The sequence below is a fragment of the Rissa tridactyla genome, chromosome 1 (assembly GCF_028500815.1).
Source record: "Rissa tridactyla isolate bRisTri1 chromosome 1, bRisTri1.patW.cur.20221130, whole genome shotgun sequence".
Lineage (NCBI taxonomy): Eukaryota > Metazoa > Chordata > Aves > Charadriiformes > Laridae > Rissa > Rissa tridactyla.
The window spans coordinates 101,735,544-101,796,491 of record NC_071466.1 but is presented as its reverse complement, the minus strand read 5'-3'; the positions used below and the strand labels follow the sequence as shown (position 1 = coordinate 101,796,491).

The following is a 60,948-nucleotide window of genomic DNA, read 5'->3' as shown; positions in this document are numbered from 1 at the left end:
GCATAAAAGAAAATATACTTTGATACAATGTGAGAAAGTGCCACATGAAACTGTCGAAAAGCAGTTTCAAAATGTCTCAGAAACCCAGATCATTACCCACTAAAACTCATTATTTAAAATTTTGTATTTGCAGTTTATTAGCTGTTTTTCTGATATAAATCAAAGCAGAACTCCACAGCCATAAGGGCTGTAGAAAATATCCTCATCCTTTTGTCCTATAACCTAATGCAACATTATTAAATTTAAAGTATCCTAGTAGCAGTAATGAAGCTCTGACTAGGACAGTGCTTGGAGGCCGACCTTTCATAGCCATCTTAGCACTTTAGGAGCACAAGCTCTATTGAAAAGCATCTTACCAATTTAAATGTTTTGCTTGTTAAGATAACCTTGTAATTTTTTACCTTTTTAAACACTGGAGTTTGTAATGCTGGATAATGGAAAAAGCACAAACCAAAAGAGGTTGTATTTCACCTACTAGAAGCGTTAGAGGGAGAGTGACACTTTTTTTCTACCTTGCTTCTTTTCTTTCAGCAAATTATCAATGTTTGCGTGAAATGGTACGAACCCCCAGTGGCTAACGATGAAGAACCGCATTCATAGGAGAGAGGTGACCTGGAAGCACAACACACAAACCTCATCAGTTTTGACCACGCGTAGGTTCCTGACAGATAATTTCTGTGACTGAGTATCCTCTGTTTTCAGGTTAATGTCGGTGCATATTCCTGTAGTGCCATAAAGGCAATGACTGATGTATGCCTACATGCGTTGCACCAGCTTTGAACTGACTAGTTCAGGTCCCAGCAAGGCAACCCCAGGAACAGACCCTTGGAGACCTGTGGAGCAGTGTAGCCTGCGTTTAAGCCGTGCGTGCCGCTCGCTTTTGCTGGTCAGATGAAAGTGATTTTGCAGGCAAACTGGACACGTTTACTCAGATGACGTTTTGTCAGTTTCCCAATAAAATGATTGCCAAATCGATCAAGAGTAAAGCGTGACGTACTGATGAGGAACGTGGCTTGCCTTTGGCTGAGGTGGGTAGAACATGGGTCAATGAAAGCGTCTGGCTGTGGCCCACCTCCAGACCTGAGGCTGCAGTGAGGTCCTTGTTCACCCACATGTGCTGCGACATCCATCATTTCTCAAAACGTGGAGCCTTGGACGTACCCTACCTGCAGGTGAACGCAGCCTGGAAAAACCACTGGTTTGTCTGTGATAGAGATGGGAAGAAAACCCAGCTCCAGTCATACTCAAGCCAACTTTAATTAATATTGCAATTAATCAAAGCCCAGTGAAAAATTGTATGCAAAATAGGTGCATGAGTTTTTCCCCTGGGTCCTGGAATTCTGTAAGAAATACTCTGGAAAACCAAAGATGCAAAAAAGGAAGCCTGAACTCTGGGCTATGAACTAAGGAAAGCAAATCTGCATTCTGAGCTCTGACCCGTAGCTGTCCTTCCAGCTAAGAACACAGAGGTATTTTGGTGGATTAAGCACAGGAAAATTATAACAAGACAATGTCCAAAGCTGTTTATTTTTCCAGAGGAAAGAATTTATTTATTTGTATCCCTCTTTTTTTTAATAAAAAAAATTTCCTAGAGCAGTAGTTTCATATATATTTTATTTAAAAATATAATTAGTTGTTGAATTTTCTTGTGCTTTCTTAATAGATATGCTGTCATCATTACCCACACACAGGTTTACCGAAATTGTTTCTGGGGAAAAAACAAAAGTATGTGAAAGTAGGTTAATAGCCACACAATTACTTTTGCATACCTATCTCATATCTTCTCTTACCTAACACAATAACTATACAGACACTTCGGTGGCAGCAAGTGGGTAACTGCATCTTCCAGAGATTTTTTCTGATTCCTCCCTATTTACTGACTGAGATGATTTGTGCATGTGCAGATTTACTGATTTATTAATAAACTTCTATGTAAGTATTTTAGAATACATACAATTCCCTAATTTGATAACCTAATTGTATTAACATTCAACTTCTGAGATTTATGCGCAAATGCAGCTGAAGTATATTTGATATTTGAATAAAAAGAAAGGGGACTGTGCCTTGAAGCGGTTTAGAAAAAAGGTCTTTGTCTGCATGTTTTGCTTATCAGTAAAAAGCTTCTAAAGGTTATAAAAATGTCTCAAAACAAAGAGGTACAGGAAAGGTTTCACTTTTATCTGAATAAAATTTCCACCAACACCTTAAAACTGAAGTGCTGATTACATTATTATTTCTTACTCTACTGGGAATGATACAGCAGACTTCAGGCTTTGAAAAATTTGGAATCTGTGACTATGAATAAAGTGGTTTCTAAACCAAAGTCAAAGTCTTTATTTGTGTTTATCTAAAATAGTTGCTTTATTTTTGTCCGTTTTCTGAATTAAGTTTGTCTGTTTTCTGAATTAAATGGAAGAAAAGCTGATTGTAATTGCCTTTCAGGCTCTGACTCTAGTCATTGGTGATATTAAATTACAGCAGACTTTAAAATACTGTTGCAGACCTTTAAAATACTGTCATTTGGTAGTTCAATTAGCACTTAAATTACTTATAATTTTGATAATAAAAATTATTTTTCATAGTTAATTTTTGTAAAATGACCACAGTAAACAACAGAAAAGTGATTTTTAGGTGGTTTTGTGTGTCAAGTGGACATTGTTGATCCATACCATGAAGACTTCTGGGCACATAATTTTGCAAACGTTAGCCTTTCTCCTTTCTGTACCCAGGTGAGGTTCATTCTGTGCCACGTGGAAAACTTGAAGAGGAGGGACATGTCAAGGGCTTGTTACCAGCTGGCTGCCTGCAGCGCAGATTACTGAAGGGCCAGCATGCCGAGAGGAAAATGTTCCTGGTTTTGAGGGCTCCACCCAGGGCTTCCAAGAAAAGTGTCAATTATTTGCTGCTAGTAACTTGAATTGTGAAGAAAAAACCTTGATAGTAAGTTATTTATTATTGCTGAAGGCACTCTAAAGTCACTGCATTCACCATCAAACAGGTGCTTGTTCCTTAGGAAAAGCGGGCCTCTCTTCTCAGGCTGTTTATCAAGAGCAACATCAAGAACACAGCTATCAGGCTGAGGTGATAAAAAAAGCCCCAAAACAAAAAAAAAACCCACCCCAAAGAACCCTAAAGGATACAAGTTAGTGAGATATTCAGGGCATCATTTGGAGAAGTGGGAGCAAGCCCTCTTTTTCCCCTCCCTTTTCTCCTCCTTTTCCTCCTTTTTCCCTTTTGTTCTCTCCCCCTGATTTTTTTTAAACTCCTTTTTTTTACTTATTTTTGGCCTTTTTTGCCCCACAATGGCATTTTTCAATTGCGGGACTGCCGCAACGCAGAAAAATGTAGTTGGTGCTTCCTCGGTGTTTCAGATGTGAACTGGTGGGGCCGTTGCCTGAACATGTCGGCATTTCCATCCCTGTGCTCGGTAACCCTTCCCCTTTCTCCCTCAGCTCACAAGCTGTCAGCTATGATGATTTTTTAATCATTCATTTCTTAGACAGCTATCCACTCATTCCAGGTAGACTGGAATAGAGTATTGCCTTTCAGCCTTTAGAGGCAGAGCTCCAGTTTCAACCAGTGATTAAAGAAAGTCTTTGTATCTCCCTGTGAATTTTATGGTAAGTCTGCTCAGAATTTTTCAATTTAACCCCAATTACTGTTATTATTTTTTTTTTTAATCTGGATACCTCTTCAGAGATTGCAACAGATTGACTGATAATTCGTAACCTGATGGGTGCAAACTGCTGAGGAAGGAAGGAAATCTGGCTCAAGCTTCTGCAACTCTGTCTTTAAGATGATCTAAGATTAAAAATTTCTGTCTGAGTCAGTTACAGCAGGAAGTTGAGTCTACGCTTCCCAAATCCCAGGTGGGTCCTTGACATTTTGGTCCAAACCCTTTACAAGTCCATTTTTGTGAAAATGTTCGGGATGTCATATTGGGAATAGTTTAATTTTAGCTGTAATCAGAGTCATGGCAATGACTGGTTCTTATTGTAAGGGTGAGCTTCACTACTACAGATTTCTTCACTACTATATATCTTCTGCAGGGCATTTTATTTAAAAAAATATTAATACCTATTCTTTTTTACAGTAGGTAAACTGACATTAATTTGATGGTGTGAATTTGTTCATTCTTTGCAAAGATGAGCAATAATGGATCTTTCAACCTATTTCAAGAAAGACTCCAGCTGAACAAAACATTTTGTTCTAATCTCAAAATGCTTCATTACTTCATTTTGGAAATGTGAGGAGAAAAAACTGTGAAAGGGATATTTCCTTCTGATTTGTGAAGTGATATATTTTTTTCCTCTGAAAATTTTTTCTCTGAAGCCGTTCACTATATTGATCTTGTTCTAATTATCAGTACTAATCCACAGATTACTCAATAATTAAAGACCCAAAATGAATTATGTCTTTACAAAACTAGAATTACTTTTGAAAGGTCACATTTTTTTGGCCATGCAGATTTTTAGCAAATCAGTCAGAGTGATGATACAAATAGAGAACAAACACAATCATTAAAAAAGAAAAAGGAAATTATTTAAATTTATGAAATGAAGCCATATTTTTCTCTGCCGTTTTTCAGGAAAATTTCTATGTAGTTTTCTTTTTCTGTTTCTGTTTTATTGTTTTTTCTCTGGGAAATAAGGCTAAGCAGAAGCTTAACTCCTTTTCTATGTATTAGTTATCATATTAGGTGATCTTTCTGTGATTTTTCTTCACATTCATTTTGAATTTGTGCCTCTTGAGAGATAAAAGCTTTTTACAATCGGTACTATAGGTACTAACTAGCATACAGCTAGTTTCTTCCCTGTCATGTAGATGCTGGCAAAAACCCCTAAAGACGGGGTCTTGAAAAGGCACAAATTTTTTGTGTGCATTGAACAGTTTCCTCCTTTCTTTTGAATTCAGTAAGTTTAAAACAATGCTGTCTCTTGTTGGTATTACTTTAATGTATTTCATGGGGGGAAAAATTGCTGAATGGGTTTTAAGTGATGAATTCTCTCCCTTATCTCTTCTTATTATACAGATTTCATTTTGATGATTTGGCTAGCTAGCCAACTTTTTTAAGCAATAGTTTTGCTTGTGCTTTCCTATATTTATTAATAGTAATTTTTTCTATGTCAAAGAAATGATACTTGTGTAGAAAAATTAAAAAAAAAACAGCAGCATTGCTTAGCTTTGAACTGTTGATTCTAGTGGTCCTGCCCTTTGGTCAAAACTTCTGTTGGGTTTCATCTGTAGACTTTGCACTTGTTTATATTCCTTCCTTTCTATTTACAGGGATCTTTTGTATTTGCTATGAACCATTTTACCTTTTTGATTAGAAAGTGTATTATGTTGTTTTCGTCTGTTTTTAGTATTGAGTTTATTAGAAGTGAGGATTGCTGGTTTGTCTGCTAAGTGGTGGCTTCTGTTCTTTCCTACAGAAGCTATAGGACAAGCGTCCTCTTCTTGCCCCACTGCTGTGCCTTAACCCGATTTCAGTAAAATGTCTTGCATTGGGTTTGAGTGGCAAGGTTTTGGGGTGTGTGTGGGGGCTACAGAGGTGGCTTCTGTGACAAGCTGCTAGAAGCTTCCCCCATGTCTGATAGAGACAATACCAGCTGGCTCCAAGATGGACCCACTGCTGTCCAAGGCTGGGCCCATCAGCAAATGTGGTAGTACCTCTGTCATTACATATTTAAGAAGGAAAAAAAAAAGCCCTGGGTGGCAGCAGTCAGAAAAGAGGAGTGAGAATATGTGAAAGCAACAACCCTGCAGACACCAAGGTCAGTGAAGGAGGAGGAGGAGGTGTTCCAGGCACTGGAGCAGAGATTCCCCTGCAGCTTGTGGTGAAGACCATGGTGAGGCAGGTTGTCCCCCTGCAGCCCATGGAGTTTAACTGTGGAGTAGATATCCACCTGCAGCCGGTGGAAGACCCCACACTGGAGCAGGTGGATGCCCAAAGGAGGCTGTGACCTCATGGAGAGTTCATGCTGGAGAAGGCTCCTGGCAGGACTTGTGACCCTGTGGGGCAGCTGCACTGGAGCAGTCTGTTCCTGAAGGACTGCACCCTATGGAAGGACTCATGCTGGAGAAGTTTGTGGACAACTGTCTCCCGTGGGAAGCACCCCATGCTGGAGCAGGGCAAGAGTGTGAAGAATCCTCCCCATGAGGAGGAAAGAACGGCAGAAACAACGTGATGAACTGACCGCAACCCCCATTCCCTGTCCCCTTGCACCACTTGGAGGGAGGAGGTAGAGAAACTGGGAGTGAGGTTGAGCCCAGGAAGACAGGAGGGCTAGGGGGAAGGTGTTTTAAGATTTGGTTTTTATTTCTCATTACCCTACTCTGATTGGATTGGTAATAAATTAAGTTAATTTTCCCCAAGTCATATCTATTTTGCCCGTGATGGTAATTGGTGAGTGATGTCTCCCTGTCCCTATCTTGACCCATGCGCTTTCCGTTATATTTTTTCTCCCACTGTCCAGCTGAGAAGGGGAGTGATAGAGCAGCATTGGTGGGCACCTGGTGTACAGCCAGGGTCAACCCACCACATGCCTTTAAGAGAGTCAAGTCATTCTTTACTCTTGGTAGCATCTTTAGCACATTTGGCAGTGCTTTTGGTGATCCCTAGGGTGCCTAAAAATATGTGCCTACAGCCTACTGCAACATGTGTGGGTTCTTTAGACTTTGGCACGTATTTGATGCGGATGGCATTTCAGTCAGGTGGAGACCTCTCCTGACTCCGTCGTCTCCTAGGGAGCCTAAAAGCAGGAGCAAAAGACAGCACCAATTCTTACGTCGTCATCTGAGCAGATGGTCTCCCTTCACAGAAATGCCTCCTAATTCCTACTGATCTTGGTAAGAGCTGGTAAATGTTCAGGACTTCTGAAAATCACAAGCAGAAATTTAGGAGGTTAGCTCTAGCATCCCATCCATCTAAACCAAAAATGTTGCCATGAAAAGGAAGTAACTTCTATCACCATCTGAATAAGATTCATTGTGATGACTTCAAAGTGTAACAGTTTGGGTGTCCCACCCACAATCTTACTGATGTTCTCAGATTAGAGATTTCTCGTTAAGATACCATAATCTTTTTTAGAAAAGGTCCTTTTCACTTTGAGCTTAATTTGATTACAGTTACGTTCTTAGGAAGATTTCTTAGGCGTTTTAAAGAGCTCTGGCAGCGGTGCCATGCTCCAGCTCCATTTCCTCAGCTCAGCAGAAGGCTGTGTACGATGTGCTGCGCACGTGAAGTGGATCAAACACTGCGCATTGCGTTGCCATCCTTTCGGAACTAGAATGGTGCCATCTCAAGCACCGTATCACACATCCTTTAATATGGATATTTCAGTGAGGAATTTGGGTCCTCCTTCCTGGGGAAGTGGCCAGGAAGGGCGGCTGTGAGGATTTGTGCCTGTGTGCCAGGCGCTTTCCTTTTCTCAGCTGGAAAAAGTCCAGAGGACTCCAGTCCAACAGGCTGTGAAAAGCACACGGAGAAAAGTGTGGTGGGGTAACAGTTCTCCACCAGTTCTTCCAGTTTAAATGTTCCAGAAAAGTAAATGCAAGTGACTGCCTATAATAATTTGAGGGAAAACAGCTCTATGCCTTGGAAGAGTGGCTGGTACAGACTTCAAAGCAAGCTGGTGGCAGGATTGTGCCCACAGCTTCCAGAGGACTGCCCATGAGCTGCATCTATGAGTTTGGAGCTGCCATCTTTGATTAAAAAAAAAAAATAGAAAAAAAGTGCAGAGGGCTCTCCCCAGTCCTGCCCTCTAAGAAAAAAAACCCCTCAAAGCAGCTAGTATGATTTGAAACACTAAAGTTTTTATGCTGTGTGGGTAACACACAGGTTAGAGAAGATGAGGAAAGAACTATGGTTTACATTTGTGAATTTGCTTAGAATAGAAAACAAATTTCACACTTGAGATGAAATAGCAAGATATTCGTGTCTCTCTATCTTTGGATACGATGTTTGTGTGCTATCTGCGTGAAACTATACTAGAGCATCAGTATACAGACAATAAACGGGAGAATGGCAAGTGGTAAAATAAATATGTTGTTACACTGAGGTTGCCACTAGATTATAATTTCTGGAAATCTAGGGGATCTGAAAAAGTGGAAATTGCTAGAAGTAAACTTGAACTAAATGCACAAAATTAAGTGTGCCCTGGAATGTCTAACACCACCCCTCCCCTCCAAAAAGCCAAATCCTAGAAGTTTAAAATTCACTCAGGAAGCATAGAAGAGCATCATTTAATGCGAATAATAAAGACCAGCTTTCAGGTCTTGTTTTTAACAACTAATTACAGTGCCAAGCCTAAATTTATGCCTGCTTTCCCAACGCATGTTTCCAAACAGCTTGTTTACAAGCTGAAGGATCGAGAGTGGAAGAGAAGCCAACTTTTGGTTTTGTTATTACATTTGATTTATAGCCTAAAAAGGCTGAATGAGGTGATGTGGTTGTTAAGGAAGCTGATATTCTGAAAAGAAAGATATTTTGGTGGACAGAGATTACCATAATAGTAAGAAGTTTATGTTTCACAGTCAGAAGCTCTGGTGGCAGCTGCTGAGAAATGTCCTACCTGAGGTGCCTGACTCCTCACGTTGCCCCATAGACAAATGACACTTTCAGCCTTCAGCATCTAATTCACATCCACATTAAACAACTGGAGGAAATGGTATAAATTCACCACTTGCTTAAATTCTAATCTGCGAAAGACAGGAGTCTCAGATAGATACACCTTCCTCCTGCCGGCCAGGGTTTCTGGGCGTAACATTGTGCATCCTCTCTTGCTGTACTCATCTGACAGCAAAGCTGGACTGATATAAAAGGCCTTGGCTTCCCTCCACCTCCTGGCGAGGCTGGTGTGGTGGAGGGTGTTCAGAGCGCATCAAACAAAGGCCTCGTGGGATTTGCCCTCCTAGGGCATGGTAGGTGGTTGCATTCAGAGATGTAGGCGAAGGCCATGGTGCTGCACCTCTGCAGATGGCAGCTGGCTCAGGAGGTGAGAAACCTGAGCACCATGCTGTCCCCAGCATGAGGTCTGCCATTTAGCCAGGGAGCACCCTGATCAATAGGATGGAGGCTGCTATGGACCCAGGGAAGGAGGAATTTTCCATTCTTCTGTTAAAAACAGAAGGATTTAAAGTTTCTTTGGGCTAGCAGGAGCTATTCAAGAGCCAGTCAGCCCTTGGCCTAGGGGCTGGGTCTCTGTCGTTGTTATGGCAGGGTTAGTTTCTCAGGAGACGTGGGAAATGGCTTTGAACATCCTGGGCTGAAAAGAGCAGGTCTTCCCTCTCCTAAGTAGCTCAATACCATGCAGCTGAGCAAAATGGGAACTTCTGTCCTGTGGCTGAAAAGACAAGTGGGATTTCTTCCCTGGTTTTGAAGGATCTGTGTTTCCTTTTTAACTCCAGCAGAGGAACATGGGCAACCCCAGATTTGGGCGCCTCCCTGCACCAGGGTTAAATCCAGAGCCTGTCTTGAAGTTAACTGCAAACCATCCATTAATCATTTTCCTCTTACATTTGTCAGCACCTTGCCCCACCTGGCTGAGCAGCTGGGGACCCTCCTGTGGGTGGCCATGTCCTTTCTCCGCCTTGCAAAGGGTGTGCAGAGCTCTGCCGCGGGGCTGTGCAATCCTCTCTGCATGTGCCGCAGGTACCTGCACGCTTGCAGCAAGGCCCTTTGTAGAAGCAGACTTTCGACTTTGATTATAGAAGTTAAATTTGTTGACACAATGCCAATGACTACGGTTTTGTAGGGCAAAGATCTAGATCATAACAGCTTTATACTGCTAAGAGAATGTTTGCTTTTTTTTGTGTGTGTGCCTATTTTGAAATCATTTATGACATTTATTTTAATGCTGGTAGGATGGTATTTACTGCTAAATAATAAGCCAGAGTTTCAAGTATTTGCTGAAGGTCAAATTCTCACCTGGTATAAATTTGTGTTGCTCCATTAAAAGCAGTATGTCTGTGTCTATTATCAACACCTGAAAGATCTGGTTTGGAAACTTGGATGGGGAGAAACAATTAGTGTGTCATGCAGAAAAAAGCCCATTTCTGTTCATTGGAAGAAGGAATTGAGAGCTGCATTAGATTACTGAGAGCTCACATTTATCTCTGCAAATTCTTTTGCTTCTGGAAATCACAAGATACTCTGAGAAAAAGACATCAAAATGTATTAGTGAAGTACATAGAGATGGGTCTTGATTAATTATGTAGTCAATTATATTAAGATGTTGCATTATTCATGTTCCTTAAGTGTGATTTGCCAAAAATATTCCCATATGGCACTGATATTTCGTAGTATATTGTTTTTGATTAGGAGATGAAGTTCCCGGGGTAAGTTATTCACTGTTAATGAAAACACCACTCAGTATATACGGCTTGAAAATCCATTGTTAATTAACAGCATTCAATTCTTAATTGTCTTTTTACCAGTTCAGTTGAAATCATTGACACAAAATACATTGTTAAACTGCTTAATCAATCATTGTAGAAAAATAGAGGTGTTTGATAGGGACATTCTAGTACAAAGTTTACGTGAAGCTTCCCCATTGAAAGCTTTGGAGGCTTCTATTTTTTTTTAAGCTTATGTTACAAAAATGAGATTTCATAAACTTTACAGTCCATACTACATTAATACCAAAGACAGTAAAATACAAGGGGAGAGAGAGAGAAAGAGACGAACACACACACCTTAAGCTTTAAGTGCCCTATTCACAAAAATATAGCTTACACATGCGCATGCCCCAGTGGCAGAAAGTCTATTTTTTATTTTTTTTTTTTTGTGCTGAAGGACACAAAAAAGGTTGAATTAGGGCCCTGAGCTGCTGTTCTAATTAATGCAAACTTTTGTTAAACTGCAGCGATGAGTAATAGGGTGGCCCAGTAAATTACAAGAGCAAAAAGCAGGTTTGTCCTCAGAGGAATGCTTTGCTTTCAGCTCATGCACCTTTAGCCAGGACTGACACACGCGGGCGGCTTGTCGCTATCGGTGCCGCGCTCCCCACCCCCGGCTCCTCTGCTCTAGGGCTTCCGTCTTCCAGTGGAGCTGGGGAGCCCCCCTTCCTTCAAAACGCTCAGTACCCGCCATGGGTAGCCTGACGGGCGGGTTGTGATGGGTGAACTGGAGCACTTGGCAGCCGCTGATGCTGGGGCAGAAGAACGAGCTTTGTAAGGTCTGCAGCAAAAGACGAGTGCTGTTTCACAAAAGTTAAGCGTAAGTAGCCTTTACCACAAAGTTGGCAGAATCAGCCAGCCCGGGTGGGGGGAACGAAAATCCATATTCTGCACCATTCCTCACATCCTGCTGCTTTGTGAAAGCCTTCTAGGGAAAACGTTCAGAGCTGAAACAAAAACCTCTTTCCGTTCGGCCTCACCTGCCAGTCCTTGGTGTGAAAACCCTTTCCCCACACCCTGCTCTGCCCATCTCAGGATGAAGCACAGCTACGGGACCTGCAGAAACCCCACTGATTAGCCACACGCTGTGAAAACTATCAAGGGGCAGTTGTTTCAGCAAAAAAAATCGAAAATCGGTGTGAAATTAATATGAAAGCTATATCACAGTGCAAAATTTCCACCTGCCCACTAAGTTTCTCCTGAGGTTATTATTTTTTTTTTTTTCTCTTCTATTTTAACGTAAATGATTCTGTACAAAAATGCTTCGGATTCTCTTCAGTGTATTCTTCCTTTCTGGAGTAGGCAGGCATAAAAAAAAACTAAATTAAGGCTGCAGCTTCTTCTCCTTCGCTGACAGAAATGCTGCTCCCGATGGGCCTGAGCGAAAGCCCGCCGAAAGCAATGTTTTTTTCAACAGGCAGTATTTTATGCACGCTGGGCCTGACTTGAGTGGTCCTTAGCACTGGGCGATGCTGCACCGTGTAAGCAGCCCCGCGGGGAGCGCATCCGTGACCCTGTCGCCGTGCTCACCAGCTCCCCTACTCGCGTGAGCGTTGCCGCGTAAGCGATGCAAGTTATCGCTGCCCTGTTAATTTTAAAGTCGTCAAGTCGGGATGTACAGGATTTACACGCATTTACAGCAGCCAAGGAGCGAACCTAAGGTGAAGAAAGTCATCAGGGAACCGCTCTCCTGAGCACGGGTGGCAGGAACCGTGTGTTTAGCTGAGAAACCCTGTTGAAGCTTATACCAAGGGATGTCGCACCGCCCGTGACTCTGCCGGACCGGCCAAGCACCGGCGCTGTCAACAAATGGATTTCATTGATTACGTCTTCAGATGAAATTCATCTGTTTCTTTGCCAGCTGAGTATAGCTAAAATCTACTTGCTAAGGTGCAACGTTCAGTTTTCAATGGCTTGTGCTGTTTGTGTAGCAAACTACTCCACTGAAATCCCATGGTTTGGGTGGGGAGAAGGGAGAAGTTTCCCTAGGTATTGCACATAAAGGATAATACCTCTACATGAAACATGCTCGCTATGTTCAGAGTGTACAGGAAATTCTGGTTTGCTGTGAGTTTGCCACAGCCTAAATTTTAGGTCGAACTGCCAAAAAAATAACCAGGAACGGTTTGCCTTATTTGTAAACATTTTCACAGTATATCAGTAATTATGTTACAATTTCTCTACCCTGCCCTCTCCCAGACTTAATGGCTTTTTAGAGTCAGCGAAACGATCTGTTTGGCAAACAGTGAGGTACTCTAAATAGCTGCCAGTCTGGTACACTGAAGAAAATGTCATGCACTAGAAGAGCCATAGATATAGGGGAAAAAAAAAAATAATATTACACTCCAAATATTTGAAGAGAAATACCTACTTGATGGGTAGTTAGTTTTTGCATCCCAATATTTCTAGAACTCTGTTTCTAAACCTACATTAATTACACACCTATGTACATTATTTAGAAGTTCTTTACTACAGTACTTTTGTACATGCGGTGTTTATTACTAAATGTAAAGAGAAAGTAATTACATAAGGCATATGTACAGTATCGTGTTGGATTGCAGATCCCTCTGCTCACCTTCGTCTTAAAGCTGCAAGGCCCATTTCATAGACGCTTGTCACCCAGTTTGTGAGACTGTCCTGAAATACATAAAAACTGGAGCCGGGGCCCATTTCTTTGATGAGCATTAATTAGACTTTCCTTTTAAATCCCATGTATATGTTCCCATTACTTTTTTTTTTTTCTGTTGTTTTTGTGGATAAACCTGGAGGTCTGAACTCAGAGGGGTGCCGAGGAAGCCAGCAGTCATTACCAGGGTGGGGGTTGAGATTCCACCATTGATAATGGGTATTGCAGCTTTAACCCACGCCTTTGCTTAGTCTGTGAATCTCTTGAGTTTAAGTTGGGCAGGTGGCTATTTCACATCTTAAGTATTTATTTTCCTGGAATTAAGAATAACAAGGAAGAAAAAAAAAAGGCGTGTAGGAGAAAAAAAAGGGGAGCAAAGAGGGAGAAGATAAAGAGGTGGTGTGGCCCTTATGCCTCTGGTGGTTCTACACTTTGGACTCATTCTCCAGGTTGGCCACATCACCGTTTCTTTCATTTTGGTCTTCTTGATTCTTTTCTTCCTCTTCGGTTTCCAGCTCAGCATGCTGGTCCAGCTTGCTGGAAACAGACCACGTCAGGGGCAGTTCTGCTCGGCTGGCCATCTCTGCCAGCTCTTTGGCACTGTAAACTGGTGTGTTGGTCTCATATGTTTCATGAAAACTGTTGTAGTCAACTTCATAAAATCCATCCTCCAGAGTGAGGACAGGGGTGAAACGGTAACCCCACAGGATCTCACTCGTAATGTATGAACTCCGAGCTTGGCAGGTCATTCCTGTAACAGAGAAGTAAGAAGTGCTGTAATAAGGACCCGCTGCTTTCACAAATCCTTACTTATTTATTCATATAGGCAGAGAATTGTTTGTAAAAAGACATATGCTAGGAAAGAAATAGGTTTGACATCATATGAGGTTGAGTTTATAAAGCAATTTTACAATGTGTAACCTACTTGATGCCCTTTCCTTCTGTGCATGTATATAGTAAGTCTGTAAGCATGTATATGGTAAGTCTGCGAACAAAAAGATTAACATTTCTTTATTAAATGCAGTTCTTCTTCCTGTATTTCATCAACGAGTAACTCACCCGCTGACGAGTCTCAGATGGCTTATGGAAGATGTACATGACAAGCCTGCCCCACATCAGTTATTTAGAAGGTAATCATAAGCAACTAAAAAAAATGTTTAATTTTAGGGGCACAAATGGCAGTCCTTAGAAATGCACGTTGTTTCTCTGCACTGCTGGCATCAGATAAAGTCACATGGAGAATCTTGCGAAGAACAAACATTGGTAGTTTAATGTCTCCGATCTTTTTCAGGGCTGTGCAAACTGCTCCAGATAATTCTGCCCTCCTTCTCTCGTGCCTCCTCTCCAAGCTCAGATAGCTTGCTTCTGACAGGTGAAAAGTGCTGTTTATTGGTGCTCTGTCTTTTTCACGTGTAACGTTACGTTCAGAAAGGCATTTACCAGCTGTTACCACACTGTGGTACTTCAGCCCTTTTCCAGCGTTCCTCTCCGCATGCTGCAGCGCCCCAGACCCTGCGGAGGGGCGACTGTCGGGGAAAGCTTTAGCATGAAAACGCTGCACCGTACCTACCTGCTACAGCCAGGCAGAAATGAGAGTGTGCTTCTATTGTACTTACTGATCTTAATTTCTCTTTCCTTGTGCCTGACAGGAGCACTGAAGCCTTCTTTTTTCTCGGTTTTGCAGGACAAGACGTGTTTGCATTTCAATTCTCAAGTAGCGGACAAATGGAAATAAAAAAGAGCTTACCGTCTTTCTGTTCATTTCACAGGTGGGAAGGGTGGAGGGACATGAAGCCATATGACAAAAATCATCTCTTGTGAGATTTCCTGTGTGATTTTTTAGTCTAAAGGAGATCTTCTTTCCCACAAAATGACAGAGGGAGAGGAACACGGGGGCTCGCAGAGCACTATACATACGAGAAACGCGGTAGTTGTGCAGCAGCTTCCCCAAAGGAAGGTCATTTGTTTGTTTGCAGCGCTCTTCTGGGCAGACCCAGAAGACAGGATCTCCCTGCCCCCGGAGGAAGGCATCAGCAGGCTGGGGACAGAGAGGGCCGGCAGCAACCACTGCTGTCCTGGTGCCCTCCCTGATGTCTCAGGCACCCCTCTGGGCAGGTCTCCTACCAGCTCCTTTGTGACACCCCGAGACCAGTGACCCCCAGATGGGTTTCCCCAAAGGGGTGTGCCATTCCTGAGATTGACGTCTTTCTAATCCCTTTCTCTGCTGCTGAAATTTGACTTTGAAGCGAGTGGGAAATTCGGAGTTTTCATTACAAGGGCAAGGAGATTAAATACAAAAAAATTGAAGTCCCTTTGAAACAGTATTGCCTTCCTCTGCTCAGATCAAGTACTCAGTGATCCTGCTGCTTTGGTTGGAAAACTTCATTTGACTGGTGGGAAAGAGGGGGGCAATTTTCTGCAGAAGTCAAGAAGATTAATTGAACTAACGGTAGAGTTACACCTCATTAAAACCAAACCCTCATCTGAAATTTTGACCTGTCTCAGTTTTTAATTTGGTCTCCCATTCAACAATGATTTAATACCTATTTCTTTTCCACAGCTAGACAAAATACTTTCAGAGCTAGAATGAAAGAGTTAGGATTTTTCAAGCAAGTAAGTTGAAATCGAGAAAAAGACTTTATCAAGTGAGGGATGTGTGTGAGAGAGAGACCTTATTATCCTCTCTAAAGGTTTGAGAAAGCTAATACAGAAAAAAACTTGTAAGAAGTGGATCACAAGGATCCCAGATTAAAATGCGTCACAGTTGTGGAGACCCTTGCAGTGATTGCCAGTGTGCCTGGAAGCAGAACAGAGGGAGCTCTGCAGCTCTGCAGCTCTGCATGGCACGGCTTTACCAGTCTCTGCCTGCGCTGCCTCAGAGGTCCTTCAGCTCCACAGTCAGCAGAGCTTCTGGGCTGTCTGTCCTGCATTTAAGCCCTTATCACATATTATGGTCTAATTTACACGTTTCATTATACTGTCTGGTTTTAATTGCCCTGTGAAAAGAAATGTGACTTTTATTATTTGTTGTAAGTTCTGAACGTGCTCTTGGTTGACAGGGGAGGCTGCATCTTGAGTGAGGGCATTTTACGCTTTAGGTTTCCAAGTATTGTGTGATTTATTCGGAAAATTGTGTGGTTTATATGTAGCTATAGATCTGTTGCACAATGACTTTAAAAATGACTGTGGTTTGACATTTTGACTAGTGTCTCATTTTAATTGGACCCCTTCAGGGCAGACGAGAGCTGGGGAGCCTTTGGAGCTACTTAGCTCAGCATTAATTGGACTTCTTCAAAATAAGCCGGGAAATTAAGAGACCCAAATAATTCATTCTAAATTAATTAAAACTGTAACTGGAAGGAACGGTCTATTTGAGAAGGAGCGTCGGAGCCCAATGAAAACCTTGAGGCTGGACTCTCAGGTTCTGTGGTGAGGGGCATGGATTGAAGCTGGGCAGCAGGAGGTGATGGAGGAGCATCCCCGCTGGGCTGGGCAGCTGCCCCATCCCACCCATCCTGGGGGCTTCAGGGGTCCCCGCACCATGTGTCCCTGCTGCCTGGCACGGGAGGAAGACAGCGGCAGGATTAGGGCTACAGTGCTGTGGGCTTGGACCTGGTCACCTTGCTGCATACTGTGTTTTAGATGCGCCATGAGCTGGTGGGACCTCTGATGGTTGCCCTTAACTGCTGTCTCCCTCCTTTAAACTGGAAGGATTTTTAATGAGCAGTAATGAGCCGTTGTATATGTTGCAGCTTTCTGTTAGGTCTTAATGACATATTTGTGGTTTGTTTGTTTTATGTTTGCACAGGCTAGGGAATCATGACTGAGTGTTGTGCAAATACTTGATTGCTTGGAAAGTTACCTAAGAAGTAAAATTAATTGCCATCTTACTTCATTGTGGGTTTTTTTAATCATGTTTAATGTTCAGTTAGGGCTTTGTGGGCTGTAACCAGTGTCATAAGAGTTGCCGCTTCTCTGTGAAAGAGACACACCACGGTAAATACTGTTCCTATCGCTCCCCCATCCCTACTGCTGGGTCAGAACTATGCAGGCAGAGTTGCAAGTTGAATTTTGGTCCTTGTTATACTGGAAGAGGCAAACTAAATTACGGGGATTAGGTGAAGGAGAATTATTTTTTTTTTTTTTAGGCAGCCAATCTGATATGGCAACATTTTTATTGCTTTGCTTTCAGATGGGAACAAAAAAGGTCCTACTGGCAGTGCTCGGATTAGCTCCATGTATCTGGAATTAGCAACTGGATCAGGAGCCAGCCTGCTAAGCCACTTTCTGTCTGCTTTGAATTTGACAAACAGCTGGGCTCCTGCCACAAGGTACCTGTGCTGAGGCATCTGCCCATGGGTTAGGCTGTAGAGGGCTTGGTCACATCCCTGACATTATGTCCTTTTTGCTTCAACAAGAAGGTGGGACTGTGCCCTGGCTCCAGACAACATGTGGGTTGTTCCTCTCTGGAGCACGGTCTGCGCGGTGGCTCCCTCTGCCTGACTGGGAGCATGGACACTATTTCATGGCACCCCATCAGCAATTTTTCTTGCAGCTAGAATGAAAGGTTTTATCAAGCTTAATATTTGCACCATGCAGTCTATGAAAATGACAGAATAATTCCCTTAAGCTGTTGCCGGTACGTGGGTAAGGTTATAACCCCACCCTTGACTGATTAGAATTAATAACAAAGTTGATGCCACCTCCAGATTCATTACTCTTGAAAAGTTGCCCTGTGCAGTTATTTTGAGGTTATAGCTCGTTCATGCTGTCTACTGTTATTTAGGCTTATGCTTTGCACTGTCTTACAGTGCTACAAGGGTTTGGTGTGGTGACCCAGTGTGACTTGATGCATTTCCTCACAGCGCGCTTAATTTAAGATTTCATGGTAGCTTACACAATAATATGTTGTGTCATGCACTCTTACCATATATTATTTCGCTTTGTGATGGGAGCCGTCAAAACCAAAATGCTACAAAAAAGTTATGGGGAAAAGGGTACAGCAGAATCATGGCATCAAATACATATTTGGGCCAAAATACAGTGATTTTCAGCTCCAGGTCAGGCTGCTGCAGACTACACAGAGGGACAGCCTCATTCAACTTTTGTTTTATTTGGGGCCGTCTTTATCACCACAGGACTTTTTATTTCCAAATTCCACTCCTGTGATAAAAAAAGGACTGTAAATGAAATGAGAGGGGCAAGAGTTACAGCCCATTACTGTCTGCGTCTTTTTGGCTGACAGCCACGATGTCAAGCCGATCTCAGGGTTTGGCGATTTTCTGCCGGACTTAGCAGAACGAGGCAGACTTTCCGCTGCAAAAGTTGAATGGGATATCCCATAAGAACGACCAGTTTTCAATCATTGCGTGGGAAGTTCGCTTCACAGTTCAGTTTGGAGTAAGGCCTCAGCAGCAGAGAACTCAAGTGTGCACAGAAAATAGTGGTGTTCCCATTTCTGGGGGCACATTCGGGAGTACAGAATTTGGTCTGGGGTCTCCAGCTGGGAGCTGAGACTTCCATGTGCACATGCGGTGCTCCTGCTAAATTACTTTCACCCTGTCTTTATTCATAATTTCCTTTGCTGAACTATCACTGTAGAGATTTTGATCTACTTTGTCAAAAGTTCGTTTGTATGATTAGAACTTTTTAAAAACAAACCTAAACATAAGGGAAATTTTCTACCCCTTGAGATTAATTTCTACGGCCTCTGTGTCAGTGTTCACGATGAAACTAGTTTACTGTAGGAATTATGAAGAAGGAGAAGTGCTGACCCATAGCCTTAGAGCTGACTTTTGCGCCTTGCCTGGGGCAAGGGTGAGAAGACAAGAGAATTTTACTTAAACACTGTGATAATGGCACCGATATTGAGTTAATCAAATGAATGCGCACCAGTATGGTGCTCAAAAAAGTTACAGCAACTTTCTAGGTTTGTATCTGGGCGTTGCTCCTGTGTTCATTAAGTATCCTACAAGGCAGAGAGATGGTCTCTGCCCAGGTGACCTTTTAGTCTCTAATATATTTGGTGCGAGATTTGTCAGTCTGCTATTTTTAGGTGTTAAGGAGAATGAGAAAGCAATGTGTGCTATTAAAAACAAGCAAAAGGCTAGGAGTCAAGAACTCCTGATTGATATCTTGGTTCTCCTGCAGACACTGTGTGGGCTTTGGCAAATTACCTAGCTTTGCTGGGTCTCTTTTATTTGGTGGGCCACAAGGGACGTGCTGAGATTTAAAGGCGGTAGATGTGCTTGCTGTATATTCTCTTCCTCATCTAGACTTTCACTGTCGGATTTGTACTAAACAATTCTCCCTGGTGTGAAAATGATTGCCTCAAAAAAGGACAGAGATTTAGAATAAAATTTCCATAGTGCCACCAAGTTATTGTCAGAAACGTTCCATATTAGTTAATTCATTCTCTTTAATCAAGCTAAAAAAAAAAAGATAAAAAAATCATGTTGTACCCTGAATTTGCCACTTTTTGTAAAGCCCAAAATATCAGTTGTCATTGCTGGAAAATGTTGCAAATACCATGTTCTGGTAAGACATTTCCCCCCTCCTTTTTGTACTTATGTACATCTGACAAGAAATCAGTGTTTTTTTTCAGATTTATTTCAGTAAAACCCCAATAAATATGTATAACCTCTCTTTCAGAGCTAGTGATGGGAAATTCCCAGGGGTTCTGATAACTTGATTCAGAACACACCTGGAAACTGGATGCTTATGTCATCCTGAGCAATGTCTAAAGCTGTTGAAAGGAATAAAAACTGGACAGGTGCCTGCAAGCATTTTCACCGTATCTTTGCTTCAGCGTGCCTGGGAATCCGTGCACAACATCCTTGTGTTGTGGGTTATGAATGGTCTTCTCCATGTCCCAGCTACATTGCAGCACGGCCACTCCTGGCCCTGGCCCTGGTGCAGGGACTGTCTGTGTGAGTGGGAGAAGAAGGGGTGGGGATGATTTTTTTTGTCCCATAAGAATATAAGAAATTAACTTTCATTGCTTTTTTGTTTGGTTGTTTGGTTTTTTTTTTCCATTTTTAGTGTTAAAACCGGTGCGTTTTTTTCCCCCCTAAATTGAGTAATTTGCTATTTCTATTTTTGTATTTCTTATTTAATCAGACCAAGAAGCTGATCGCTATATTTGAAATTTTATAGCTTTGATCTAACGCCATCTGTGAATTCTGATCAGAGGTCTTTGTGGTAGCTGCTGTCTTTGTCTCAGAGCTGATGACGGGACCAGGGACAAGCGCCACATCAGAAAATGCAAGTTGCCATTGAGTGGGCTGGAGCTGTTGTCCTGGCCACCACCCCCAGTAATAAAATCACACCCCCTGTGGGAGAAGGCACGTGTTATTATTAGGTCATGTTTGCCTAAGAGGCGACTATGCACGGGAAACTGAGCTGGTGAGAAGCCGTAGTGTCAAGTCAGTGGGACTTTCTGACACTCCAAAATCAATTTCTTTCTAAGCAAGGTGAAAACAAATAGCAAGTATAAAAAAATGCAATCGATAGTAAGTTAAATTCTTAAAGTTAAGAATTCTTAAGTTAAACACATTTCCATTCTGTCTTCTGCAAATGTGATATGTTGTATAATGCAGCATCTAAATTAGAAAAAGGTGGACGCGTTTTAGTCTTTTTCAAAATATTAAAAAGATGCACATTTTTTTACTGCAGTAGAAGATTTCAATGCCAGCGTAATGATATTTTCCAATGGAAAAATGCTGAGTTAGAAATGTTTCATTTACTTGGTTAATATTTCTCCTATCAGGAATTAAATATACTGCATTGAGCATTTTGTGTCTATTTTCTTGCTTTCTAACACTGCAGTTAGATGTAGCTTAGTCTGAGGAATCGTACACACATAAGGCGGAAAATCTTGTCTGATTCAACCTCAAATGTGCTGCCACTTTTAGCTAACAGTACCATACACATTCTCAATAAACCGCTTCTCAAAGAGATGGTACAATTACTTTTCAGACAATATTTAACCTTCATTTAGCCTTATATTCAGGCCATGCCCAGCAAATCAAACTGCCTGATGTGCATGAATTTTAATCATTTTTTCAGCTGCGCTTTTTTAAATGGATGATGATTACATTTTTCTGTCGACTAAATCTGGGGAAATTTAATATATCAAATAAAGCAGTGTCTGACCAGAGAGAGAAGCTTGTTCCAGAATTGGCACTCAGAGTCCTTGGAAACGGGAGACTTAATTCGGTGGAGCTGGAACATGAAGTACCAGGATTTTGTACCCGACTCTGTGTTTGACTGTTGGGATACATTTATAGATTCGGTGCTTTCTCAGACATTGAATCGGCACCAGGCAAGCGCTTTATTTCTCCTAGCAGATACCCACCTAGAAAGATATAGGGGAATCGTGTTTTAAAGAAGCTGCAGTACACAGTTGTAGCTTCAGTGGCTCTGCTTTCAAAATAGGAAGTACTGAGTAAACAGAAGACCTGTCCTGACCTTTTAAAAATACATTGCTATCGATCCATGGGTTTCCTCCTGAATTTTGGCCCACAGATGGGATGCTCTCCTCCTGGCGCCGTGCGCAGGCAGCCTACTCATCAACTCCGTGACAAATAGCCGGGAGCAGGCAGCAGAGGCACCGGGCTCCAGCTGAGCCGCCTGCTGCCGCCTCGCCGGAGAAGGGTCTTGGTAGGATTTTTCTCTAAGCAGCGCAACCTGAACCCACCAGGACAGAGATACAGCATGGAGCAGAGAGGATCCTTGGTGGCAGGGGGTGTGGAGAAGACCCCTGGCAGTACATTGAGGCTCATAGTCCTGTTTATGTTTTTGCACCTATCCATCTCTCTCACCAGGTTGCTTCCATCAAAGAGAGGATGACCAGCCAGCAAGAATCACAGACTTTGCATGAGCTCCTGTTGGCTTCTTATTTCTTTTCCACAGTCATAAGCAACATCTTTAATTCTTATACCGGAGAACCTCAGGAAATACATAGTTCGCTCAAATATTCCAGTTTGGTTACCTCGGCATTTGAAAGCACTTTGGGCTTAGTCTGTTTTATGGTCTCTCTTCAGTCACTAGATTCACTGCTACTGGGGAAAAACATCTCATAAAAACACCAGGAGAGGAGAGGATGGTGGGGTATGCTCAGCTGCACACTGGTGTGAAGGGATTCTCTACCACATCTGGCTTCCTGCAGCCTGATCTCAGGCTGAGAGAAGCTAAAGGGACACCCTTTTCCTCCATGGGCTGTGAGTCCCCTGCTCTTTCCCTCACCTTTTATGAAGAGGTGGAGGGCCACAGAAAATCTGGTTTTGGATAAAAGAAGGGTGAAGAAGGAGCTGCCTGAGCTGCTGCATTACTCATCTTGGGGAACAGAGCAGTAGAACAGGTCCTCTTCTTCTATGTTCTGCATAAACCCAAGGACTAAATGAGATCAGCACCACAGAAGCAGGTTCCTCTCTCTACACTCCTTGCTGGGGAGGCAGAATACGGGAAAGGGATAGATATAAATTGCAGGTAGGAAATGAAGAAAAGAAAAATGCATCCTCTAACACTTCTAAGCTTCACAGTTTGATAAAACCCTATGTCTTTTTGAAAACTCCAGCTTTGATATGCAATTTGGATGGGAACTGCTTCTTCTCAAAAATGTTCAGGCTAACATTGCAAGATGCAATGTTTCACTGGAACAGGTTGCCCAGAGAAGTTGTGGATGCTCCATCCCTGGGGCTGTTCAAGGCCAGGCTGGATGGGGCTTTGAGAAGCCTGGTCTAGTGGGAGGTGTCCCTGCCCATGGCAGGGGGGTTGGAACTAGATGGTCTTCAAGGTCCCTTCCAACCCGAACCATTCTATCATTCTATGATTCTGTGATGCAATCGTTGTGATGCACCTGCAGCAATCATCTCAGGGCAATGACCAGGGATGGCATTAGTAGAGCTGGAAGCTCTGCAGGTTGCCTGTTCAGCTGCTGAGAATATAGATCCTGAATGCATTTGGCCTTGGAAAGGAGTACAAGCATTGTTTATGTGAGAGCTCTTCTAAGATAGCCAATCTTTTGTGGAAAAATATATCTGACTGCTATATTTGCTCTATGCTACATAATGCATAGCACATGCAACCCTCTTGAGGAACATGTATTTAGCACACAGTAGTAGCTGGGACTGAAACTAGAACAAGGCATGTTTGGGCATTGCTAAGATCCCACATTAGCATCAATGCCAAGAGATGACTGGGAGAAAACCCCCTTTAGTTGGAATGATGATTGCTGTGAAAGAAGCATTTTCCGTAATGGCTTGTACCTGCTGCACACTTGTGCTGTCATGGCTGTGAGATAAATGTTTAATTAAAATATACGTGTGATCTATTTCACCTCTTGCTGTGCCGACTTCTTAAACACGTAATTTGAGTCTGCATGTTTGGATGGCTTTTGTTTCTCTTCTTAAAATGATACAAAGAGAACAGAACATCCAAGGGTTGCTCTATCCTGAACTTTACTGACTTAGAGCTTGTTATAAAAATGTCACATTTTACTCTGGAAATGTTTGTGAACCCAGGATTAAAGACAAAACAGTGTGAACACGCAGCTTGGCATGCTGTAAAATTCAGGAAATAAGGAAGATCACTAGCTTTTTGACAACAAAATCTGTGAATCACCCACAAAGTATTCTGGTAGCTGTTTCTAGGTGTGTGGCTAAAGGCATTGCTGAAGCCTGGTTTAGCTGTTGTGAAATCGGAGGAGGAGATGAAAGAGAGTTCAGGATAAAGCACTTGTTTCTGCCAGGCAGATGCTGGTGAGAAGTGATGTTTGGAAATGCAACAAAAATAAAGAGAAATTATGTTCTATCTAAAATCACTTGGATTTTTGGTTAGCAACAAAACATTTCAGTGGGGTTGCCTGGGCAGTTTCATAACAGTGTATCCTTTTAGGTGGGCTGGAAAACAAGCTAAACGTGGGTAGGTGGTACTTGCTTTTAGAAGAGACAACTTGAAGAAATCAGTTTTTCTAAAGATATCTTAGTTTCAGAGATGATATTTTTGATTTATATTTCACCCGAAAGAGTACCAAGAGGACTAGTGTAGAGGTGCTCAGTGGTATTCAGAAGAAAGCTCTAAATCCTGACAGCATCACTGAAACCGTCATAGCTACCATGTGAGAAGGCCAGCTATTATCACATGCCAGCCTACAAAAAGCAGCTGGGCATGGGGTTGTGTGAGAGCTGGATCAGTCCAGCTCCGTAGCACCGGCTAATAACAATACAGCTGCTTTCTGGTTCTTTAACCAAGCAAACCAGCATCTAGCCCTTTCTCTGGACATTTGGGTGAAGCTCAGCTCCTCGAAAGTGCTGCCCTTTGGTGATGGTTGTTGGACCTGTGCTTAATTCATCTGGCAGCTCCTCCTCTCTTCTCTCTGGTGGCTTAAGCATGGACCTGCCTCTAGCCCTGTTCCAGTTCCTATGACTTGTTGGCAGTGTAGCCCTTGGCAGGTGGAGAAATTTTACTCACATACCTTGAAGCATGTCCCTGTTTTTCACAGAATCATAGAATAATTCGGGTTGGAAGGGACCTTAAAGGTCATCTAGTCCAACCCCGCTGCAACAAGCAGGGACATCTTCAACTAGACAAGGTTGCTCAGAGCCCCATCCAATCTGACCTTGAGTGTTTCCACGGATGGGGCATCTACCACCTCTCTGGGCAACCTGTTCCAGTGTTTCACCACCCTCATTGTAAAAAGTTTCTTCCTTACATCTAGTTTAAATCTACCTTCTTTTAGTTTAAAACCATTACCCCTTGTCTTATCACAACCGGCCCCGCTAAAAATTTTGTCCCCATCTATGTTGTAGGCCCCCTTTAAGTATTGAAAGGCCGCAATAAGGTCTCCCTGGAGCCTTCTCTTCTCCAGGTGGAACAAGCCCAACTCTCTCAGCCTGCCCTCATAGGAGAGGTGTTCCACCCCTTGGATCATTTTTGTGGCCCTCCTCTGGACCAACTCCAACTGGTCTGTGTCTTTCCTGTGCTGAGGGCTGCAGAGCTGGATGCAGTACTCCAGGTGGGGTCTCACCAGCGACCAGTTTTACAGGTCTTTAGTGTAAGAGCTGAAGAGCCTCAGTGTTTTGGTCCTGTCTGAAGGACCCCCACACTGTACACGTCCCAGAGCTAACTTACATGCTCTGGGAGGAAGAGGAGGAGGAATATCTGGGCTAGTTTTGTTAGTATTTCAAATGATGGGTTTGGATAGTAGACCTTATACCCTTTCATTTTCTTAATGGGAGGGAGTTTAGGCAACGAAAGATTTGTTCATGCTCCTATTTAGTGTGATTGGTCAACTCCTTTATAAAAATCTTTTTAAGGGAAAATGTTAAACACAGAAAGCTTAAAAATTCATCTGTCATAACAATAATCTTTAATTAAAATTTAAATTAGGTTTATTGATTCAGCTATTGTTATCTTTATCATAACAGAAGAATCAGACAATCACAGACTTCATGCAGCTCTGATTTTTGATGAACTTTTGCAGGCCTTCTAGCAGTTATGCAAAGAAAATCATCTGCGCTGTTAAAATCCTCCCACTGAATAGCAAGTGGGTTTTGAATTTTTTTCTTTTTTTTCAGTTCGTAGGATGAGACTTATTGAGTTGATGCTTTCAGATTAATAATATTGGCTATCTGACAACTTTAGCAGCATATTTTTGAAATGCAGGACTGAGCAAAAACTGACTGCCTCAGGGAATGAGATGCAAAATCTTTCCCTTCTGAAACACTATTTAATATTCAAGTTATGTCAAAATTTTTATCCATATTTTAGCTGCTTGGCATCCTGTCTGATAATAGGTGCTATTAATATACCTCCTAGTAGATCAATGACCATTTTAGAAAAATTAATACTTGGTTTTAATTGACTTTGGTTCTATTTGAGGTGAGGAAGAAGCTGATTCTGATCTTTAATTACTGCCTAGCATTCAGCAAGGAGTCCAATAAAGGAGAATAGCAGCAGTAGAGTTGGGATTATAGGAAAGCTTCAGTACTCCTCTGCTGATATTCCTATTCTGGGAAAAATAGGAACAGCACACTTGAAGATCCAGCTTTTTCAATCTAGCACTTTCCTCAATGCCTGAATTCATTTAAAAAGGAAAAAAAAAAGAAGCAAAAATCCAGCAAAAAATATTTTCGTCTATTCCTTATTCATGTATTGTAAATATTTAAACTAATTGTTTCTGGGAGGAGCATAGACAAATCAATCCTTGAGAACATGCTGTGTCTGATTTTGCCACGAACATTTCCAAGTGCTGATGGAGTGCAGAAATTCTGAGTTTTTTTGATGTGTGCACCTCATTCACAGAAGGAATGAAGTCATTAGGGTTTTTTATGACCCCAAAATTCTCCTTAGTTTAACAACAATTATCTCAGGCGGTGAGAAAAATTAGTTGTTTTAGTAAGGACAAAATAACAAGCTCGAGAAGAGGTGGCTAGGTATGTGGAAAGATGTCTGAGGAAAAAAAAGAAAAGAGGGTGCTCGCACTCAAAATTGTGCAGTTCCCAGAGGCGAGTACCCAAGATACCCCAGAGGAGTCTGGAAAAAAAAAGACCGGGCTTTTGAAGCAAGCAGCACCTTGTATAAAGGCCTGCATAATGTTGTCTGTTTCTTCCGAGTAATTAATCATAGAATCATAGAGTTTCAGTTCAACCCTGAGGATGGGCTTTGGTTCAGCAAAGATGCTAAGCTTTTTCTCCGGGAACAACGATCAGAAAGCACTTGTTTGGCAAAGGAGTGTTTTGCCTCAGGGTGTTGTGGTGCTGGGTGGGTACAGGGGGCATGGGCTGTTCCAGTCCTCCCTGGCTGCGGGCTCTTGAGTGGTTTCAGCTTTACTGCTGCGGGTTGTTTCCTTCCTCTCTATCAGTCATGAGGTGGCACTCTTCTACCAGAAGAGATAGCTTACAAAGATTTTGAAGCCTGCATCTATATAAACCGAGAAAAAAAAGAAACAATCCCAGAAAAATATTGTTAAGAGGTTATTGCGAAAGTAACTTTTGAAATGTCTGGGCGGGCGGGCAGATGAGACACCCCAGGTTGCTGTGTGTTTGCGGCAGGAGTGTAATATCTGAAGGAGATGATTCCTTCCTGAACTCTCTTTGAGCTAGAGGGTAGTAGCTTGCTAGATTTTCTTCTGACTCCCATAGAGATTTGAGGCATTTCTGTACAGCAGCTGCAGATTATATTCTTCTTCATGACAAGCACAATTACACAGTCTCGCAGCTTTTATTACTGCTGCCAGACCACTGCTAATTTGGAGCACTTCATTGGTATATGCTCTGTACAATGAGCGCTTGGCTAAAACTGGAAATCCTTTACTCTCACGATATCCTGCTTCTCAGAGAATAAACTAGATCAGGCTCCCAGTTTCAGAGGTAAACAGGGGAAAAAAAAAAACACCCCAGGCATTTCCGGCTAAAGAGATCTGTCTCTAACATTGCATATGAGTGTTTAACATGAGGTTCTAAAAAATGTATGCCATAGCAAATGGAAAGCACGGCGCCAGATTCTAGTCTCAGTCAGCAGCAGTTCAAACCAGGAGCATCTTCCACCAGGATATAGCTATTCCAGACTGTGGACCTGACTCAGATCTCCACAGTTTTACACTTTCATGGGATTCTTGCTAAGTCCCAAGCAATGTAGCAGATGTCTGCTTGTGAGGCAGCATCCTCTGGCTCCTGCTGTGTTCCTAAGGCATGTTTAACCTCCAGGATGGGAAAGAGAAATAAAACTTGGCTTGCTCTCTGTGAAAGCTTGCTGATCCCTTCTCTCCTTCGTGCTTGCAGTGAAGCAGGCTTGGGTAGTAGGGGGCTCAGGAATGGCTTCAAAGCTAGCTGTACTTCCTTCAAACAGTGTTAATCACAATGCCGGGGAGGAATAAGAGTTCGGAGACAAGGCAGGTTGAAGAAGGGCATGTGAGTTTGGGAGGAGTTCAAGAAAGCATCAGGAAAACACCGAATCCAACCAGCTCTGTGCCATGCAGTGAGCCCTTCTCTCTCCTCCCACCATGACATAAGTTTTCCCTGACTGCCAAATGAAATAAACTGTCACTGCCTTCACTTCGTACTTACTCCAGGCAGAGATGTTTTTAACCAGAGAGATAAAAGAAGCACAAACTCTGCACAAGGCATTTTATTATCTAACTAAACCCAGGAGGTGTTCCTGGGACAGGTGACAGATTGATAGGGCTACCTTGGCTTCTTCCCCATGCTTCTCCTTGAAGTACAGCTGAGGACCTGGGCCCTGATGTGAGTAAGTGTTCATCACACCCCCCGAGGCTGAACTCCTGCCTGGCTAATCTGAGATCAGCGGGGACAGAGCTGTCTCAAAGAATGAAGACTCACTCTTTTTAATCGCACATTTCTAAAGAGAAATGGGAGAATAAACTGTGATCACTTATTCCCAGCATGGGAATGAGCACTGGAACTGAATTGAAAAATGTTGCTGCACCCCAAAAAGCCCAAACCCTGACATTAAACATTGTTTTAAGAGCAACTACAGAAGTGGCAAGTGCTGGGTCCTATGTGCATGGAGCATTACCTGCTGATACTCATTTGGTACAACCCAGCTTCTTTGCTTCTTGTGTTTCCTATCAATTTTAAAATTACATTTTATTCTGATTTTGCTGGAAATTGAGGTCAATGCAAATACAACAATACAAGCACAGAATGTATTATGCCAATAAGTTTGCACCGGAATCTAGAAGCTCAGCAGGGAACAAATTATTAAGGCTCAGAAAGGACAGTATTAGTAATGTTTGGCTCTTGTTTCCCGTGACCTTTTATCTGAAAGTCTCAAAGGAAGGGAAATATCATTATTGTTGTTTTACCAATGGGGAAATTGAGGCAGAGAACAGTGACTTGTCCTGAGGCCTTATTGAAGGTGTGTAGCAAAGAAATGTTACTGTGGTGAGGATGCATACATTTTGATAGTCATTTGGGGGCATGCTGGCTATCTGCTGTCATTTGATGTGAGCCAGGAGGATATTTTGGCCTAAAGCACTGAGGCAGTTTTCATGGAGAGCTAATTTTTGAAATAGCATTTTTTTTCAGATCCTGTTATTTCGACACAAGGCAAGGTTCCGCTTGTTACCAGAGTCTCAGCAGAGCTCAAAATCTTTCCTAAGATCATTGCTCTCCTTTGCTTTAAGCAGAGCAGGGTATGGATGACAAAGCTGGAGAGCTTGTTTTGGGAACAGAAGGCGGATGAGATGGGTCACGTTATGGAACGCAAATGTGTTTTCCTGGAGTCACAGTTGTGCTTCCTCAGCCTTTTCCTGTTCTCTGCGCAGTGGAGCTCTCCCCCTCTTTTAATCACAAATGAAAAATTTCTACTTTGAGAATAATGGAGATTTTGCCTGCGGGTGCTGTGATAACATGAGGCTGTGGCACGTGCACAGGCGCGCACACACGTACAGATATGCAGAGATGTATGGCGATATCGAGGTCAGTGATTTTGTGTTTCTCCTATACCCAAAATAGCAAATCCTTGATGTGTAAGCCTTGGAAATCCTCAGTCTCTTCAAATGCTTAATGAGATAGGTTGATTATCATCAATTGAAAATTAGTTCTGTCATACGAGGGGAGGAGAAGAGAATTTAACTGTCAGAAGTGGGAAGACAATTAGCAGACTTCAGAGAGGCACTGGGACAGTTAAGAAGTTGTTACAAGAAAATAACTAGGAAATGATGGATAGATCAGGCTGTTATAAGCATATGATTAACCTGAACAACAAATTACCACAAAATACTGAGGTATGATGGGATTAAATCAGACAACACAGTGAGCGAAGTTCTGTTGCACAATCACAGCATGGAAATATTTGGGGTTAAAATTTTTGGAAAAGTTTAAGGGCATTTCCTCCCTCTCCCCCCCCACCAAAAACATTTGTAGTGCAGAAAGCTTCACTTGATTTCTAATTTGGGAAAATGCTGTACCAAAACTCATAATTCTTTTTCTGCACAGTTTACCGGGGTAGTATTACACATTTTGGCAGCAGGAAAACTCTGTAATAAATGATAGCTCTTTCAGCCTGTTGGCAGTATACAGTCCAGCCATCAGTCTTGTAAATGTTCCCATAACCATTGAAAAGTTGAAATAATTTGGAACTGAGGCTTAACACATTATTAATCACAGAGCAAAGGGTTTGCTCTGATTTCACCAGGCGTACTAACGGAAAAAAACCTATGATCCTCTCAGATGCCAGCACAGGGATAAAAGCGCAGCTAATCATATGCTGCTCCCATGATTGAATACAGGCTTCAAGCCCAGTATTTCAGGGAGCATTCCTCAAAGTTTGGTCAAGTATGAAGGCTTTCATTTAACAAATCCCTTTGTGAACTTGGACAGGTTGTTTGTGTGTCGATGTGTGTGGAGGAGGAGGAAGGAAGGAGAAGCCAATTAATATTTCATTCACCTTCCTGACTGATAATGAGAAAGAGAAATATGATATTTTCCCCTGGTGAACTGACTGTTCTAGCTGTGATGTGTGCCTTTTGGGCTAACCAATGATCCCATTTCTACGGGCTGTAAACTAGCCAGCTGATGAGTCCAAAGCCAATGACAGGGTGATGGCCCAATCCAAGGTTCCGAGAAGTCAAAAATACCTTCTTCTGTGTTTCTTGGCTTCTGGAGGGGAGCAGCTTAAGTCTGAATGGTAGTGAGCTGCAAAAGTCTCTGTTGGAATGGGGTTGCTCTTCAGGACCCCTTACCTTTGGGGAATTTCTCCAGTTCTTTTTCTGACTGCTGATTCACATTAATGTTTGTGAATCCAAGTGTGGGAATACAAATGGAGTTTCAACAAAAGAACTCATCCAAAGGAAATCAGCCAAAGGTAATGAGGATGTCGTGAGTTGGGTTATTCATATCTAAAAGGTATAATTCATCTTCATGAACTCTGCAATACCTAGCAACAATACCACAACAGCTTTCCACTACATATGATGCCACATTCAAGCCAGCTCAGGCTGGCCTGCTGCTGTTTGGGTTATTGTTGTACCTTGAACTGAATTGCTGTGAACAAATATCTCAAAAGAGGGAGCACAATCAGAGCCCTGACACTGCAAAACTCCTGAATAATGCTGTAGCTTGCGGCTCTGTTGCTAACAGGAGAAAGATGGAGATTAAGATGGCAGCTGCAGAACAAAATTCACTTTGCAGCCTTTTTACACTGTCATATTTAAGAGAGAAAGCCGCAAGTATAACTGATGAGGTATGATGCTTTAGAGGAGGACAGTCTGGATTTGCAAGAAGTTTTGAATGTCATTTTCCCACAAGCACTTCCATCTCCCTTCGTAAGCTAATTTTAAAAGTTAATGGACTAGATCCTTCGATGTGTTAGTGATACATTGTACTGCCTCGGTGGTGTGAAAGACCACTAAAGGCAGTCTCCTCCTGTTGCTGGAGGTTTTCCCCTGACCCAGGGAACTGCTGGGCAATACGGGTCAGGCAGAAGGGATCTTCCATGAGTCCTGATATGTCTGGAGCAAAAGCTTCTGGGAAAGAAGTAGGATGAGAGGAGTAACCGTACACCCCAGTTTTGAGTGATGACTGCCTTGGGGCTCTAGGCTGAAAGCAAAAATAATTTTACAAGTTACCTATAAAACAAACAGACCCAAGATTAGAAGAGCACTGAAAGACTCTGAGAGGTGTTTTGCCTTGCCGTGGCTTCTCCACGCAATCAGCAGGTGTGGGCCTCTGCCACTTTTGACTGCATACTTGGAAGAAGGCTTGAAAAACAATGAGGGATAAATGATTCCCTGCAATTCATTTCCTCAGGTGTGTCTGAGAAAACAACCAGTTCCCCCCCTTTTTTTTTTTTTTTTGCATGACTTACACCTACTGGCATGTGGCTGGGGTCGGTGCAGGCTCTGCTGAGCTTGGCATCAGCCGCTCTGGGACCTGAGGGGGGATGCTGACCCAGCGGGGCACCGACACATCCACTGGGCAGTCAAAGGGGAGCCTAAACTAAAGGCTAGTGCCCTGGGTTGCACCATCTACACAAATCCTGCAACGCACCCACTTACTAACTCCACGTTTACGTGATCCGAACTAGGGGGTTTGGAAAATTTGTGTAGATACCCTGGGAAACCACAGGGTGCAGCAGAAATGGTGTCCATTAAAACAGCACCAACTGTGATAATGTTTACCAAAAGGAAGAGGAGGCTGGTGGGGGGCAGTAACAACTTTAGCTGGCCAGTTTTAATCTCCTGTTTTAAGTCAGTTTGACTCCAAGCCAGGGAGAGATGCTGACAGAGGGACTGACTGCACGGAGAGAGGTCTGAGCCCTGCTCTCTGTTTGCCTCACCCTTCTGATGAGAATGCAAGCCCACAGTAAACCAACATGAACGCGGCATCTAAAAAAGGAAACAGAAGTGAATAGGCAATCAGACTGGTCACTGTTACAACTTGGTGCCATCATATAGCAATAGTTTAAACTTCCTGCAGCTTAATTCTGTCATCATCCAAGAGCCTACACAGGCTTCCTGCTCTTCGGATTCAGACTAGATGTTTTCCACACAAGAGCTTAAGGTTATTGTTGCCATATTTCAGTTGGAGGAACGATTTCCTTGGAATTAGTCTGAAACTAAAGATGTGGACATGTCTTAAGCACAGCTGATGATTCTCCTCCATTTCAGGTAAATGGACTGACTTGGTCCTTCATCTCCTACCTGGGCAATGCAGTTTAGCAGGGCATAAAACCATGGGTCCGATCCATGCCGAATGCCGAAGCACTTCCAGAAGCACATCTTACTTGTCATTACATCTCTACAGCAAGAATAAGAATCATGTGCTTATTTTCAAGGTTCTCATTACCTGAGACCTCAATAACTGTGGACTGTTTCTGTTTTGGGTAAGAACGGTCAAAATGGAACTTTTCAGTTTTTACAGAGGCAAGATACTGAAGAATAAACTCCAATGACAGTTAAAACTCAGTAGTTTTCATCTGAAATTCCAGACAGGCATTTTTGACCTTGTCTTTTTAATACAAACAGGGATTGGCATGGATCAAAGATAAAAAAGAGCCAGCCATTGCATCCGACACAAATTTTTCCTGATGCAGGGAGGCTATGGACCTCTTCTGATACATTTTAGTTGTGCTGTATAAAGTCTTTAAGACACTGCAGCAGGATGGATCTGTCTGAGATGGGACAAAAAGGAGCTCCCTGTGTAGACAGTAATGAGACCAAGAGAGAACACTTCTTCCTGGGAAAAGCATCACTTAGAAAAGGAGTCTTGTTTCCTGCTGCAGTCAGGAAGGGGCTGTGGGAAAGGATACACTGAGAAATGTGAAGTAGAGAGCTGCAACTTGAGTGGTCAAGAGCACCTTTTCTTTCTCCCCAGACAGCGCAGGGGACAAGAAGAAAGGGTGGGTCTGAATTTTCCTTTTCTGTTCCTATTGTGCCAAGCGTGAGGAAGCAGAGGGTCAATCGGCTGAGCCACCCATGAGCAGAGTGGATGGCTCAGTGGGACAAGACCTCAGGGGCCATGACCACCTAAGCAGGTGGGGCTGAGGGCTGATTCTTTGTTTTGCATTAGGCTTTGATACTCTAGAGGGGACAAATTCTCTAGACTAACCCAAAGACTAGGCTAACCCACTTCCATGCTGCACTTCCCCGAAGGACTGCAATGCAGGAGCAGCACAGATCCAGGATGCGCAGCAGCAGCATCCAGGCTTAGCAAAAATGCTGTAGGATGGAAAACTGAAGCTGTGGAGAAGTGGGTGACATAGGAGCAGGCATGCCCCTTCTGCCTGTTAGGTTAGTATAACTTCACAATGTGTCACAGAGAACTTGAGAAAGATGGTTTGATTCCAGAAAATGTTAGTCCTAAATCTCAGTGTTTTATGGCAACATGGAGAGGCATAACTCTCAGGGTGTACCTGTTGGTTGCCAGCATCAGAACACAACCTAGAATGCGAATAACAATAGCTAGAGAAGTTTTGAACTGTAGCTCGCATGAATGTGAGCTACAAGAGCAGAGCAAGTTTCCCATGTTCAGGAAGGATGTGTGTGCATTTTGTGTGTCCTAAGCCCTTCGGGTCCTGGTCTTGGTAACACTCCTGCTACTGATTGTACAATTCAGCACTTGAGGTGATCAGCTCAGGTAAATCTGAGTTGAATGTAAATCTGGCCTCTATGTGGCAGATCTGCCTTAAGGGGAGGACAGTGGGGAAGATGAGAAAACTTTCTTTATTTTTTCCTTTTGTCTGTTCTTTTCTCTTTCTCTCCTTGTCAGAGAATGACAGATGTCTGTATGTCAAACTGACACACCATCAGGTATAATCTTGAGCTGAATGAAGGCTGTAATTTGATTAAGGGGCTCTGACAGGTTTCGAAACAATGGCAGTGTTTTAAGACTGAACCTGAAGGATTTAATTCATTAATAGTGGAGGTGCTGCATAATACAGTTTTCATAAACCTTTTCTACTGTAGCAGCTGGAACGTCCCTCTGTCTGCTCATCCTGCTGAATTCAGAGGGACTGAATAGAGCTGAAAGATCTTGTGAAAGGGGCAGCTAATGAAGTGAAACTTCAGGGAGGCTGGGTTCAGCAAATGAAGACCTGCAGTGATTTGACAGCTGCTGAGAGGTCTGTGTGGAAAAGAAGCTGAAACTCTCACAAAACACAGAATTGGTTTGAGATTAATTTCTCAGTTCTCAGTTCAGATCAGTGTCACAAAATTAATAGACTGGTGTCACTTGACAAAGTCCGTACTTACACATGGGGGCTGGTATAAAACTAGTTAAAACTCATTAAAGTTGATTAAAGTCCACAATGCACAGATACAAAGCTTGAGGTGAAAAGCTGTAGGTCAGAATTGAACAGATTTTTTTTTTCACTTGAGCTTTCTCAGAAAGTAGTCCAAAATTTTTCTCCCATGTCCCATATGAGGGCCTTAGTAGCAGGGTGGGAATCAGACATGTGGGTCGGACCTAACAGCTCTTAGCTTTAATGGATCAGGTTCATTTGGACTCTGGTTTGCAGATAGGTAAGTGGGATGGCCTTATGGGTTCGTATACTACCCTTCATCTTTTATGTTTTGGCTAGAAGACTTTGGATGTATGCAAGCTAGTTAAAATAACCGAGCATTTTTCTGTTCATCCAGCACCATAATGGACACTCTGAGGCAAGGTCTCCAGTTTCTTTCTGATGGATCCAGGGTTAGATCGTTGGGCTGGCAGGGGGACATGGGCTTCACTTCTTGGGAGAGAGACAAAAGACTACAATAAATAAAGATGTCTCCTGGCCCTGGAGAGAAGGAAGACCTAATCCTCTGTTAAAGTAAGGGAATCTCTTCTTCATTCCTGAGAATCTACTTCAGTAGCACCCACGCAATGTTCCTTGTATTGGAAACTTAATAACTTCACTTGAAAATCATGCCTTTTTGATGGCAGTGGAAATAACATGACTTTTAAACAAGTAGAGGAGACTGTCATTGAAGCCGAGCCAGTTCTGTGGGAGTCAGATGATTAAGGTAGATATGATGTAGGAGGGAAGAAATACTATCATTTGGAAAAAATACTGTATTTTGAACAGGTTTAATGTTCTCTTCCAGGAAAGTGGGGTTGTTATTATTAAGTGCATTACCAACATTAGATGCAGGGCTTGATTCTCTGTTGATGTGCCTTCTCTGTAATTGTTCACATCCATGCAAATTGCCTATAAAATGAGTCTAAGTTGTTACAGAGTTGTACAGTTGAAGTCTAGGGGAACTTTGTGTTCGCTTTTTCAGATGTAGAAACAAAGAGGCAGAGGGTGAGGTAAGAGGGAATTTGGGTCTCATCTGGGTCATGCCAGTGTCTGCCAGTCTGTCTGTAGTGCAGCAGCCCAGGGATCTATTTTCTGATGTGTTCATAAGGTCTGTTTCATTGTTGTTGGCCTGACCTGAGTCCTAGCTCAAGGCTGTGCAATGCTGTTCCCATTTTTACAGCGGGGCAATGCTGCTCCGGCATGGATAACTTGCCCCTTCCAGGGCATTGAGTTGTGCTGGGGGTTTCAAACTGGCCTCTGAGGCTGCAGCCCAGCAGCCTTAGATAGGCTGTTTTCTTGGTGTGTGCAAACAGCTCCTTAACTTATGCCTTGGCTTAAGGCATGTGCTCAGCCCAAAGCTGGTACCACTGCAGGCAGTCGAGTGACCTGAGAGCAGCTGGAGGGCAGAGGCAGCAGTGCTGGGAGAGGGTGGCTCTGCATGTGAGCTGGGCACCGGCTGATGCTGAAAGGTCTAGTCTTGCTCTGAAGCAGGTTTCACCTCTGAAGCTTCAGGCCCTCTGCTCCTCTCTTCGCTGCCCACTGAAGATGTCTTGCTTTTGGAGCATGGCTTCTTCACTGGGTCTGTTCCTGGTTTCTCTCTGGGTGGGACCAACCCAAAGCCAAATGAAGATAAAAGACACGGATCCGAGCATTTTCACTCCCCCACATCTTATTCCAATGTGGATACAATGAGCATTGTGCACAATTTGGGAGTTCAAATTTAGAGCTTGAAGTATTCATATTTAGGCTTGAAGTATTGCTCACATGGTACATATTTTCCCCCATTTTAATGGTCCTGCATCAGTTACTCTAACATGAGAAAGGGGGGAGGAAGCAGAAAATCTGCACTGAAAACCGAATAAGTACAACATCTGAGGTAGATTTAGTGTAATATCTTATGGTTTGGATGCAATAAAATCTCAGCGCAGTGATTATGCAAATGTAATAAACCCTGGTGACGATGCAGTTAGACTTGACTTGAAGTGACAGGAGTCTTTCTGATGATTTCAGCGAACTCAGGGTGTACACACACGCTGGCAACTGCTTCATCTTAGGGTCTCAGCATTTTAACATAAACAGGTGCCCTCTGGGTAGCAGCCCATAGCAATACCTTTCAAAACACTGTGTTTTACTATCAAAATGGGTTTGTGCTGCAAACAAACTTCTCCACAAGCAAATTTCCTTCTCTTCTCCTTGAAAAACTTGTACAACTTTCAAACTGGCAAAAAAATGAGATAAAACATAATCTGCCTTCAAATACTTTATGCCAGGTTGTAGAAAGCATCTGTTTCTTAGCACAATTATTGGTTTCTGACTTTGCAGCGGAGGAGTTAATTGGCCCTGGCTATAACCAGAATGACAACTGACTGCTGTATAACTCAGCCTCTGGGCCCGCAAGATGTTCTATGTTAGCAAGTATATATTGATTTGTATCAATTCCTCTACTTTACTCTAGCCTTTCTTCCCACATGCGTAACACCACATCCATAGAACGAGTTAGAGGACCCTGTTACTCATTTGTTACTTTGCCTGGGGTTTGAGTGACCATGTATATTTTAGTGACCTCTGCCCAGACACTTTCCCTGGTATTTATTGCACTCATAAACTCAGGGTTTTTTAAAAATCTGTGGTTCAAAATTCATTGAGGAGATTACCTTTCTTCCTTGGCAGATTATGACTCTTTTCAGGGTCCCTTTAGCACCAGGCCTTCAGACTCATGATAATGAAAGTTCAAGATTTTCCAGTCTGGAGAACAGAAGGGTACTACACCAGTAGTTTTTACAAGATTTTCTAGACTGAGATTACTGTAATTACACGACATATATGGAAAATACAGTTGCTGTATATTATTGCCACCTGCTTGGAATACTCTCTTTATATCAGCATGGCTTCATCATTCAGTTGTAGTGTGATGCCACGGGATCTCATGATAAAGACATTATAACACATGTTATAAATGCCAATATGGATTTATGAGACAACCTGCATTTTTTTTTGCTTTCACTGTACCAATTCTACACTGAGTGCTAATCTTCTGCCAGTACAGCTGTTCCTGCGCAGTGCTATTTTCTTCTTCTTTTGTTCAAACAACCTACAGGTATGTTATGTATTTTGTCCATTTAAGCCAGTTATGTCCATCCTCAAATTAAATATTTAATTCCTTTAAAATTGATTTTTCCATATCTTTTCAAGTCCTACATAGCTGGAATGGTGGAGATAAGGCACTCTGTACTGTACTGGGCTGTTTTTACCTGGAACGTAGCTGGCTGAAGTTTACTGCTCTCCCAGTGGCCAGTGATAGCTCTGTGCTAGCTTTTTTTGGGAAATGAAGGTGGAGGGTGCTACTCAAGGACACGCTCCAGCTGTCCGATGACTGCCTGGACCTGCAGGGGTCCCTCAGGTGTGATACTCCCTGCATCCCTGCAGGACAATACACATTTTTTTTTCTGTCCTCACATCCTCACAGGTACCTGGGCGGAAACACAATGTGCTGCTGAGGGTCCGGGCTGTGACAAGGGAGCAAAGTGTCTGGCTGCCTGACAGAGAAGGTACCCATAAAAACTGGGTAGCGTTGCTCTCAGTATCTGTTGAATAGATTGCTGAGAGGCAAACCAGAGCTGGAAAGCTTGGCTTGAAGAGTATGACAGTTTGAGCCTCTATTCTCAATTTGGGACTGATGCATTCTGGATTGCTCAGCTCCCCAGGCTCCCTTCCCTCAGGTCCCAAGCCATCAGCGTTTGTTGGACCACAGTGTGGCAAGCAAACAGCTGTCCTGAGGTGTCTTGGCACCAATGCGCTGCACAATCTTTCTCACATTTCCATCACACTCTCAAAGCAGTGGTCCATATATGGCACAAAGAGCATTGGATATTTATTATTTTTTTTTCAGATGTTGCTTTTTGTTCTGTCTTCATTTTTCCAAAGTTTGTGGGCTCTGAGGTAAGCTCAGCAAAAGCAATTGCTGAGATGGTAGAAAAAACAACTCATACCAGAAACCAGTTTAGCTGAGCAGCTCTCTCACATTCTCAGGGACACACACCATGACTTAACTTCAATATTTTGTATGTATTTTCATCCAGCTGTTTTATACAAACACACACGTATGTGTGTATACATATATACACACACACACTTTACCCATACTAATGGGTGAGATGTGGTATTGCCATAGTAAGTTAAACACATCACTCCTAGCCTATGCCTAAATGCCTCTCAAGTGCCTCTACTTTGTTGCAGTTCCTCATACCAGTCTTCCTCAGTCACACAAATTCCCTTTCATCTCAGTGCAAATCAGCCTGTAATTTCTCACCTCTAGCTTGGCTGCTGATATTGCATCACTGGAAATTTACATTACTGTTTTGGCCCCCAGAAGATGAATGCGGTCATTTTCTGCTCCCTCCACAGGGGTTTCTATGTCACAGCGGAGCACCAAATAAAGCTGGAAAACAAAACTGGCTGAAGAACATGGGAATGGGAGACTCCCAGCACCAACCTATCATGCCCTGGCTGTTCTGCAGTCCTTAAGTGGAAGATGCTGTATGAGTTGCTGGATAGAAATTGCAATGATTATTTATTGTTTTCTGTGCATTTTATGTTGGTTGGTTTGTAGACATCAGTAAAACTTGGCTGCTGCCTTTTCAGCATCACAGGTTCGGCTATTGGGCTCCTCAGAAGACTATTTTGAATTATTGAGATTGTGTGCCTATTGGGGCCTCCTAAAAAGAAGTGAGAATATAAATAAATGAGGAGGAGGGGAGCATGGCAATGCTAGAACAATCCAGACCTCAAATTCTAAACAGGGTTTTGTGCTCAAGAAATCTCCTTGCTTCTGAAGGGAGAAGCGATTTTTTTTTAATATGGAAAAAAATTCCAGGGGAACTCCTGGAGATATTTTAACTTTTTTGCTCTGAGTGTTCTTCTGGTCTGCTTGACGTGATATTTACATAGCATAATGAAGAGTTTTGAGAGAGATCTGATCCCTGTCTTCACTGCTATGAAGAGGATCAGCCTTGAGATCTGTGTGCGTTTACTAGAGTCTCTAGCTCTCTGCTCTAGTTCTGTTATCTTTTAAATGAAATCATTAGCACATATTTGTAATGGACCTGCTATACCTGGTGTAATTGGCTCTCGATTATTTTCTTTGTAACAGATTATGCACTAAACCACATATGACAGATGGAAAGCCTGGTAGGAGGCGCTGAATTGAGTACATAAGAAGGGGAGGTACAATAAGGTGTATTTTCATGGACTGAGCATTTTTGTACACAGGAGTGTTTGTATTTGCTGTGAACAGTTTGTATGATGAAATAGTCAAGATTTGTTGGGGCTGTCTTTGTGGAACGGCTTGTTCCATCCATACGCAGAAGTAAGAGTGGTTGTGGAGAACAGAACGACTGCAGGACTGCTGCGATAAAGTATGCCTGAGGGAAACACATCGTGCCTGATACCACTGTTCCTCCCATAGGTATGCAGTCTCCTCAAATCTTGTGAAGTCCCCTTTTAATAGACAAAAGTTCCAGTATGGGTACTTTATCTAGATTATAAACATTTATCTGCTTCTAATCTTCCATTTGCCTTTTAATTAGAGTCTTAATTGCTTCTTCTCTGAGGCCATTAGGGAGTTACAGGCATTGCACAGCTCAATTTATTCCTTTAGGGTCCTAATTCAAAGGCCACCAGAGACTGAGACCTACTCCATGGGTCTGGGAGAGCTTCGGATCAGGCGCAAAGTTGTATATTAAACATTTGATACACATTGGTAGAGGGTGTTTCTGGACTGGATTTCTATCACTGATGGCTTTTGAATACTTAAAGAGTATTTTATATCCCTTTGGAGGGTAAAGGAAGGCAGATGTAGCAAGGTTAGGATTCATGTTTTGTGTCTTAAACCCTTGTCTTGACTAATTTAACAGGGTTTTAAAACCCTGTTGTAGTTGTGTTCAAGCCCTGAGGGAAGAGTCTTAAAGAGGAGTTTAAACATATTTATAGAAGCAGCTGGAACATGGACAGGCAACTTTCATTTGACTGTTTCTAATTCATCTTTAAGTTGAAAAATGAGTATTGGGTCTATTTTGAAATATTTGTCTTTTGAAAGGACTCAGATCTTTACCTCATTATTCCTTGCTACAGGAAATAAAAAAACCCAAACCAATTTAATTGTAAAATCGGAAAGGGGAACAGAGCAGTTGTTCTCCAGGGGTATAGCTGGAGGAGGCCAGTTGTGAAAGGTGGGCTTGTGCTCATTCTGCACTAGCTGCTGTGATGCTTCCCTTGAGCTGATGCCAACCCCTCTCTCCTGGTGCTGGCTCCCCGTCCTGTCCTGCCTCACACTGCAGATCACGTTGGAAGTGCTGTGAGTGACCACTTTACTGTGTGGTCTTGACACACAACTGTAATGGTACTTATGGCTTGTATTTCTAAAATGAATACTCTGCAAAAATGGTCTGGAAAGGCTTGAGTTGCTGTAGTAGGGCCAGATCAATCACTTGCAAAGCACCGAATTTTGATTAGCCAGGCACTGCAAACCATGGGGCTATTGTGTTGTGAAGGCAGCTGCTGGTCTCTGCCTTCCCAGGAGAGTCTGCCCTTGACTCATGGTAGAAGAAGGGCATTTTTCTCAATGGCAAAGATAAACCTCCTCCACTTCACAGCTGTGTAGATGTGGCTACTGCCTTTGAAGCAGATTTTTGGTCGGACAAGAATCCTTGACTGACTCCAGACCTTTGGCTTTGGACTCTTCTACGCTTTGTCACAGCATCCATCATGGCCCTGGTGGCAGTTAGAGACTCATTGCTGCACTGAAAAAGTAGCTCATTTGTTGTCTTCTCACTGTAAAACAAACTAATGGAAAAAGAACCTGAAAATTATGAAAGGGAGGGGGGATTTTCCTGTCCTGGAGATCTAAGTGTAATAAATTAATACTTCTCATGCAAGGGTGAAAAAAAATTGAACCTAATGGCTGGTTAAAAAAAAGTGTCAGCACAATTTAATTGGACTGTCTGAGTCATAAATCTTTTTTGTTGTGGTGGTGCCAGGCAGCTCTGCCATAGTCAGATTGATTTTTCTCCTTTAGTGGTAAGACCCTACTCTTCAGTTCGCATTAGTCTGCATCAGTCAGAAACGTGGAATAAAAGTTGTCAACCCTGATGTGCCTTAGGGCTCCCCCTAAAGGCAAATCTTAAAAATCCTGACTCTGTTGCTGGATATAAGGCTACCAGTTGTGGTAATGATGATGATGACAATGACGACGATAGTAACAATAATGATAATTGAGCAATTCCTTGTAGTTGGATTTTGTGTTGGCAGCTTGAATCACACAAAGACTGTCCAATGGAGAGAGAAGCAGGCAATCATAGCAGCTTTGGTTGCTCATCTCAACCTCCCTCACTGTCTAGAGGGGCAGAAAGATGCAAAAGAGGGTGGCTGCGGCCAGGGAAGTGGGAGAAAATCCAGAACAAGCAGGGAATGCTGCGAGTTCGTGCAATTTTTGGATCACTCTTCAAAGACTAGTTGTCTGATGGAGCACAGCCTTACTTGTTCAAGATTTCTTCTTCCATCAGATCTCCTGGAGCAAAGCTTGGTTGCATAGGCTGCCTGCCTGCCCACAGCAATGAACTCATGCTCCTTACCCAGTTCTGCCTCCCCTCTCTGAGGCACTGCTGTCTCCAGTGGTTCAGTGGTGGCCACAGAACAACTTTCAAGTATATAAAACACAATTTCTTAAGTGGTGACAAGGGAGAACAATGCAAGTTGTTAGCTTGGCTATTCATTTTTCACAGTCATTCAATTCTTCACAGCTATAAAATACTGGGAGGAGCTGGCTTTGAGTTTTATAATCATAGGCTGGAAGGGATCTATGGAGTCATCTGGCCCTACCCCCTGCACAAAGCACAGCCAAATAACTTCAGTTGCTCAGGGTTTACGCAGTCAAGTTATAGATATTTCCAGGGATGGTGATTCCCCTATCCCCCTGGGCCCCGGTTTCAGGGTCTTACCAGCTTTATGGTAAAAAAAAAGTTCTTCCTAGTGTCTGGTTAGAATTACCTGTGTTGTAACTTGCACATATTGTCTCTTGTTCTGTCACCCTGCCTCCATCTTCTCTGTAAACTCCCCTTAGGCAGGTTCACGTAACAATAGGATCCTCCTGCACTGTCTCTTCTCCAGGCTGAACAGTCCCAGCTCCCTCCTCCTCTCCTCGCATGTGTCCTGTGCTTCAGCCCCTGACCATCTTGGTGGCACTGCTGGATGTGCTCCAGTAAGTCCATGTCCGTCTTGTACTGGGGGGCCTTGAACTAGACACAGCACACGGGAGCTGGCCTCACAAGTGATGAATAGAGAGGAGCAGTCACTTGCCTCAAGCTGCTGGGTACACTTTTACTAGCACAGCCCAGGACGCAGCTGGCCTTATTCACCATAAGGATTTATTTTGGTGTACATCATTGACTTGTTTAATAGCTTGTGCTAAGAGCTGTAGTTTAATGAATTGCTTAGGACTGTGTTTGCAGAGATTTTTACTCATTTTACTCCAATGAATTAAGTGTGGGCAGCAACGTTCATTGTACGTGCGAACCGGAGCCCATTCATCTTCTCGGGAAGCCTGTACCTAAGGACAGAGATAGGCAGTGGTGCTTGCCAACTTCCTTCCTTGTCTTTTTCCTCTTTTATTCTCACTGTCGCTTTGGTGACATCAGGGACATGCTAGCCTTTTCCAACTCCGTTTAGCAACAGCTATGAATTCAATGACAAATCCCTAGGGCTTTGGCTAATAGCCTTGTCCAGTGCCATGAACTGTCCTGAAGCAGATGTCTTGGCTGCCCTTTCCCCTTCCCTTGCTATGATAGTGGCCTGCCTTCACACTGGCCTAACTGTAAGACACTGCCTTCCTCTGGTGCTCAGGGTGTGAGGTCAACTCCTGATCAGTTCTGTCTGGAGAAGCTATTTGTACAGTTCATGGCTTTGTAAAATTAAACTGCTGGGAGAAGCCTGGGAACCTACAACCTGGCATCCTTTGCAGGGCAGAAAATAACAGTAGAGTGTGTGCTCCCCTTCCCACTATTTATTTTTGAGAAGCTTGTGGAGCTGATCCAAATATTTCCTCCAAATTGGTTTTCTAAATAAAATTCTGTCATTCCTCAGAAATCTCAAACGGTTTTCTCTTAACCACTGAAAATTTGGTTTTGGTGATGTCTTTCATTTTTGCTTTGTTTTCATGTTTTGAATGCTTCTTTAAATCAAGTTTATTTATTGGCTAAATTGTAAGAATGGAATATCTCAAATTCAACAACCCTGTACTTATTGAAATCCTATTTTTTAAACAAAAGTTTTGTTTCATTCCACAGAAATCCCAACAAATGAAAATTGTCAAAACCAGGAAGAACCAGATGGTGAGACACCAGAAATAAACAGGTGGTGAGACTGGAACAGGTTACTGAGGGAAGTTGTGGCTGCCCCATCCCTGGAAGTGTTCAAGACCAGGCTGGATGGGGCTTCGAGCAGCCTGGTCTAGTGGGAGGTGTCCCTGCCCAGGGCAGGGGGTTGGAACCAGATGAACTTTAAGGTCCCTTCCAACCTGAACCATTCTATGATTCTATGATACGATTCTATGAACGGAAATCTTGGGAAGCATCATGTCTCATTTTTTCTCGAATTCTCTTGGGAATGGTGGGAATGAAGGAGAGAGAGTGAGCGAGCAAGAGCACAAGGCTGATCACGCAAGCTCTTTGTGCCTTTCTCATATGTTGTCACATCAGCTGCCTCACTGCTCCTGGATGATCCTCCCTCTTTTCCTCTCTTCTGCCAATAAAACAGGTTTGGAGAAGCAAGGAGTTGAGTACAACCAGAAAAATGAGGTGTGGGTTGCTTGGCAGTTATACAGGTTGTCACACGAGGAAATGTTTTTATATCAAAATCAACTTTGTAATAATAAACCGTAGATGTTCAGCATCATTTACTGGCACATTAGCACCTAACATTAAATGACTTATTAAATTAATCTGACTGTTGTAAGCTGAGAGCACGCTGCATTGGAACACAGCTATTTGGTAGCATATTCTGGGGTTGAAGCTCTGGATTGTCCTCCTCACTTAGTGGAAAAAGCACGCCAGCTTCTCTCCAGGCGTGCAGCACAGATTAATGCTGCTATGAGCTGCAGGCAGGAGTGCTGAGAAATGTTTGGCTACCCAGTACAAGCAGTCCATGCGCGTAGGCTGCAATTGGTGCCTACGCTGTTGCTCGGACTCTGGCTCAGACTCACCAGGGTGGTGGTAGTTGGCTCCTCTTCAGTGACACAAGCGAGCAGCTCTGAACCCCCTTTGGCTACAAGGAGCTCAGCTGCTTTGTAGCGTCAGGGCAGTGAAGAAGAGGTAAAGAATGTCAGCAAGTCAGAACTTGTGTTTGATTTTCCTCGAAATGCCGTGATTGAGACCACTGGGACCATTGCAATTCTTTGCGATTTGTTTTTGCTGGAACCCTTTGAGGACTTTTTTGTACTGGCCTTGGGAAACCGAAAAGCTATGCCATAACTGGAGTTTAGTGCTGGCAGCAGCTTTCTAGGACAGAAAGCATATATTTGTAAGTCTTCTTTGTCTGTTTCATGTACTTTATGTAGCCAGTGGGGTTAGCTGCAGTCCAAAGCCTTGTCTTTTTAAACTATCAAACTTTGCTTTTGAATTTCTGATTTACTTAACAGCTTTGATTGCTTGTTCTTCAATGTTTTATGTCACTTTTGACTTTACAGTTACTGCTCTATTCAGTTTTGTGAAAACTTTCCGTTGAAGGTGAATAATCCGTTTACTTACATTCATTAGAAACAGATGTAAATATTTGTAACTTTACAGAGACCTTACCGTTATCAAGGAGTGTAATGTAATGTGTTTATCCTTCATTACAATTCAGTGAGACAGAACAGGAGGAAACAGCTGGACGTAAATAAGCACCAAGGGGAGAAGTGAAAAGATATTTTAGAACTATGGGTGAGAACAGAGTTTGCCAAAAATATTTCCCATGGTTTTGAACTGCAGGCTAGTTAGGTATGCTTCATATCTGGAGATCAAACACAAGTGAACAAGGTAATCAACATGAAAGAATCAGTTCATTTCTGCAAAAATTCCAGGTGTGAGACACTGCCCTGACTGAAATCAGTGTGTGCCTGGGATTTCATCGCAGGTGCTCAGCAGCCTTTGTCTCCAGGTTGGTAACAACCTCGGATGACCAAAAGTGAAAGTCCAAAATTAGAAATGATAGCTATATTTTTCCTTTTTTCCAAATCAGCTGTTTCAGTGCTGACCCTTCATTTATGCCGTTGCAAGAGCAAGCGGACAAACTGAGCATGCTCAGGTTAACAGCTGTTGTCTTGAAAAATGCTCAGAAATGTAAAAGGCACTTCGTTGTCCTGAAGCATTTCTCTGGAGGGCTCAGAAATCATGTCTCCGCTTTGCAAGCAGGTGAAAAATATTCAGTGAGCTAATTCTGCCTGGGGAATCCTTTGACCTGGCTAAGGCTGCTGTGCCCTTTGCAGAGAATCATCCCTTTGGTTTTGCAAAGTGGCGATCTTTGTCATGGAGACTGTGTGGGCACAGGGGACACAAGCACTGCTCCATGCAGCTCAGCCTCTACTTTCTTGGTCCCTCCAGTAGTGCACAGTCATTCCTCTGTGCTTGAGCTGGGTCTGGAGACCCAAGTACTCTGCAGTAACAGCTTTGCAGATGCTTCGCTTCTGTGCTAAAACTGCTGGAAAACACAGTTGCTCGAAGCTAATGCTGGAGGAAGTGGTGTTTGTTAAGTGTCTGGCACCACAGGGTTTTAGCGGGAGTCTGCTGGTGGTGGCTGGGGAGGTCTGGGCTGATCCAGGAGGAGGGTGCCAGCACAGCTTCCCGCTGTGCCCTTCTGTTGGGGGAACAGCAGCAGGGCCAGGGTTAAAGCACAGCTTTGTGATCCTGTCATTTTTCCGGCCATGGAGACCATGAGCGCTGCCAGGGATAACATGTGTCGGCTCCCGAGTGAGAAAGAGTGGTGAGCGAAGACCATCCCTCTCTGCTTGCCACTGTGCTAGGAAAGGAGAAACGCTGAAAATGGAGGTCTATGGGAGTGTGTGAAGAACTAGAAATTGCTCTTTCTCTCTGCCCAGAATGACCTAATACAGTTTGCAAGGACATGATGTGCAAAATGTAGCTCTTCTTCTGCAAGTTTCATTTTGTGTTCAGACCGGAATTATTTAAGAATATCTGATTAGCTATAAGGAAGTGTTTTTTACTACAGAGGGGTCTCATACCTGCTTTTTAGGGATCTTACTTTTTAACACATGAGTTACTGCCTGATTCTGAATGTTGTATCTGAACATTTACGGGAGGGAGCAGCTGTAGTTGTGAAGAGCTGAGCAACTAATTGGTGAGAAAGGTATGAAAGAAGGACAATAAGCTATTATCAAACACTCAGTAACATGTTTGTATAGTACAGCACTGTTCAGAGAATGAAGCTGTTAAACAAAATGTGTAAACCCTTTTCCCTGCCTTCCCTAAAAGTGATATAGACTCTCTCACCAAAATTTTGGTTGAAATACTCATAATCAGCATATTTCTTATCTCATGAACTTTGCTCCTTGACTTCGTGCATACTGTTTCGACTATTCTGAAATTGCAATTGCCTTATTTAAGCCTTATAGTCTCCTTTAACAAACAGACTAATCTTTTCAACCTGTAGAGAAAGCTTCCTGAAAGAAACACCACAATAAAATCAGAGTGCCTTTCTTTGCCGGTATTCAGAACTCCATCTCATGACTGCAATCACTTGTGCTAACATCCCTAAATTTCTGTGTTAGAATTAGTAACGATGAAACATTTTGTTAGAATTAACAAAACGAAAATGTGAGAGAGGAACATAAGTGAAAGGTATTGCTGGTAAGGACTAGGGAAATGGGGATATATGAGAAGGTGAACCTAGATGTCTAAGTCTAGTACCTAGCATCAAGAGATGTTAAAACTCTTAAAACAGAAAGAAAGGGAAACTGAAGACTGGAGAGCCTTTGTATTCTGACCATTCCTGAAATTATGATGATCCAGCTTAGAGCAGAAGCCATTTATTCTTAACCCTGTTTAAATTGCATTTCAATCAATGTACGTTGGTCCCATCCCAGAGCCCAACAATCAAATCTACTTTCACCAGTTGCCTTGCAGAAACATTTGGGTGTGAGAAGTCCTGGTTCCTTTCTTCCTTTCATCTACATCCCCTTAAGAAGTAATTTGAGAGCATAAACATCTCTTCTTTGAAGAGCAGTAAAAAATTCTACTGAAAAACTGTAACCCGAGCAAGGCTTACTTGGAGAGAGAGCAAAGTCTGCTGAGATGTTTATAAAGGTTGGAACTGCTAATATACATATCAAAGGGAGGTATTTGTGAGGACTGGGCAAGGATAAGGGGTAAATATGGCAATTCATCTGGGAGAAATAAAAAAGACAATAAATCAGTCAGTCAAAGGGGCTGTAGTGAAGAGTGGGAACAGTTTTATACAATGTTTGTCTAGTCGATAGCATCATTTACTATATAAATAACCATCTATGTGAACATTTTATTGCTTTCCACACACATTTTCCACAGCTGGCAAGAGTGTTTGTTTACGTATCTATAAACCATTCTGCAAATACTGCTCTCAAGCTGCCCATATGTCAGAATTATAAACGTACCCTATTAGAAGTTTATTTGCAAAATTATCCATATGAAAATAAAGTTATCTGTCTAGCTTTGTTGCTTATTTTTTGACAGTTATATATATGTAGATCATTTTCTTTCCTCAGTACTGTTTCAATTTTTGTGTTTTTATTTTTAGGCAGAGGGGATTGCCAGAGTGTCATCTAGTGCACTCTACCGGCCAGATACAACTTCACCAAGTCTGAGGTTCTTGCTGGCTTAAGTAGGTTGAAATACTTCATATTTCTTTTCTGAGTTAGAAAATGCTGCTTTCTGTAGATTAATGCAGGTTTAGAGGAGGGATCTGAACCAGGCTGCTTATGATTCAGTAACAGCATTACCAACAAGGCTATGGGTTGTTCAGGATACTCCTCTTCATTTCTCTCCTTTTTTTTGTAAGTCCCTCTGTGTAAGTCTACACAGATAGATGCACACAGGTAGATGTGTTTTTGGAACCTTAAGGTGGACAGTATTATATATGTATAAAATGGTATCACCTGCTCAGTAAAACTTAAGAATGATATCGATAATTACTAAAAATAATAGCAAGTTTTTATACTAGCATTTTCCACTTTGTTACATCTCATTAAAGGGATAAGTGTTGTCAGAGTGGGGAAGTTCTGAAAATAAAGGATTGCTTTCACCAGTCAAACTCGGGAGTGGCTTTTCTGATGAATAACATAAGCTGATGATCTCAATCTGGTTTTGACCCATGAGCAACGATACTGAATGATCATATTGCTATAGCTGAGGTCGCAGTTTCTTAGCTTTAGCTTTAATGTTTTTATATCTCATGTCTTTAACCAATGTTGGCAGGTATGATGGGTAGTGTGTTACTTGCTCTCCAGGGCTGGAGATCAACACATGAGCAAGTTCTTTTGCTGTTCTCGCTCTGCATTGGGTGTAAGAAGGAAAAGTGGATATATGATGTCCTAAATTTTCTTTCAGTGTTTACCAGGATGTAACCAGAAAATATATGTAAATTAAGAAAACAAAAATGTCTAGTTTTGGTAGAAAGTTGTCCTGATAACACCTTCAACAAAAATAACCCAATACACGTGGGCAAAACCCAGAACAAGTGGCTACTTCCACACAAGCATGTTTTAGAAATTTTGCTGGTAATTACAACATCGGTCTTTCCTGATGCCATAATTAAGTGGCATTTTTTGATGTTCTGCCCTCATATCTCATGCAGCTGTGTGCTAGAGAGCCGACCCAAACTAAACAACATGGAGCAGCTTAAAATAGTAAATGTAGCTACCTATTCATAACACCTTAATCCTGGATGGCTTCAGCAGGTTTTCAAGCCACTGCATCCAGCTTCTGTGTTTATATGGACTCTTCTAGCATTTTAACTTAGAGTTTGGCAGTTCGAGCAGTCTGAGAGGTAGCCCCCTCCGGTGAAGGCTGATAGCGGCTCTGTGGAAGGTGTGGGCAGTATCAAAGCAGCAAAGGAGAGCCCAGGGAGCTGTGGGAGTGTGCAGGGGTGAAGATGAGGTAAGGGAAGGAGGTTTAAACAATAAAGAGTGACGAGGCTTAAGACAACAAAGCTACGTTTGATGCACTGCAGAAGTATACTGTCTTTTGATCTTACCGGTATTTTCAGTGAGATGTTTTTTTATACTTCTACCACTTGCCAATCATTTTTCTGGAAAACATGGTGTTCAGTAAACCTGAAAATATCCACCGCTCTTTGGGATGTCAAGTTCATTTAGTTGCAATGCAGAAATTTCAAAATAGTTTCAGCTAACAAACAGCAATTTCCTCATCGTCTCACCCGAAGGTGATGCAGATGTTTGAAACCTCTGTGCCTACTGCATGTATCAGAAGCACTAAACATTTCATCTTGATTTCTCTTCAGTACCACCTACTTCCTGGAAAATCTGGAAGCCTTGCGTTTACGGCTTCAAATTCTCTGCCAAGTTGCTTTCAATTTTTTTTTCTCCATTTTTGTCTCACACGTTTATTATATGGTGACAAATGCAGTTTTCTTCTGACACCACATAATAGATGTGTGAAACACACACACATGTTCTAGTAAGAGACTGCTCTTTATTTCCTGGCTCCAGTTGCAAAACATGAGTCAGGGTTAGAAAGGTTGTACCTCTGTCAGAGATATGTAATCCGCATCCTCAAGTTTTCCTAGATTTTGCTACAATAGTGGAGAAAAATGGCAAATCTGGTTCTTCTGTTTCTATACTCAGTGTTTCCTCTCCCCAAACAGATCTTTGCTTCATTTTGTGATTATTCCCTTGTATTGATTATATTTACTCACTTCAGAGACTGATGCTGTCATTAACAGGAAAAAAAAATCCCTCCGGCTCCTAAAACAAGTATACCAGCATTCTGACTGACGGAGGTACAGCAGTTTTAGAGAAAGCATCCTCCTACTATTCTGTTTTTAATGCAAAGAAGAAACATGACTAGTCCATTTGCTGTGAATTCCGAGCACTATTTTCTCTGCGTCAAGCGATATCTGACGTTCTGCTGTATAATTGCAGGTAATGACCAAACAGCCTCTTAACAAGACTCTGGTGACATAACTTGCCTTATTTATATATACCAGCTTTCAGTGTTCTGTACACTTCTGCAGTGTGTAGGGGGCCTCAGTGCAATACAAAATCAGATAGATCTTTTGTGAATTAAAGTGGAACAAGCCCCACGTTACAAATTAAAACAAAACCGAGCAAACGAGCAAGCAAAAAGAGAAAACTGAACACATTATCTCTTCCTACTGGATCCAAACAGGCTAGGAATTTCACGTGTAAGGCAGTTATTCTGCAGTTACCCATGTGTGACTGGAAGCAGCAGGAACTATGGTGCTTCCACATTAATCATAAACAAAGTTTTGTATTGATTTTTTTTTCTAAATAATTTCATCCCACATGGTCCTAGTGGTTGAGTTTCTCCCGCAATGGAATGACAAATAACTGGGTGACATGCTGTGAAAAATTTAGAAAATGAGGAATGCTATCCCGTTTTCCAAATAGAGCAGAAAAAACACTAATTCCATTAGGCAAGATGGAACAGACAATTACACTGGGCATGCTTTTAATTTTGAAGCTAACCAGATAACTGATGCCTTTTTCAAATGTAATGACTATTGAAGTGATTCCTTCAACATGAAGCGAACCCGCTGATTTTGCTTTCTAAAATTAAAGCATTTACCTTATACAAAGTATAAGAAATGTTACCTGTTGCCTCCACCATTCCTTCTAGGATTACAACAATTTCTAGCTCCTCTTTGGGCAACTGGGCTTTGGAAATCTCCCAGAAAGGACTCTGCTGGTTAATTTCATGGCTGATGATCAGTGGTGAAACCAAAAAGAGACGATCATCCCCTGTGTAATAACCTACGTTGATATCTGTCTGGTTGAGTGGTATAAATTCCCCCTCCTTTGTCTGTTTGGATTTGATCAACTTGGCTCGTATTGATGCCTCTACAATGTGTGAATTCCTAAGGTCTCCTACTCGGAACATCAGACACAGCTTTCCATCCCGCATGGAAATAACTGCGTTTGTAGAAAAAACCAAGGTTTCTGCCCTCTTCTTGGGTTGGGATATTTTCACAAACATGCAGCCAACCATGAAAGCGTTGACGATAGAACCTAAAACAGACTGCACTAAAAGCAGAATAATTCCCTCGGGACACTTGTCCGTGATGACCCGGTAACCATACCCAATGGTGGTTTCTGTCTCGATTGAGAATAAAAAGGCTGAGACAAACCCATTGAGGTTGCTGACGCATGGGGTCCACGTGCTGTCCCCTATATGATCCATATCTCCTCGCATGTAGGCAATTAGCCACCAGATCATTCCAAAGAAGAGCCAGGTCACAGTGTAAACCATGACAAAAATCAACAGGTTGAACCTCCACTTGAGATCCACTAAGGTAGTGAAGATGTCAGTCAAGTAACGGTAAGTCTCTCTGACATTCCCATGGTGGACGTTGCATTTCCCATCTTTCCTAACATACCTCTGGATTTTTCTCTTGGCACATTCTTTGTTTATATTTTTTGGCAGATCCTCTCTAGCTTGTTTGGGCAACTTTGGCTGATGAATAGTGACAGGGCTCTCTATGTCCTGCTCCATTGAGTCTTCTTCCAGTACGTTAGCTGCCATTAAAAACAAACAAACAAGAAAAAGGCAGGCATTATTTTTCTTATTATTTCTCTAAGTCAACACACAACTTCTTCCTGTATTACTGGCATGAAATTGTTATTAATCAATAAAACTATTATCCTTGTTCTTTGCTTACTTGTTAAATACACAACACAAAAGTCAAATGATGCCAAGCATCCTCAATTTATTGCTAAATAGAAATACTTTGGGGGAAAACTCTCTTTCTTGTTTCCTCTCTATCAGGTCATCCTATCTACACCCATACTTAAATTCCACAAGATGTGTTCAAGCAGATCTTTCTTCCCCCCACCCCCCTGTACAGTTTAATAAATGAAGTTTCTTATGCACCAAGGAAGATCTTCTGGGAGATAACAGATATAAATGAGGAAATGGATTTGCTTGGGGGTTTCAGTCGACAAGATGAGCAGAGAAAATGAGCAATTGTCGAGCTATTTTTTCCATCAATTGCATTGCTATGGGGAAAGTATTAAATAAGTATAAAGATTTAAACAAAACCCCAACATTTTTTGGAAAGAACGAATCCTACTCTTGTTGAAGGAAAGGCAGGCACAGTGTAATGTATACCAAGAGCAATTCAAGCACATTTCCATAGATAATCAATGTCTTGCTGATATCGAGACAGGGAATTGTATGTCCTTCTCCCAGTGACAAAAAACATACTGTACTTTGGAACATGATTTGATTTTAATTCAGTATACCTGTGGCCTTTAATTCGAGTGTGCCTTTTTCTCTAATTGTGTGGGCCTACACAGCATACCCCCATGTCTCACAAGAATTTAAAAACCAGAAATGACAGTAACTGCCTTTTTTTTTTCTTCCCCCCCACCCCCCCGAGTCTTTTGAGATAAATAGCTTCATTATGTTTAAAAGCAAGAAAGAAGAGTTTACTGAGGAGGAGAGTGGTTTAATTGAATGGATTTTGCACGAAGCTGAGGACACAGTGAGGTCTGGGGTAACTGCTGTCTTTTTAGTGGAAACCCTTCTGCACTATGGAGCTTGTTCCTGTGGGAATTTCAGCTCTTGAACTCCTAATTTTCTCTCTTCTGGCTAATTGCTGTCATTCTGCTGCCAGGCTGTGAAGGAAAAAGGCTTCTGCTGGCTCTGCCTAGATGCTTGGCTCTGAATATAGTAGAACCGATGTGACGTTGTACCATCGGTTTACAGAGATGCTCTTCCTAAACAGTCAAGGCGTGTTGTAGGTGCACCCTGCAATGGCCACAGCTTACACTGACGTGCTGCAGTAACTTCTGTGCAGGCTCAGGCGTGGGCTGCCCAGTCCTGCTGTGGGTGGTGACCTTCAAGCGGAGAGCTGGGAGCAAGCAGCTTGGGTTGGGAAGCACTTCATTTCCCTGCGCACCAGTTGGCTCTGAGCACCTCTTGCCTGGCTGGGAAATGGGGGCACAAACCCACCAAAGCTCCTGCTTGACAGAGCAGCCCTGCCTCTGGCACCCCACCCACAGGCTTGTGTGTCTCTGCCTGGCACTGACCTGGGCAGTAGATCCAAACCTTCTTGCTTGGAGGAGCTACCAGGGAAGCCTGGGCTCTTATCCAGAGAGAGGTTTGCACAAGGGGCTGCTCTTGGTGGGTCAGGACAGCACAAAGAGTGTTTTAGTCTCTCTTAGCAACATGTGAGAGAGACTGTGGAGTCTCACAGCACCTTTAGCTTTTTCAAGATGTACTGACTCATCCCCGTGGAGAAAGATCACAGACCCTTGTAAAATTTTAGGGGTGACTGAAATACCCAGGAAAAAATTCAAAGGTCGTAGGCTGGTTGTCTCACCTTCTGGCCTGCTCCACTGCCAGCCAAGCCCCTGTTCAGCCCCGTAGCCTTTTCTGTGTTAAAAGAAAGGCTCAAAGGCTGACAGTAGCACGCAAGCCTGAAAGCAGTGCTGTCTTTAAAGGCTGTGTGCTCCATCCTGTGTCACTTTTTCAGTTTGCTGCCGTGTCTAAAGAGAGTATTATTCAGGCTGATGGTAGCGGCAGCGCTGTAAGTCGTGTCACAAGGCAATCAGTTCTGAATGAACTTACCGCAGTTGGTGACAGTGTGCCTGCTTGCATTATCACTAGTGCTATATAATGAATGATGAAATAAACACAATAAAAAGTCATTGCAGGAGCCTTGTGAGGCAGACTTAAGCCAAAGCCAGAAAATTTGAAGTTAAGGCTTCACACTTCATGTTTAACTCTCTATTGTGCCTAAGGAAATTTCAGTCCACAGGAGCTACCACATCACTGCAGTAACAGACCCCTTAAATACTTATGAACAGCCTGTGAAGGCTCCGGATTTTGGGGCTTTAATGCAATGTATGTTAGACTAGTAATGAAGGTTTGATGTGGTTCATTATCTTTAAGGCATTATGAATATTTTGCTTTCCCCTCCCAGTTAGAGCCTGGCATGAACACAGGGACAGGGTGCAGGTGTCTCCTGTTGCCTTTGAGAATATAGACTTCTGACCTTGCTATTAAAGGCCACCATGTTCTAGACCTCCCTGCCTGAGCATCTTTTACCAGAAACAGCAAAGGGTAAAAAAAACTATAGCAGGGCTGGGAGGGGACACAGATAATTATTTTATTAGTGGCATCAGGAGAAATCTGAAGGGATGTCCCCATCCAAGGATGCCTACCAGCCATACGCTGCACCTATCTAGCCTGCTTTGCACATGGTGTTTGTTTCCTATAGAAGTACTTGCTAGCAATGAAGCACCTTTTATTGATACAAGAAATTTTAGTGATGCTTTCAAAATGCTTTGTCTTGATTAAGCCCTTGTGCGTCATAACCAGCCTTTCCTGTCTTTTACAGTACATGAGCTGACCCACAAAGAGAGGTGAGGGCCATATTTTCTCAAGCGGTCGTAGGTTTTGTGGCTGGAGCAAGGAGCCACCGTGGTCCCCAGCACGCGGTTGTCAGCTGTCACTGTCACAGTAGATGGGCTTCAGAGAGCTGCCTCTTCCAAGGTGGGAGAATTTTTCTTAACCTTGAGAGGTTAGCATCTTGAGAGGTGTAGCATCTTGCTAACACTCTTGCAGACATTTTAATCTCCCTGGGGGCATCTGGCCATTTTGTAAAATCTCCAGGCTCTTTCCAGTGCTGTCATTTCTCAACTCTCAGGCAGTTTCTGAGAGGAAAAATTAAGGTCAAATTTTCAGTCTTTTTCTCTTTATGCAAGATGCCCTTTTACTGTTTCCCTCACCCAAATTATCCTACTGTGAGACCCAACGAATACGTGTATGGTGAGGTTTTTAGATCAGAATCACAGCCCATCACCCTCTCCTGGTCCAAGTTCTCATTCCAGAGTGAACCTTGGGAGCAGCAATTCCCGAAAGAAGCGATCCAAGGATTGTGCATCTGTGTGTTTCCATGGAAATGCTTGATGAATAAGTTTTAAACACATGGCAGGATCCCTGTTCACCACTAAGGCTGAGGAACAGCCACATATTGTCAGCGCCTTTGCCACAAAACACTTTGACTAATTATATTTTTACTTGATATCAACCCAATTAGCTTGTGCTGTTTATTTCATTTAATTTTCCTTTTGGTTATATAATGGCTGTCATGGTTCCAGGAACAGAGGAGTGAATAGCAGCTATCTCACTTGAGAGCTATTTTTACTCTCTCCGCTTTTCTTCATGACAAAAATATATACATATTATTAATCTGCACTGCAAAAAATTTATGTACTTCTGAACACTTCTTCCTCTCCCAGTAAACATTATGTTTGTTTGAACACAACGTCCAGGTAGCAATGCTGTGCCAATTTAGGCCAGTTTAGAGCATTCTGTTCAAAGTATTTGTTGCAGTGAGTTCCTTAGGCAAATGCATACAACATGCATGAGATTTCAGTGGCTTGTTTCATTTTCCAGCAAATGACAAGGAGTTCTCCTAAATAAGTCCCTGAATAGTTCCCTTGTGTTTCATCATAGCAGTACGTACTGGTTATGGCTATATTAGTAAATTAAATGTGCCCAGGCCTATTCTTTAGCTTGGAGGCTAACTGGGGTGGTACAGCCCACGTTTATATTTTTCAACTCCCGTTGTTTTCAAAGCAGGGTAGTTCCATACAATCTGTTTATTAGGAATAGCCTATGTCCCATGCTAACACCTGAAATGTAGCCAGGAATTGTGTATACTTAGTTCTCCAGTGGTCAAAATCATGTGCCAGAGGCTTTTCTAGGAATTTTACCATACAGGCTGTTGGGTGCCAGTGCTCAGGAACATTTTATTTTCTAGCAAAGATGCAACCAGTGTTGGTGTCTGGGTCTTGTCTATTCCAGAACAGTATTGGAAAGGCCCAATCCAGTGTTTCCAAGATAATATTTTTGTTTAGAGTTTGTAACATGAGTCCGGTCTCAACAACAAACTATGAGGTGTACAGGAGATGCTCTCATGACCTTTGTAGCTGTGAATGTAACATATTACTATAATTCCTAAGCAATCATTTTATCATTAGCAATGTGATTTTTTTGTATGTTTATAGTACTTCAGAAATCTTGCCATGGTACTGTACAAACATAAAGCAAAAGGAGGTATGTAAAGGGTATACTTGTCTAATTGAAATACTTGTAGCCTATTTTGATTGCATACTGTATTAGAGTTGTAGGATGACCTGCAAAATAATTAGGAGTTTCAACAGAGAATATTACAAATTATAACTGACCTTTTTGTATCAGAAGCTGATATAGAGAGTTCAGTGCATGTTTCACTGTAATTTAGTAGACTAATTTTATCTCTTGTAACATAGTTGTGAATGGTTTGTATTTTATTGAAAACTGACTAATTTCAAAAAATCATTTATAATCTACAAATTGTTCCCATGGGCTTTATTGCACATATACAAATGTCGAGCAGACATTGTTTTGACTGTGATTTCCGCCTGCATGCAGGTCATTCCCCACTTTCCTGGTAGGATGAAGGCAACTTTTAAGGTACGCCGGTGTTCGCATTTGTAAGGTCCAAGCTTGCCTTTTGTGAACATTTTTCAGTATTCACCTCTCATTTGCTGTGATCATAAGCCTCCCTGACACTGAACTCATCTGTGGAATATTCGGCAGTACCAGGCGGCTATTTCTGTTTCCCGCTGCCTCTGCGAGGTTGTGAGGCTTTGACATCAGGAGAAGAAGGCACAGCGCTGCACAGCACAAGGCGTTTTCTGCAGTGTTCAATACTCTGCCCGAAATCTGGGTCTTTCTGTCTCGTTTCTTGCCTGTGATGCAAGGAGAAGTCAGAGAGAGGAGGCAGACGTGGAGCTTTTGAAATGCTTTGCCTGATCTCCGGCGTGTTTCAGTCACCGTTTCTGAGCTTTGTAAAATCCCAAGCCCGATGAGCACCGAGGGCACAGGAACAGATATTCTCAGAATAGAGGGGGATTTGCCTGTTTAATGAACTCAGCCTGTATCGCTCTCAGTGAGACCAGGTAATCTGTACTGCAAGCCACTGTGCATTATCAGTAGATATGAGGAGAAAGAGTCTTGTTTACAGAAAAAAAATGGAGCTTTTTGTGACGCTAACAACTGTAAGCAGTCATTATCACAAAATGCAGATTTTCTTCTGTAGAAGAAAGGAATTAGGATCTGGTCCTGTGCTGCTGAAATCAATGCAAGATTGTCTATTCACTCGGCTGGGAGCATTGTTTAGTCCTCATTTTGACATATTGAAATGTTCAATAAACACTGACTTGGCAAATTTCTTCAAGAACCAAATTACTTATTTGCACCCATAGAATCATAAATATAATTTCAGACAGAGAATTCATGAGATTTAAATTTATTTCAGCAGCAGTTTTCACTAGAAAAGAAATGCAAATTTAAGTATATATATGATTACAAAAGAGTCTGTAATGATGTTACCTTGTTTTTTCACACTACCTGCTTCATCATTGCCTTCTAATCCAACTTGATAAAAATAACGTTCTACTATTTTCATTTCTTTTAAGCCCGTAAAGCTGCAAAATTCAGCCTGAGTAATGCTTTGTCTCTACGTAGTACAAACATTTCAGTTTATTTCTGATTCTTGGCCTTTTTATTATGGAGGACAGATGATGAAGCTGATATGTGAATTTAAAAACATGACACCATTTTTGATAGTCATCTGACCTTGTAGTTTTTGTCTTGAATTCTAACCAATTTCATTACAGAATTTACCACTAAAGGCTCCAGAATGCTGTTTTTACATTGGCTTTGCTAAATGCAGCTTCATTTGAAGCACAGGGAAGCCAAACAGCCTCAGCTTTGTTATATATATGGGGCAGTGTAGGGAAGACAGATGATTATCAGTGTCTCCTGCCTTTCATTAGGCTGGGGATCCCAAATTGGATTATGAAACTTGTTTACTACCTGAAGTCTGAGTGTTTGGAGTCAGTGTTTATTCAGAGCCATCTCTGGTGCAAATGCCTGGCATCAAAAATAGATTTCTGGAACAAGGAGAGTTTGCTGTTACATATCTCTGCTTCTGTCTGATTAGTCTAGTTATATATGGTTTTTACCAGACTTTTGGCTTCCAGAAAAGCTTGAGCTGGAGGTTCAGAGTAGGTAAGGGTTCTCCTGAAAGCCTGTGAATCTACACAAATTAACCAATTGTTTTTGATGTCAGCGTAGCTGCTGGCCATTGACCCCCTTAGGTATTTGGTGACTGGAACCAATATCCAGAGTGTTTTTTGGGGGGTCCACTTCAGTGCAGTCTAGATGCTATTCTTTTGAACAGACTCAGCGTATGTATGGGCTATTGCTGATATCACAGGTGTGCTCTGGCTTGTGCCGTGTTCTTATTCATCATATCCCCCTGGATGGTACAAGTAATCTCTGTCACAAGCTATATGTTATTTAACAACTCCTTCTTAGCCTTTATGGCAGATGGACTATCACCCTTGTCTAGTTCTCACTACCTCTCCATTCTCAGCCTCCCCACTTTTTTTCCCTTGCTCTCATCAGAAAGGAAAAAGCAAAGATGTTTTCACCTTAAGCAGGTAATAAATAGGAAAGTCTGAGAGTGACAAACCTGTAGAGCTACAAAAGGGAGACAAATAGGTGTCCCACGCAATTTCAGAGAATGTTGAACTATGAAGACTAAGCTCAACACGATGGAGGGAGTAGTGGTTACTCTGAAAACCATGGCCTACCAATGGAAGACTAGACAATGGAGGGCTACCAGAAAGGCAGAATGAAGATTCCTGGCCATGATAAGTGTGAAAGGTTGGCATTAAAATCTTGCATGCAATTGCTTATAGTAATATACAAAGAAGTCAGAGAGGTACTCTATCTCTTTTGAAAAAATCAGACCTCAGTCTCCTTTGCTATAGTGTTCTTATCATCTCCACAACCAATGCGGAAAACAGCCTCCTCGCAATCAGTGTTTCTTCTGAGAAGGTGAAAGACATAGAAAGGATGCATTTTTTGCACTTAGAAAATGCATAATATTGTCACTGCTGCTGCAAGCAGTGGAGCAAGGTCAGAGGCAGAGGCAGAGACAGCCCAGGTGTCCCACCCTGAGTCATACCACCTGGCAACAGCAGACCTTGGCTCACGTTTAGTATTTCCATGTGGCAAAAGTACTGACAACTGCTGTAGTAGGGATAATAGGGATCATTAATGATTCACAGTGCTGACAGGCCTTAATAGCTGCAAATACTGGCCACATGCTTTCTTTCTGATGCCTCTGAGTCAGATGTATGTCTCCCTGAATTACTGTAATGTGGCATTGTCTGATGTGCCCCCTGAGAGTTTTCTTTTTGCAGTTACTCAACTCCAGCTATTTCTGCCAGTTACTATCACGTGTACTAATGCCAAAATTTTTACTTGTCAGTTGTACTATTTCTTCAGACGTTTACCAAGGACTCAACTCTTTGTCTCTGTGGGACGTATAAGGAAAAGGAGAAAGCATGAAGGAAGCATACTGACCTAAGTGTTATGAGTTTTAAACTATTTGTATGTACGTGCCCTAACTGCTAGAAATAAAAAATAAATAAATTTTAAATCTGCATAAAATCATAGAATATTTTGGGTCAGAAGGGACCTCTAAAGGTCTCTCGACCAACCCCCTGCTCAACACAGGACCAACTTCAAAGTTAGATTACATTGCTCCGGGCCAAGGATGGGAGATTCCACAGCCTCTCCGGGCCCTGTCCCAGTGCTGCACCTCTTGCATTAGAGACTTTTTTTCCGGTTTATATCCTATTGGAAATTCCCTCACTGCAACTTGTGCCCATTGTTCCATGTCTTTCACTGCGCACCTCTGAGAAGGGTACAACTTCATCTTCTCTGCAGTTTCTCTTTTGCACCTGAGCTGTTGATTTACAGTTCAGCCTTCCAGGGAAATTGTTTGAGAGCTGGTTAAATCATGGTTTCTCCACATATTTTTCTTAC

At 42.4% G+C, this 60,948-nt stretch overlaps 1 protein-coding gene and 1 long non-coding RNA gene across 3 annotated transcripts; one reads left to right on the top strand and one right to left on the bottom strand.

The window, feature by feature from the left end:
• The first annotated feature begins 3,509 nt into the window (after window positions 1-3,509).
• LOC128917507 (uncharacterized) lies at window positions 3,510-21,834 on the top strand. Of its 2 annotated transcripts, XR_008469288.1 has the most exons (4): window positions 3,510-3,620; window positions 3,698-3,869; window positions 14,049-14,154; window positions 14,316-21,834. It is a non-coding gene; the product is annotated as an uncharacterized LOC128917507 (long non-coding RNA). The 2 variants fall into 2 exon arrangements; XR_008469285.1 differs by having other exon boundaries at window positions 14,049-21,834.
• KCNJ6 (potassium inwardly rectifying channel subfamily J member 6) lies at window positions 11,031-54,067 on the bottom strand. The gene is made up of 2 exons (XM_054220695.1): window positions 51,645-54,067; window positions 11,031-13,775 (listed from the first exon to the last, which is right to left on the bottom strand). Exons 1-2 carry the CDS (start codon window positions 52,570-52,572, stop codon window positions 13,450-13,452), a joined length of 1,254 nt encoding a protein of 417 aa, XP_054076670.1. The 5' UTR covers window positions 52,573-54,067; the 3' UTR covers window positions 11,031-13,449.
• Between the last annotated feature and the right edge of the window lie 6,881 nt (window positions 54,068-60,948).

Bases quoted from the DNA above. Each gene is read 5' to 3' on its own strand.
- KCNJ6 (XM_054220695.1), bottom strand. From the start codon at position 52,572: ATGGCAGCTAACGTACTGGAAGAAGACTCAATGGAGCAGGACATAGAG. The intron at 13,776-51,644 runs GTAACATTTCTT...TCTCTGTTACAG, and splicing joins AGGAATGGTGGAGGCAACAG to GAATGACCTGCCAAGCTCGG.